This window comes from Papio anubis, chromosome 7 (genome assembly GCF_008728515.1).
Source record: "Papio anubis isolate 15944 chromosome 7, Panubis1.0, whole genome shotgun sequence".
NCBI lineage: Eukaryota > Metazoa > Chordata > Mammalia > Primates > Cercopithecidae > Papio > Papio anubis.
In genome coordinates this window covers 36,163,133-36,226,166 of record NC_044982.1, presented here as the reverse complement: position 1 = coordinate 36,226,166, position 63,034 = coordinate 36,163,133, and the positions used below count along the sequence as shown (strand labels likewise).

Below are 63,034 nucleotides of genomic sequence, written 5' to 3'. Positions count from 1 at the left end.
AAAAAATGGCAGGAATTGAGAATAGCAGTGTGTAACTGAGCTGAAATGTCCCTTGTCCTCTAAGGGAAGTCATAAGTGGGGTTTGATGAGTAAGTGGGTTTGATGCAAGTTTAGGACAGTTAAGGACATTTTTCTCAAGCCTAAATGAGGGAAGGTCTCAACCTGTAATTAAAAGAGGGAAGCGTAATCAATAAGGAAAGTAGAAACTTTTCCTTGAAAGAATTTTGAGGATAGACTTAGAGATTAGAGAAATCAAATGGAGTTGAGGGTAATGGATGAACTGGAGAGTAAAATGTCATGAGAAAAATTAGGGTGTGTAACTATAATTTATCAAGTTAAACATATACCTACACTATGATCCAGCAATTTCAGTCCTAGGAACTTACCACATAGTCTTGTCTATGAATGTTCATAGCAGCATTATTCATAAATGTATTCTACAATCTGGAAACCAAGAACTTGTCCTTGATAGGTGACTAGATAAACACACTGATATATTCATTCATTGAAATACTCCTCTGTTATAACACGAACAAACTTCTGAAACATGCAAGATCAAGGTTGAATTTCAAAGAAATTATGAGACAAGCCAGACCAAATGGAGTAGTTAATGTATGATTTAATTTGTATGAAGTTCTAGGATACTTCAAATTAATCTATGGAAATAGAAATGTAATTATTAGTTTCTAGATGTATGAGCAGGGGAATGGGGCATAAAGAGACCTTTCTGGAAAAATGTAAAGTATCAGTCAAATATATTGATTGCAATGGTGATTTCAAGTAAAAGCTCATCAAGCTGCACCCTTAAAATCTGTGTGTTTTATCATAAGCTAAGGATACCTCAAGAGTTAATTTTCTATAAAGGATTTGACTTCAACTTCTTTCTGACTCAATCCAGAATTAGCACATCATGAAATTATCTTAGAAACCATCTCCCTTTCCTTTTCAAAAATAGTTTTAACATAGAATTGCATGAAAACAGACTCAATTTGGTATAAGGAAGTTACCTAAAGCAGTTTACCTCATTTATTTTTCTCCTCTTATGAATCATACCTTTTAGCTGGGAGGATTTATACAAAGTAATATTTAGAAAAGAAGAATATATTAATATTTAAATGTGTTGTGTGCAACATTGAAAGATTTGTTTTAAATTCAGTGCAGTCAGAAATATTTTAAAAGTACAAGAATGAGTTGATCTCAGCCTGAAATAAACTGGCCGCAATAAAAAAAACTAATTTCTAAGAAGAAAGTAATGTAGTAGAAGTAGAAAGAGGAATAAAAGTAATTGTAATGGTAAGAATTACAAAATGTACTAATTTATACATTATATGTATATTAATAATTATTGAAAAATAGGAACAGATAAAAAGGGTTGGGCCCTTTGGGGAGCAGTAATAGCTAGTTATCCATTTATTATTTGATGTGATGGGAAATTTTGACTGGAATCTGTAAGAGGGGGGATGACATGAGGGAAGTCATATTAGAAAGATAATTAGGCTGCTTTTTATATTCAGGTACTGTTTTCACCAAACTGTCAAACCATTTTTGTCCTCTGCTCTCACACTGCAACAACAATCAACACTAAAGAAGACTTCTGTGACCAAAAGTGTTTTTGTTTTTTTTTTCACACACAACAAGCAGCAGATACCAGCTATGTGTCCTTCAAATCAATTCTGACACCATCTACCTGGGTATAGTGTCAGATCCCCCAGGTTGGACGTCCAGTCACCAGCTTCAGCTACCAGTCACACGTGTAGGCCTCCAGAACTTCTGATCAACAAGTTCCAATTTGGGGTTCCCATGACTCCTTTTTGGAGTTTGGTTAATTTGTTGGAATGGAACTCAGGAAAACACTTATGCTTACCCAGTTATTATAAAGGGTATTATATAGGATATGGAAGAAGAGATGCATAGGGTGACATATGGTGCAAGGGGCACAGAGCTTCCATGCCCTCCTTGTGCACAATCGTCAAGGAGCCCCCACATGTTCAGCTATCCAGAAGCTCTCTGAACCCTACCATTTTGAGTTTTTGTGGAGGCTTCATTACATAGGCATGATTGAGAACCATGTAAAAATGTGATTGGAAAAAGTACATGATCTAAACCCAGCAAGGCCTGTCTGTTCAGTCTTGGCCTCTGTGTTTACCATTCTTTCTTTAGGATATTGGGCAGGACCCCCTCTGGAATGAGGGTCTTCTGCCCCATAATCAGATTAGTCCTGCCTTGGGTAGGTGAAAAAGGACAGGAAAGGGTCAGAGAAAGAGAGGGATTCTGTTTCTTCAGGTCTGTTTCTGAGGCCTAAAGCACTCCAACATTAATTATAACAAAACTGTGACAAGGTTGTGGGCATTGTAAGCTAGGGACTATGGATGAAAACCTGTGTGTGTGTGTGTGTGTGTGTGTGTGTGTGTGTGTGTGTATTCATAATATCACAGATACTGAAAAGATACACCAGGAAACCCCCCAGTCACAAAGTTGTATAAATTAGCAGACTATTTCAATGATGTGAAGAGGACTGTTTGGGGGTACAGACAAATTCTAGAAATGAGTTACGTTTGAGTAATCGTGTGTGTGTGTGTGTGTTGTGTTTAGTCTTCTAAAAATCTTGAATTTAGTTCTCTCTTTGTGTGTCTCATCTGGCTTTTCATGAATTAGTATGTATTATTTTTGAAATCACAGATGTTTTAAAAAGTTTTAAGTGAGAGTGAGATCAGTAAAGTATCAGGCTAGAAAACTGCAAGCTCTCCTTCCCCCATAGAAACATTGAAAAGGAAAAAACCTTCAGATGGAGGAAAAGAGGAGGATAGGAGAAGTTGGTATATGGGTATGAAGTTACAATTAGAAGGAGTAAATTCTGGTGTTCTATTGCACAGTATAGGGACTATGGTTGACATTAAAATATTGTATATTACAAAATAGCTCTTCAAAAGAGAGGCTTTTGAAGGTTCTCACCTCAAGGAATGTAAATGCATGAGGTGATACGTACATTGACTACCCAGATTGGATCATTATACAACATAGATATGTATCAAAACTTTAAATTGTACCCCATATATATAAATAATTACAACAGTTCAATTAAATAAATAAATAACTTTTTAAAAGAACTTTAAAACATCTGGAGTGCAGATATCTCTCCTTCATTGCTGGTGGGAATGCAAAACAATACAGCCAATTTGGAAGGCATTTTGGCAGTTTCTTACAAAGCTAAACACTGTCTTACCATATAATCCAGTTATCACACTCCTAGGTATTTACACAATGTATTGAAAAACTTAATCTGTGTACATATAGCTATAGCCAATTTACTCATAAATTGATAAAAATTGAAAGCAACAAAGATATTCTTCAATAGGTGAATGAGTAAACAAACTGCAGTACATACATACATACATACAATGGAATATTATTCTGTCATAAATTCAAGCCAGAAAGAGGCATGGAAGAAGTAAATGCATAATACTCAATAAAGGAAACCAGTTTGTAAAGCCGACATACTTCTATGTTTCCAACGTTGTAAAAGGCGGTACTATAGAAATCAAAACTATCAGTGGCTTCCAGAGTTGGGGGCAGGGGGAGTGTTAAAGAGATGGAATGAATAGCTGGCACACAGGGGATTTTTATGGAGTGAAACTATTCTGTATTATGCTGCAATGGTGGGTACATGACATGTGTTTTACAAATCCATAGAAATGTACAACACAAAGGGTAAACCTCAGTGTAAACTATGAGTTGAGTTAGTAACAATGTATTGATATTGATTCATCAATCGTATCAACAGTACCTACCAATGCAAGATGTTAATAATAGGGAAGAATGTGAGTAGGGGAGACAGGAAGTAAATGGAAGCTTCCTGTACTTTCTATTCAGTTTTTCTGTAAGCCTAACAATGCTCCAAAAATGAAGTATATTAATTTTAAAAATTTAAAAATAACCCAATGTGAAAGCAGGAGCAGAGGTGGAGCAATATGGTGGAACAGAAGGCTCTACCAATTGTTACCCCTACAAGAACACCAATTTAACAACTATCTACCAAAGAACCAAAATTCACGAGAGCACTCCTAGTACCTGGTCTTATCTTCATATCACTTTGTATCCCTGAAAGAGGGACTGAAGAAACAGAAGAGAACAGTCTTGAATTCCTGACACCACCACTCCTGCCCCAGGCAACTGTAGTGGGGTGCAGAAAGCATCTCTGGATGCTGGGGGAGAGAGAGCACAGCAATTGGAGGGATTAAACTCAGTGATGTCCTGTTAGAGCAGAAAGGAAAATCGGACTGAACTCAGCTGACACTTGCCCACACAGGTAGCATTTAAATAAGCCCTAGCCAGAGGGGAATTGCTAGTCCCAGCAGTCTGTACTTGAGTACCTGCAAACCTCACCACTGAGGGCTACAGTGCTGTATGTCTCTAAGTAAACTTGAAAGGCAGTATAGGCTATAAGGACTGCAACTCTAAGACAAGTCCTAGTGCTGAACTAGGCCCAGAGACAGGGGACTGGGTTAGGGGGGCGGGGAGGCACCTGACCAACTGAGACACCAGCCAGGGTGGCTAACGGAGTACTGGCATCACTCCTCCTCTAAAACCAGACTTCACAGCTTGCAAGAGACTTGGTTGTCCTTCCTTCTACTTGAGGAGACGAGTGGGAAGAGTGGGGAGGACTTGTTTTGCAACTTGGATATCAGCTCAGCTACAGCAGGATAGGGCACTGGCCAGAGTCATGAGGCCCCTGTTCAGGCCCTAGCTCTTGGACAACATTTCTAGACACATCCTGGGCCAGAAGAAAACCTGCTGCCTTGAAGAAAAGGGCTCAGACATGGAAGCATTCATCACCTGCTAACTAAAGAGCCCTTAAGCCCTGAATAACCAGCAGCAATACCCAGGTACTATGTCAAGGACCTTGGGTAAGCCTCTGAGACTTGCCGGCTTCAGGTGAGACAGCACATTACCAGTTGTAGTGGCTACTGGGAGAAATTCCTTCTGCTTGAAAAAAGCAGAGGGAAAAGTAAAGGGGACTTTGTCTTCTACCTTATGTATCAGCATGGCCACAGAGAAGTAGAGTACCAAGTGGGCTCTTGGGGGTCCTTGATTCCAGGACTGGACTCTTGGATGGCATTTCTGGACCTGCCCTGGGCTGTAAGGGTGCCCACTGAAGGGCAAGTCCCAGGCCAGGCAGTATTCACCACAGCTGACTTAAGAGACCTTGAGCCTTTAGAGACAATTACCAGTAGTCTGGCAGTACTCCTTGTGGCATGTGGTAGTGGTGGCTATGGAGTGAGGCTCCTCTGCCTTTGAAAAGGGGAGGGAACAGTGAAAAAGATTGCATCTTGTGGTTTGAGTGCCAGCTCAGCTGCAGTAAAATAGAATACCAGGTAGGCTGCTAAAGCTTTCAACTCTAGTCCTCAACTCCCAGAGAGCATCTCTGGACCCACCTGGGGTTTTGAGGAACTTGCTTTCTTGAAGTAAAAAAAACACAGGACTGGGTGGCTTTTCCACCTGCTAATTGTAGAGCCCCAGGACCTTGTGTAAACACAGACAGTAGCAAGGGATTCATTACAGCAGGCCTTGGGTGAGACCCAGTGCTGTTCTGGCTGCAGCTCTGACCCAACAAAGTCATAGTGGTGGTGGCCACAGGGGTGCTTGTGTCACTTCACTCCCAAGCCTCAACTCTTGCCCTTTGTGCACCTACAGGCTTAACACCACAAAGAAGTCTTGGCAGCTTCCAGCTTGCACCCTCTGGAGCAGTGATCTGAGATGTATCTGGGGCTCTTTTAGCCACAACTGGAGCTGGAGTGGCTGGAATGCAGGGAGCAGTGTCCTTAGGTTGCACAGGGCAGCGAGGCCTGAGGACCAACGCCCAGACCATGAAACCATTTTTCCCTCCTAGGCTTCTGGGCCTGTGATGGGAGGGGCTGCCATGAAGGTCTCTGAAATGCCCTGGAGGCATTTTCCCCATTGTCTTGGCTATGAACCTTAGGCTCCTCTTTACTTATACAAATTTCTGCAGCCAGCTTGGGCTTAAATTCCTCCCCTGAAAATGAGTTTTTCTTTTCTACCACATAGCCAGGCTGCAAATTTTCCACATGTTCATGCTCTGCTTCCTTTTAAATATAAGTTCAAGTTTCAATTCATTTCAGTGCTTATGCAAATGAGCATAGGCTTTTAGAAGCAGCCAGGCCACCGCTTGAATGCTTTGTTACTTGGAAATTTCTTCCACCTGGCCGGACACGTTGGCTCATGCCTATAATCTCAGCACTCTGGGAGGCTAAGTTGGGTAGGTCGCTTTGAGCTCAGGAGTTTGAGACCAGCCTGGGCAACACAGCCAAATCTTTATAAAAAATACAAAAATTAGCTCTATGTGATGGTGTGAACCTGTAGGTCCAGCTACTTGGGAGGCTGAGGCTACAAAATTGCTTGAGCCTGGGAAGCAGAGGTTGCAGTGACTGAGATCATACAACTGCACTCTAGCCTGGGTGACAGAGTGAGATCCTGTCTCAAAAAAAAATTTCTTTTGCCAGATAACCTAAATCATCTCTGTCAAGTTCAAAGTTCCACAGATCTCTAGAACAGGGGCACAATGCCACTAGTCTTTTTGCTAAAGCAGAACAAGAGTGACCTTTATTCTAGTTCCCAATAAGTTCCTCATCTCCATTTGAGACCTCCTCAGTCCAGACTTCACTGTCCATATCTGTATTAGTCCATTCTCACTGCTATAAAGATACAACCTGAGACTAGGTAATTTATAAAGGAAAGAGGTTTAATTGACTCACAGTTCTGCAGGCTTAGCAGAAAGCATGGTTAAGAGGCCTCAAGAAACTTACAATCATGGTGGAGGACTAAGGGAAAGCAAGCACATCTTACATGGTGGCAGGCAAGAAGCCTGAGAGCAGTGGGAACATCTACTTATAAAACCATCAGATCTCATGAGAACTCACTGTCATGAGAAAAGCATGGGGGAACCACCCCCATGATCTAATCACCTCCCACCAGGACCTTTCCTCAACACCTGGGGATTACAATTTGGATTACAATTCAAGATAAGATTTGGGTGGGGACACAAAGCCAAACCATATCATTCTGCCCCTGCCCCCTCCCAAATCTCATGTCCTAACATTCCAAAACCAATCATGCCTTCCCAACAATCCTCTGAAGTCTTAATTCGTTCCAGCATTAACTCAAAAGTCCAAATCCAAAGTCTCATCTTGTGAAACCAAAAACAAGTTAGTTACTTCCAAGATACAATGGGGGTATCATTGGTTAAATGTTCCCATTCCAAATGAGAGAAATTGGCCAAAATAAAGGAGCCACAAAACCCATGCAAGTTCAAAACCCAGAGTGTCTGTGGTTTTTTCAGGTACACAGTGCAAGCTGTCAGTGGGTCTGGGGTCTGGAGGATGGTGGCCCTCTTCTCACAGCTGCACTAGGAAGTGCCCCAGTGGGAACTCTGCATGGGGGTTCCAACCCCACATTTCTCTTCTGCACTGACCTAGCAGAGGTTCTCCTGCAGCAGACTTCTGCCTGGACCTCCAGGCATTTCCATACATCCTCTAAAATATAAGTGGAGGTTCCCAAACCTCAACTCTTGCCTTCTGTGCATCCACAGGCCCAACACCACGTGGAAACTGCCAAGGCTTGGGGCTTGCACCCTCTGAAGCAGTGCTAAGCCATACCTTGGCCCCATTTAGCCACCACTAAGGTTGGAGTGGCTGGGACACAGAGTACCAAGTCCCAAGGCTGCACAAAGCAGCAGGTCCCTGGCCTGGCCCACAAAACCATTTTTGCCTCTTAGTCCTCCAGGCCTGTGACAGGAGAAGCTTCCCAGTAGGTCTCTGACATACCTTGGAGACATTTTCCCCATTGTCTTGGCTATTAACATTCGGCTCCTCATTACTTATGCAAATTTCTGCAGCCAGCTTGACTTCCTTCCCAGAAAATAGGTTTTACTTGTATACCACATAGTCAGACTGCAAATTTTCCAAACTTTTATGTTCTGATTTCCTTTTATTTTTTTATTTTATTTTATTTTATTTTATTTTTTTGAGACGGAGTCTTGCTCTGTCACCCAGGCTGGAGTGCAGTGGCCGGATCTCAGCTCACTGCAAGCTCCGCCTCCCGGGTTTACGCCATTCTCCTGCCTCAGCCTCCCGAGTAGCTGGGACTACAGGCGCCTGCCACCTCGCCCGGCTAAGTTTTTGTATTTTTAGTAGAGATGGGGTTTCACTGTGTTAGCCAGAATGGTCTCGATCTCCTGACCTCGTGATCCGCCCGTCTCGGCCTCCCAAAGTGCTGGGATTATAGGCTTGAGCCACCGCGCCCGGCCTCTGATTTCCTTTTAAACATAAGTTCCTCATCTCCATCTGAGACCAGCTCAACCCAGACTTCATTGTCCATATCACTATCAGCATTTTGGTCAAAACCATTCGGTAAGTCTCTAGGAAGCTCCAAACTTTCCCACATCTTCCTGTCTTCTTCTGAGCTCTCTAAATTGTTCCAACTTCTGCCTATTACCCAGTTCCAAAGTTGCTTCCACACTTTCAGGTTATCTTTAGAGCAGTACCCTATTCTACCAGGACCCATTTACTGTATTAGTCCAATCTCCCATTGCTTTAAAGATACTACCTGAGTCTGGGTAATTTATAAAGGAAAGAGGTTTAATTCAGTCACAGTTCTGCAGGATTAATAGGAAGCATGGCTAGCAGGCCTTAGGAAACTTACAATCATGGCAGAAAGGGAAGGGGAAGCAAGCAGGGCTTACATGGGGGCAGGTGAGGGTGCAAGAGAAGGGGAAGCTTCTACTTATAGAACCATCAAGACTTGTGAGAACTCACTCACTATTATGAGAATAAGATTGAACCATGGGCCAGGCATGGTGATTCACACTTGTAATCCCAGTACTTTGAGTGGCCAAGGTGGGTGGATCACTTGAGGCCAGGAGTTCAAGACCAACCTGGCCAACATGGTGAAACCCTGTCTCTACTAAAAGTACAAAAAATTAGCCGGGCATGATGGCACGTGCCTGTAATCCCAACTACTTGGGTGGCTGAGGCACAATAATTGTTTGAGCCTAGGAGGCAGAGGTTGCAGTGAGCTGAGACCACACCACTGCACTCCTGCCTGGGCAACAGAGTGAGACTCTGTCTCAAAAAAAAAAATTGAACCATGAAGAAATCCAAAACCTGTCCAGAACAAAAACAAGTAATGAGATTGAAGCTGTAATAAAAAGTCTCCCAATAAAGAAAAGCCTGGCACTCAAATGGTGTCACTGCTGAATTCTACCAAGTATTAAAGAAGAATTAATACCAATCCTACTCAAACTATTCTGAAAAGTAGAGAAGGGAATACTTCTAGACTCTTTCTATAATGCCAGTATTACCCTGATACCAAAAACAGCTAAAGACACATCAAAAAACAAACAAACAACCAAAAAAACAAACAAACAAACAAACAAAAAACCACAAAACACTACTGGCAAATATCTCTGAAAAATATTGATGCAAAAATCCTCAACAAAATACTAGCAAACCTAATTCAACAGTACATTAGAAAAATCATTCATCATGACCAAGGGGGATTTATGTCTGGGATGCAAGGACAGTCCAATACATGCAAAACAATCAGTGTGATACATCAGATCAGCAGAATGAAGGAAGAAAACCATAAGATCATTTCAATTGATGCTAAAAAAGCATTTGATAAAATTCAAAATCCCTTCATAATAAAAACTCAAAAAACTAGGTACAGAAGGAACATACAACAAATAAAAGCCATATATGACAGACTCACAGCTAGTATCATACTGAACGGGAAAAGTGAGAAAGCCTTGCCTCTAAGGTCTAGAATACGACAAGGATGCCCACTTTCACCATTGTTGTTCAACATAGTACTGGAAGTCCTAGCTAGAGCAACCAGACAAGAGAAGGAAAGAAAGGGCATCCAAATTGGAAAGGAAGAAGTCAAATGATCCTCTTTTACAGATGATATAATTTTATATTTGGAAATACCTAAAGACGCCACAATAAAACTGTTGGAACTGATGAACAAATTCAGTAAAATTGCAGAATATAAAAATCAACATCCAAAAATCTGTAGCATTTCTATAGGCCAACAGTGAACAATCTGAAAAAGAAATTTACAAAGTAATTCCATTTGCAGTAGCAACAAAAATTTAACTACCTAGGAATTATTTTAACCAAAGAAATGAAAGATGTCTACAATGAAAACTATAAAGCACTGCGAAATAAATTGATAAGGACACAAAAAATAGAATATATTCCATGTGTATGAATTGAAAGAATAAACATAGTTAAAATGTGCATATTACCCAAAGGAATCTCCAGACTCAGTGCAATCCCTATCAAAATACCTATAAGATACTTCACAGAAATAAAAAAAAAATCATAAAATTTATATGGAATTTATATTTTTATCATCTGTGAAGATTCTTCATGAAAAAAAAGGCAGGGTGCAGGGGTTCATGCCTGTAATGCCAGTACTTTGGGAAGCTGAAGTGGGTGAATTGCTTGAGCTCAGAAAGTTTGAAACCAGCCTGGGCAACATGGCAAAACCCTGTCTCTACAAAAAAATACAATAATTAGCCAGGTGTGGTGGAATGGGCCTGTAGTCCCAGCTACTCAGGAAGCTGAGGTGAGAGGATGGCTTGAACCTGGGAGGCAGTGGTTACAGTGAGCCAGGATCGCACCACTGAACTCCAGCTTGGGTGACAGAGCAAGACCCTGTCTCAAAAAAGAAAAAATTAAGAAATAGAAAAAACAATTCTAAAATTTATACGGAACCACAGAATAGCCAACACTATCCCAAGCAAAAATAACAAAACTGAAGGAGTCACATTACCTGACTTCAAATTATACTACAAAGCTATAGTAACCAAAATGACATGGTACTGGTGTAAAAACAGACACAAAGGACAATGGAACAGAATAAAGAAGCCACAAACAAATCATCACACCTACAGTGAAGTCATTTTTTACAAAGGGGCCAGGAACATACACTGGGGAAAAGACAGTATCTTCACTAAGTGGTGCTAGGAAAACTGGATATCCATATGCAGAAGAATGAAACTAGGCCCCTATGTCTCAACATATTCAAAATAAAATCAAAATGGGTTAAAGACTTATACCTAAGACCATAAACTATGAAATTACTACAAGAAAACATTGGGTAAATTCTCCAGGACAATGCTCTGGGCAAAAAATTCTTAAGGCATACCACATAAGCACAGGCAATCAAAGCAAAAATGGACAAATGAGATCACATCAAGTTAAAAAGTTTCTGCAAAGCAAAGGAAATCATCAACAAAATGAAGAGACAACCCACAGAGTGGAAGAAAATATTTTCAAAACACCTATCTGACAAGGGATTAAAGACCAGAATATATAAAGAGCTCAAACAACTCTAAAGGGAAAAAAACTAATAATCCAATTTAAAAAATGGGCAAAAGATCTGAATAGACCTTTCTCAAAAAAAGACATACTAATGGCAAACAGGTGTATGAAAATATGCTCAACATCATTGACCATTAGCAAATCAAAACTATAATGAGACATCTTTTTACCCTAGTTAAAATGGGTTTTATCTTAAAGACAGGCAATAACAAATGCTGGTGAAGATATGGAGAAAAGGGAAACCTCGTACACTGTTGGTGGGAATGTAAATTAGTACAATCACTATGGAGAACAGTTTGGAGGTTCCTCACAGAAATGAACATAGAGCTACCATATGATCCAGCCATCCCACTCCTGGGTATATACTCAAAAGAAAGTAAACAATATATCAAAGAGATACCTGCACTCCTATGTTTGTTCCAGCACTGCTTACAATAGCTAAGATTTGGAAGCAACCTAAGTGTCAATTAACAGATGAATGGATAAAGAAAATGTGGTACATATACATAATGGAGTACTACTCAGCCATTAAAAACAATGAGATCCCATCATTTTCATTTGCAGCAACATGGATGGAACTGGAGGTCATTATGTTAAGTGAAATAAGCCAGGCACAAACATTGCATGTTCTCACTTATCTGTGGAATGTAAAAATCAAAACAATTGAACTTGTGGACATAGAGCAGTAGTAGAATGGTTACCAGAGGCTGGGAAGGTGACATGGTGGCAGAGGGGAGGTTGGGATGGCTAATAGGTTTTAAAAAATAGAAAGAATGAATAAGACCTACTATTTGATAACACAACAGGGTGCCTATAGTTGATAATAAATTAATTGTACATTTAAAATAACTTAAAAAGTGTAATTGGATTATTTGTAACACAAAGGAAAAATGCTTGAGGGAATGGATATCCCATTATCCATGATGTGGATTATTTAACATTGCATGCCTGTATCAAAACATCTTATGTACACCACAAATGTATATACCTGCTATGAACCCACAAAACTTAAAATAAAATAAAATAAAATAAAAAAACTAGCAATGCTCACTTCAGAAGCATATACTAAAATTGTAATAATACAGAGAATATTATCATGGCCCCTTGCACAAGGATGACACACAAATTTGTGAAGTGCTCTATATTTTTTATATTAAATAAAATTATTATTTAAAAATTTTTAAAAACTAAAGAATTTCAATACACAGTTTGGAAAAACATGCTATATAGTTTCTAAGTAGCCCATAGTGAAAAACAACATAATAAATAATTTTTAATTTCTGTAAGAACTACTTCTTATAGCATAGTAAAAAGAGAAAAAAAAGAACAGGAGTGGCCAAGATGGCCGAATAGAAGTAGATAGTGTGCATGGCTCTCATGGAGAGGAAAAGATGGGGTGAATAAATACAATACTTTCAATTGAAACATCCAGGTACTCACACTGGGGTTAATCAAGGAAACAGCCTGACGCACAGAGAACAAAGAAAAGCAAGACAGGACAATGGCCCACCTAGGAGCAACATGGAGCCATGGGATTCCCCCCTGCCCAGGGAAGCAGTGAGTGAATGAGCAGCCCTGGGAAACCATGCTTCTCCCACAGATCTTTGCAACTTGCTGGTCAAGAGGCCTCCTTGTGAACCCACTCCACCAGGGCCTTCAGTCTTCAGTTTGACAGACAGAACTAGGCAGAGTCTTGGCATAGCAGCTGCTCAGGCATGCATGGAGACCCTGCAACCTTAGATGCTGGGACTTTCTAGCAAACGTAGCTGCAGCTCCAGCAAAGTGGGAGGTTAGACTCCTGTGCATACCCCTAGGAAAGAGGATGAATCCAGGGGGCTGAGCAGCAACAGCCCACAGACCCCACTTCCACAGCACCTCACAAGATAAGACCCACTGACTTGGAATTCCAGCCAGCTACCAGTAGCGGTATTGTACCTCGCTAAGAAGGAGCTCCCTGGGGTTGTGGTGGGTGGCCATTATTGCTGTTCAGGCACCTTAGTCATCCCAGCCTTCAGGCTTTGGAGAGTCTGAGCTGACCTGGGGCAGAAGGGATCCTCCGGAACAGTACAGCCGCTCTACCAAAATGTGGCCAGACTGCTGCTTTAAGCAGGTGCCCAATCCTGTTCCTCCTTACTGGGCAGGACCTCCCAACTGGGGCCTCAAGCCACCCCACCTAAGCACTCCAACCAACAGAGATATGAATTATTCCTGGCATGGCACTCCCAGAGGGAGGGGCAGGTCACCATCTTTGCTGTTTGGGTGACTTAGCTCTTCCAGCCTTTGGGTTTTGGAGTGTCTGGGGTGACTGAGAACTGAAATGGACCCCCAGTGCCGCATAGCAAAGCTGCTCTACAAAAACGTGGCCAGACTGCTTTTTATTTTTTTATTTTTTTAATTTTTTTAAAGCATGCTTTTTTTTTTTTTTAATTATTATACTTTAAGTTCTAGGGTACATGTGCACAACGTGCAGGTTTGTTACATATATATACATGTGCCATGTTGGTGTGCTGCACCCATTAACTCGTCATTTACATTAGGTATATCTCCTAATGCTATCCCTCCCCCCTTCCCCCTCCCCACAATAGGACCCGGTGTGTGTGGAGAAATAGGAACACTTTTACACTGTTGGTGGGACTGTAAACTAGTTCAACCATTGTGGAAAACAGTGTGGCGATTCCTCAAGGATCTAGAACTAGAAATACCATTTGACCCAGCCATCCCATTACTGGGGATATACCCAAAGGATTATAAGTCATGCTGCTATAAAGCCATATGCACACGTATGTTTATTGCAGCACTATTCACAATAGCAATGACTTGGAATCAACCCAAATGTCCATCAGTGACAGACTGGATTAAGAAAATGTGGCACATATACACCATGGAATACTATGCAGCCATAAAAAAGGATGAGTTCATGTCCCTATGGCTTGTCACCAGACAGGGAACCCCTGGCTTGGGCCCACAGCACAAACTCTCCATCTTGGGTTGACTGCACTGAGCAATTGCTGACCTGCATCTCTCTAGGTTGCAGCCCCAAGGAGTCAAGCAAATGACCCTTGGCTACAACCACTACTAAGATCTGTTCCTCTGCGCCTCAAAGCTGGGAAAAGAATATAAACACTGAAATCACCCAAGAGCTGCAGTGGGCAGCCCAGGAGTGCCAAATCGTGAACTACAGCCTGTACTTAAGGAGGAGAGGAACCCCCATTTTCAGAGCACTGAGAGGGAACTTGACTGCAACTGCAGGAAAACATAGGGGGGCCACACAAGGGGGCAAGAGTCTACCAACTGACCAATAAGCCTAAGTGTCGCCTGCTGGATCATACCCCAAGGCTTCAACACCAAAAATACCTCATTAACATACCCTACTCTGAAACCAGAGATAAGAAGTCAGCTTCAAATAAAGACCCTATACAAAGTCTTGGTCCAGTGAAAACATCCAGAAAAGAAATCTATTGACTGTGTTCAATCTGCACTGCAGTTAAAGGAACACTCACACACACAGATGAGAAAGAACCAAGGTAAGAACTTCAGTACCTGTCATATTTCCTCCAAATGACTACAGCAGTTCTCCAACAAGAGTTCTTAACCAGGCTGAACTGGCTGGAATGACAGAAATAGAATTCAGAACATGGATAGAAACAAAGATCACCAAGACTCAGGAGGATGGCAAAACCCAATCCAAGGAAAATGGAAATCACAATAAAGTGATATAGGAGATAAAGAATGAAATAACAAGTATAAAAAAGAACCTAACAGGTCTGGCAGAGTTGAGTAACACAAGAATTTCACAATGCAATCACAAGTATTAAGAGCAGAATAAACCAGGTTGTAGAAAGAATTTCAGGCCAGGCACGGTGGCTCACGCCTGTAATTCCAGCATGTTGGCAGGCCAAGACAGGCAGATCATCTGAGGTCAGGAGTTCGAGACCAGCCTGGCCAAAATGGTGAAACTCCCTCTCTACTAAAAATACAAAAATTAGCTGGGCATGGTGGCAGGTGCCTGTAATCCCAGCTACTTGGGAGGCTGAAGAAGGAGAATTGCTTGAACCTGGGAGGCAGAGGTTGCAGTGAGCCAAGATTGCACCATTGCACTCCAGCCTGGGCGACAAGAGCAAAACTGTCTCAAAACAAACAAACAAACAAACAAAAAACAGAATTTCAGAACTTGAAGACTGATTCTCTGAAACAAGACAGTCAGACAAAAATAAAGAAAAAAGAATTTTAAAAGTGAACACGTTCTTTGGGAAGTATGGGATTACATAAAGAGGCCAAATCCATGAATCACTGGCATCCCTGAAAGGGAGGAGAAGAAACCAAACAACTTGGAACATATATTTCAGGATATCATCCATGAAAATTGTCCCAATCTTGCTAGGGAGGCCAACAGTAAAATTGAGAAACACAGAGAACTCCTGCAAGATTCTACTCAAGAAGATCATTACCAAGACACATAATCATCGATTTTCCAAGGTTGAAATGAAAGAAAGAATGTTAAAGGCAGCTAGAGAGAAAGGGCAGGCCACCTACAAAAGGATCCCCATCAGTGGGATATCACCACTGATCCCACAGAAATACAAACCACCATCAGAGAATACTAAAAACAATTCTACACAAATAAACTAGAAAATCTAGAAGAAATAGATAAATTCCTGGACACACACACCCTCCCAAGACTAAACCAGGAAGAAGTTGCATCCCTGCATAGACCAATAACAAGTTCTGAAATTGAGGCAGTAATTAATAGCCTACCAACCAAAACAAGCCCAGGACCAGAAGGATTCACAGACAAATTCTACCAGAGGTAAAAAGAGGAGCTGGTACCATTCCTCCTGAAACTATTCCAAACAATAGAAAAAGAGGGACTCCTCCCTAACTCAGTTTAGGAGGCCACCATCATCCTGATACAAAAACCTGGCAGAGACACAACAACAAAAAAAGAAAAATTCAGGCCAATATCCCTGATGAACATCGATGCGAAAATCCTCAATAAAATACTGGCAAACAGAATCCAGCAGCACATCAGAAAACTTATCCACCACAATAAAGTCAGCTTCATCACTGGGATGCAAGGCTGGTTCAGCATATGCAAATCAATAAACGTAATCCATCACAGAAACAGAACAATGACAAAAACCACATGATTATCTCAATAAATGAAGAAAATACTTTGATAAAATTTAACACTTCTTCATGCTAAAAACACTCAAAAAACTAGGTATTGATGGGACATATCTCAAAATAATATGAGCTATTTCTAACAAACCCATAGCCAATATCATACTGAATGGGCAAAAGCTGAAAGTACTCCCTTTGAAAACCGACACAAGACGAGGATGCCCTTTCTAACCACGCTTATTCAACATAGTGTTGGAAGTTCTGGCCAGGGCAATCAGGTCAGATAAATTTTTAAAAGCGTATTCAAATAGGAAGCAAGGAAGTCGAATTACTTCTCTTTGCAGATGAAATGATGTATATTTAGAAAACCCCATCATCTCAGCCCAAAATCTCCTTACATTGATAAGCAACTTCAGCAAAGTCTCAGGATACAAAATCAACATGCAAAAATCACAAACATTCCCATATACCAATAATAGACAAACAGAGAGCCAAATCATGAGTGAACACCCATTCACAATTTCTACAAAGAAAATAAAATACCTAGGGATACAAGTTACAAGGGACATGAAGGACCACTTTAAGGAGAACTATAAACCACTGCTGAAGGAAATAAGAGAGAACACAAACAAATGGAAAAACATTCCATGTTCATGAATAGGAAGAATCAATATCGTGAAAATGGCCATACTGCCCAAAGTAATTTATAGATTCAATGCTATTCCCATCAAGCTATCACTGACTTTCTTCACAGAACTAGAAATAACTACCTTACATTTCATATGAAATAAAAAATGAGCCTGTATAGCCAAGACAATCCTAAGCAAAAAGAACAAAGCTGGAGGCATCATGCTACCTGACTTCAAACATACTACAAGGCTACAGTAACCATATAGACCAATGGAACAGAACAGAGGCCTCAGAAATAATACCACACATCTACAACCATCTGATCTTTGACAAACCTGACAAAAACAAACAATGGGGAAAGAATTCCCTATTTAATAAAGGGTGCTGGGCAAACTGGCTAGCCACAGGCAGAAAACTGAAACTGGATCCCTTCCTTACACCCTATACAAAAATTAACTCAAGATTAAAGATTACATGTAAATTAAATATAAAACCTAAAACGTATAAATCCTAGAAGAAAACCTAGGCAATACCATTCAGGACATTGGCATGGGGAAAGACTTCATGACTAAAACACCAAAAGCAATGGTGACAGAAGCCAAAATTGAAAAATGGGATCTAATTAAAGACTTTCTTCATAGCAAAAGAAACTATTATTAGAGTGAACAAACAACCTACAGAATGGGAGAAAATTTTTGCAGTCTATCCATCTGACAAAGGTCTAATATCCAGAATCTACAAGGAACTTAAACAAATTTACAAGAAAAAACAAACAACCCCATCAAAAAGTGGATGAAGGATATGAACAGACATTTCTCAAAAGAAGACATTTGTGTGGCCAACAAACATATGAAAAAAAGCTTATCATCACTGATCATTAGTGAAATGCAAATCAAAACCACAATGAGACACCATCTCACACCAGTTAGAATGGCGATCATTAAAAAATCTGGAAACAACAGATGTTGGTGAGGATGTGGAGAAACTGAAATGCTTTTATGCTGTTGGTGGAAGTGTAAATTAGTTCAACCATTATGGAAGCCGGTGTGGCAATTCCTCAAGAATCTAGAACCAGAAATACCATTTGACCCAGCAATCCCATTACTGGGTATATACCCAAAGGATTATAAATCATTCTACTATAAAGACACATGCACATGTATGTTTATTACAGCACTATTCACAATAGCAAAGACTTGGAACCAACCCAAATCCCCATCAATGATAGACTAGATAAGGAAAATGTGGCACATATACACCATGGAATACTATGCAGCCATAAAAAAGAATGAGTTCATGTCCTTTGCAGGAACATGGCTGAAGCTGGAAACCATCATTTTCAGCAAACTAACACAGGAATGGAAAACCAAACACCGCACGTTCTCTCTCATAAGTCTGAGTTGAACAATGAGAACACATGGATAGAGGGAGGGGAACATCACACACCAGGGCCTGTCGGGGGTGGGAGGAAAGTGGAGGGAGAGCGTTAGGACAAATACCTAATGCATGAGGGGTTTAAAACCTAGATGACAAGTTGATAGGTGCAGCAAACCACCATGGCACATGTATACCTATGTAACAAACCTGCATGTTCTGCAATTGTATCCCAGAACTTAAATTATAATAAATAAATAAATAAGTAAATAAATAAATAAATAAGAAAAAAATAAATGTATCCAAAAGACAAGCCATATTAATGTTAAAACCATTATGAAATTTTTAACAGTCCTTAAAAAAATAAAAAATAAAACTAGAAATCAATAACAGGAGGAATTTTTTACATTTACATAATACATGAAAATTAAACATGTTACTGAACAACTGATGGTTCTTCAAACAAGAAATTAAAAGAGAAATTAAATAATATCTTGGGACAAACAAAAATGGACACACACCATACCAGAACTTATGGAATGCAGCAAAAGCAGTTCTAAGAGAGAAGTTTATAGCAGTAAATGCCTTTATCAAAAAAGGGGAGGATTTTGAATAAGCAATCTAACTTTACACTTGACAGAATTAGAAAAACAAGAACTAAGCCTAAAGCAAGCAGAAGGAAGGAAATAATAAACATCTGAGAGGAATAAATTAAATAGAGACCGGAATATATTAAATAGAAAATAGAAAAGACCAACAAAACTCAGAGTTGGGTTTTGAAGAGATAAACAAAACGGACAAACCTTAAGATGGACTAACTAAAAAAAAAAAAAAAAGAGAAAACTTAAATAAATAAAATCAAAAATGAAAGAGGAGACATTACAACTGGCACTACAGAAATACAAAGGATCATAAGAGACTACTATGAACAATTATAAGCCAAAATATTGGATAACCTAGAAGAAATGGATAAATTCCTACAACATTACAACCTACCAAGACAGAATTATGAAAAAAATAGATCATCTGCACAAACCAACAAGTAAAGAGATTGAAGAAGTAATAAAAATATCTCCCATCAAAGCCTCAGAACTTGATGGCTTCCCTGATGAATTCCGCCAAACATGTGAAAAGACCTAGCACCAACGCTACTCAAACTCTTCAAAAAAAATTGAAGAGGAGGAAATAGTTTCAAATTAATTTTTTGTGGTCAGCATTACCCTGATACCAAAGCCAGTTAAGGACACTACAAGAAAAGAAAATTACAGACCTATATATCTGACAAACATGGGTGCAAAAATGCTCAACAAAATACTAGCTAACCAAATTTAATAGCACATTAAAAGGATTGTTCACCATGATCAAGTGGGATTTATCTCTGGGATGCAAGGATAGTCAAAATACACTAATCATTAAATGCAATACATCACATTAACAGAATGAAGGGTAAAAACTATGATTCTCTAATGAATGCAGAAAAGGCATAGACAAAACTCAACATCCTTTCATGATTAAAAATTCCAACAACTTAGATATAGAAGAAAATTTCCCCAACACAATAAAGACCATATATAACTAGCCCACAGCTAACATCATAATCAGTAAGATAAAACTAAAAGCTTTTTCTTTAAGATGCATTACAAGGCAAGGATGCCCACCCTCACTAATTCAGTACAATATAGTACTGGAACTTTTAGCCAGAGCAATCAGACAAAAGAAAAACAATCATCTAAATTAGAAAGGAAGAAGTTAAATTATCTCTGTTTGTAGATAACATGATCTTAGGTACAGAAAACCCCAAAGACAATCGAAAGCTAATACACGAATATAATAAAATTGCAGGATACAAATCTACATACAGAAATCAGTAGCATTTCTTATATCAACAGCAAACTATCTGAAAAATAAATCAAGAAAACAATCCCGCTTACAACTGCTATAAAGAAATAAAATATTTAGGAATAAATTTAACCAAGGAGGTGAAAAAAAATCTGTACCTTGAAAACTATAAGACATTGATGAAAGAAATTGAAGAAGACACAAATAAAAGGAAAGATAGTCTGTGTTCATGAATTGAATGAATATTGTTAAAATGTCCATACTACTCAAAGCAATCTATAGATTCAATGCAATCCCTCTCAAAATCCTAATGGCATTTTTTGCCTATCAGTGATAGACTAGATAAAGAAATTGTGCCACATATACACCGTGGAATCTATGCAGCCATAAAAAAGGATGAGTTCATGTCCTTTGCAGGGACAAGGATGAAGCTGGAAATCATCATTCTCAGCTGTCCCTTGCAGGGACATGGATAAAGCTGGAAATCATCATTCTCAGCAAACTAACACAGGAACAGAAAACGAAACACCTCATGTTCTCACTCATAAGTGGGAGTTGAACAATGAGAACACATAGACACAGGGAGGGGAACATCACACACCAGGGCCTGTTGGTGGGTGGGGGCGCTAAGGGAGGGATAGCATTAGGAAAAATACCTAATATAGATGATGGGTTGGTGAGTACAGCAAACCACCATGGCACATGCATACCTATGTAACAAACCTGCATGTTCTGCACATGTATTCCAGAATTTAAAGTATAGTAAAAAAAAATCCCAATGACATTTTTCATAGAAATAGAAAAACAGCCCTAATATTTGTATGGAACCACACACACACACACACAAACAGAATAGCCAAAGCAATTTTGAGCATAAAGAACAATGCTGAAGAAGGCATCAAACTACCTGATTTCAAAATATACTACAAAGGTATAGTAATCAAAACAGTATGGTAATTGCATTAAAAACAGACACATAGACCAAAGGAACATAATAGAGAGCTTAGAAATAAACACAAATTTAGGGTCAACTGACCTTTGACAAACATGCCAAGAACATAAAATGGGGTATAATGCTTGCAGTGGAAGGAAAACATATCATCATTTGCAGATAATATGATTGCCCATACAGGAAATCAAACAGAAAAAGCTTGAAACTAACCATTTAAACCAATGAGAGCTAAACAAATTTCCTAAATACAAGACCAACATGCAAACGTAAATATCATTATTATACACAAGAAATAATTATAAAATGCAGTCGAAAAAAATATACACATTAGCAAAATATAATGTCTTATTGAGGAATAAATATTTTTTAAAAGTATGTGCATGCCTTTAGAGATGTATTTTAAAACACTATTGATGCACAAAAAAGAACTGAGGAAATTGAGATATGTATCATATTGGTGATTAAAACAAGTTGAATTCTAGTCAAAATTCCAAGGTAATATTTCATAGGATAGACAAATGTACTCAAACTACCTGAGGTGATGGATATGTTAATTAAGTTGATTGTGCTAATCATTTCATAATGTATACATATATCAAAACATCAGGCCGAGTGTGGTGGCTCACACTTGTAATCCCAGCACTTTGTGAGGCTGAGGCAGGTGTATCGCTTGAGCCCAGGAGTTTGAGACCAGCCTGGGCAACAGGGCAAAACCCCATCTCTACAAAAGTAAAAAAAAAAAAAAAAAAAAATTACCCAGGTGTGGTGGTGCATGCCTGTTGTCCCAGCTATTTGGGAGGCTCAGGTGGGAGGATCGCTTGAGCATGGGAGGTGGAGGCTGCAGTGAGCCAAAATCACACCACTGCACTCCAGCCTGGGCAACAGAGCAAGACTCTGTCTCAAAAAAAAATACATTGTATACCCTAAATACACGCAATTTTTAAAATCATGCCCAAAAAACCTGAAGAAAATTTAAAAATATTAAAATTATATATTTGAAAGAGTAAAACATTAAGTAAAAACCAAACAAATTGAAAAGAAAATCAAGACAAGGGGATTGGCATCTATACCAATTATATATTAATATTTATTTTTAATGTATAATAATTAAAACAATTTGGAATTGATATAGAAACAGACAAACATACATCAAGATTTAAAATGCAGGCCGGGTGCGGTGCCTCATGCCTGTAATCCCAGCAGTTCAGGAGGCTGAGGCAGGCGGATTGCTTGAGTCCAAAAGTTCAAGACCAGCCTGGGCAACATGATGAAACTCCATCTCTACTAAAAATACAAAAAATTGGCCGGGCGTGGTGGCACATGCTTGCTGTCCAAGTTACTCAGGAGGCTGAGGTGGGAGGATCATTTGAGCCCAGAAGGTAGAGGCTGTGGTGAGCTAAGATCTCACCACTGCATTTCAGCCTGGGCAACAGAGCGAGGCTCTATCTCAAAAAAAGGAAAAAAAAAGATTTAAAACCCTAGAAATAGTCATGTATATATATACACACACATATAAAATCAGGGTTTGGCAAAATTGGCTTTCCATATGGAAAAATACAATTCTATCTGTACATCACAGAGACACAACATATTTCAAAAAGAATAAAGACCTAAATATGAAAAAAAAAAAAAACTCCTCTTAAACTACTAGAAAAATAAGAGAATGTCTTTATGATCTGAGGGTAGAAAAATATTTCTTGCTGGGCATGGTGGCTCACGCCTATAATCCCAGCACTTTGGGAGGCCGAGGGGGGCAGATCACAAGGTCAGGAGATTGAGACCATCCTGGCCAACATGGTGAAACCCTGTCTCTACTAAAATACAAAAAATTAGCTGGGCATGGTGGTGCCTGCCTGTAGTCCCAGATACTCAGGAGGCTGAGGCAGAGGAATTGCTTGAACCTAGGAGGCGGAGGTTGCAGTGAGCTGAGATTGCGCCACTGCACTCCAGTCTGGCAACAGAGTGAGACTCCATCTAAAAAAAAAAAAAAAAAATTCTTGTCTAAGAATCTTTTTTAAAAAGTTCAGTGTTAGAGAAAATAAATACGACTACTTAACAAATTTTAAATTCTGTCACCATAAACAAAGTAGAGGATATTTTTAAATTTGGTGAAAAAGCATAGATAGTATAAAATAGAACAGTCTGGGTACTATGAAAATCTATAACGATAACAAAAATAATACAAATTATGGACATCTACATGTCCAACAAAATTACGTATTATTTTGTAATGTATGTCTAAAGAAAAGAGTCTGGAATCTTGCCAAATAAGCTGATAAAGTTTCCTCTTGACAGGCGGACAGTAAAATGGGATTACAATTCTATCCACAAAATTTTAATGTCTCACAAAATGAATGTTCATGTCTTTACTTCTGGTATAATAATAATAAAAAAAAATAACAGGGAAGACAGAGAGGAGCAGGGTAAGGAAGGTAAAGAACAGAAGGAAGAAGAAAGGGAAGCCAGAGGAGAAAAAGGAAAAATAGGACAAGGAGAAAGAAAGCAGAGGGTGAAAGGCAGAAGGAAGTGAATTAACTGAAACAAAAAATCAAATATTGCTTCTCACTTATGAGTGGGAGCTAAACAATGGGTACACATGGACATAAAGATGGAAACAATAACTCACCAGGGTCTCCAAAACAGAGGAGGATGGAAGTGGGATGAGTTGAAAAGTTACCTATCAGGTATAATGTTCACTAATGGGTACACTAGTAGCCCAATCCCCATCAGTATGAGATACACCCATGTAACAAACATACACATGGACCTCCTGAATCTAAAATAAAATAAAAACTCTTTAAAAAGAAGTTCATGTGAGAATCTAAGAGCCAAGGCTCTTGAGAGGTAGAAAGGAAGGTTTTTTGTTTTTTTGTTTTGTTTAGTTTTGGTCACTTAGCCACCTATACCCATGTCCAAAGTCAGTGGTTTCCCTATTCTGTCAGTCCCTGTCTCCCCGGTCTCTGCATTCCTCCTGTAGCTCCAGCTGTAACCCAAGCAGGAAGGTCCAATGCTGGCACCTCTTTCTAGAATGGAGACTGATGTTGACTAAACAGCTTTAGACTAACATCCTGGACTCGATATAAAATTCTTCTTCCTCCTAGCCAGCTGTTCTTTGCACTTACATGTAAGTTTTATTTTCTCTGCTTTCTCCTGAGATTAGGGGCTAGCTTGTTCCCTAATGTTGATTAGTGGGGTTCTGCCTTGCTCTCTGTGCTTGAGTCCCCATCAAGGTTATGACACCAGTACCCTAGTCACATTAGGATTAGGACCTCTGAGGAACTAAAGACCTATGTACTTCTATCAGCTTCAGTTACGTATCAACTTTGAGGAGAATTGAATGGGTGAATCCCAGTTACCTAATGATAGGCTTCCCAGAAGTCAATTCTCCACACATATCTGTAGACTTCAAGGATTACACAAGAGCACCGTGAAGCCAGAGAGTGACAAAAGGACATCATGCCTGCTAAAAACTGAAAGAATATATTCAAAATGCTATATGAGTCATTACCCAGATAGGAAAACCAAAGCATATCACTTACTTTAAAAGCAATAATTCAATATACAGAATGGTTAAACACAAAAGTGGCTAAACAAGTACTAGAGGATGAAATGTGGAAAGAAAACACTAAGATAACAAAAATGTAATAGAAGATGAGAAGCCCAGATTCCCTCTCACGGAAGGACAAGGTGTCCCCGGGGTCAGCAACCAGCCTTGGGCTTTCAGCTACTTCACCGTTTGACACGGCTGCAGCGAGTTAGCCTGCCCCCAAGAACTGGTAACAGGGACTCTACTTCTGGTGGAGCACAAACAGCCCCTGGCACAAGGTGGGTATTCCAATGGTTAAAACTCTTATCAGTAATGACTAGGGATATGTGCCACTGAGGAAGAAATCACTAACAGATGAACCAGAGCAAGGGTTTGAGTTGTATTCATTTTCTAAACTATACAACAAATTACCACAAGCTTAGTGTCTTAAGCAAAATACATTTATTATCTCACAGTTTCCATTTGTGAGGAGTTGGGGCAGGCTTAGCTAGGTCTTTGGCTCAGGGTCCCACAGGGCTACAGTCAAGGCACTAGCTGAGCTGCATTCTCATCAAAGGCTGGACTGGGGAAAGATCTGCTTCCAAGCTCACTCAGGTTGTCGCGGGTTTCATTTTCTGGCAGTTGTAGAACTCATGGCCACTGGCTTCTTCAAAGTCAGCAACAGAAGTGTCTGCAGCTTTAAGTCTTACTTCCAGACCCTTCTTAAAAGGGATCACCTGGTCCCACCCAGAAAAATCTCCCTTTTGATTAACTTAAAGTCAATTAGTTAAGGGCCTTAATGACATCTGTAAATTTCCCGCATTTGCTATAGCCTGGTTAGAAGCAAGTTACATGTCTCACTCAAGCTTGAGGGGAGAAGAATACATAAAGGCAGATACCAGGGGGATGGGATGCAAGGGGGACATCTTAGAATTCTGCCTACCACAAGAGGTAAGGAGGAAATCGGAGCTAGAAGAATAAAAGCATTGAAGAGTGATTGCTAAGTGCCTTTGATACTACAGCAAGATAGTGAACAGCTGATGGCAATTACAATCCAGGCATGAATGTCAGTATCCTCTCTGACTGCATACAAAGTGACCCTCATTTCCTTCCAGGGGAAGATAAAGAAATCCAAGTGGCTGAACCTAAAAAAAAAAAAAGTTAAATGCCCAGCCAAGGGAGCACTGTAATCAGGACCTTGGTGGAGAAAACCTGAGACTCTGACACACAGGATGGGAACATCTGACTAGATCCCTTGAACACTCACGCTCCATATATTCATCCACAGGAGTGATTCACCCCTGTATAGTGAAAGAGAATGCAGAGGCCACTCCACCATGAGGCAATAGATGTATTTTGCAGAGTCTTCCCCCACCTCCTCTTTTGGCCACTAGACATAAAGCTAGGATTGAGTCACAGCATAATCAACTGGAAAAGTGCTCAGCATGCTCAGAGAAAAGGCACTACATTCTGAGATGCATAATCAAATGGCAAACATTAAGTTGGAAAGGGAAAAAAGTTCACTCTCCCAAGATAGAGGATTTTACACCTTGGCAAGGACCCTAGGGCATGGTGCAAATTTGTTCCTGGGATGGCTTCTAGAAGCATGGAAAAAGTAATGCTCATACAGTGAAGTTGAAATGCCAGAATTGCCATAATGAATGATTATGGGATTAAAAGGTTCATGGAAATGGGCATGCTGAAATGGAATTATACATGGCCTTCAGATGATAATGTTCCATAGGAATGTCCAGAAAATATACAATTTACCAAAGGCATAAAGCATGTGCTAATGAGAGGAGCACTGGCATTACCAAAAGGTCCAGTATTGAGTCTTTGCAAGCCAGGCTCAGAGTAGGAGAGGGTGTTACAGAACTTTGCTCACTGATAGCATTGGTGATAATATGACTCTAACACCTAGAGGTCAGTAGGCAATACATAACCATCCCAAGGAATAAAAATTAGAAGTTGCAATTGTCATAAAGACTGGCAAGGTCAGAATGGCAGCCAAGACCTAAGGAGATGGTAGTAGAAGGATTCTAGAATCCTTAAGGGCAAAATAGATAGGCAGCGAACAAGGATACTTACTTTATGCCAATAGAAGAAGCCAAAGATAGATGACTGGGAAGCAAAAAGCAGTTGACTCCCCAAAAGTTAATCACTTTCCCAGTTTGTGAACTTCAACTTCTTTCAAACCTGGAACTCAATCCCTGATGACATGGACAGAGCCTTGGGCCCAGGATGCTATAAAACCATGGCAAATATATAAATAATAATGATTCCTCCAGACCTTTACCAAAGGGAACTATGGCCACATACATAGCTGTGCATAAGGAAGGGGGAATATCTATACATTTCGAGGACTACTGAACACAGGGACTGAGTTGACATTAATGTCCAAGTACTCAAAACATTCTGAAGACCTTCCTGTTAGAATGAAGACATATATGAGGACCAGGTAATAAATAAAGTCTTAGCAACACTCTGACTTTCAGTGGATTACTGGTCTTGTGGACACAGAGCTATGATAATTCTTCCACCCTCTGTCATAATATAGTATAGTGAGAGGACTGTCTGGATATCCCACAGAACATCACATTGATCGAGTACATTGATGACATTATGTTGATCAAGCCAGGTGTACAAGAGGTGGTAATGACATTGAAGGCCTTGGTAAAACACATGAGCTCAGAGAATGGAAGATAAGCTCTGTGAAGAATAATAAATTGTAATCAAAGACATGCTGTGTCAGTAAAATTTTTAGTTTTCTAAGAGCCAGGAATATGCTGGGTTATCCCTTCCAAAGTAAGGCCAAATTATTCCTTTCTCCATCTCCTATCATGAAGAAGAAAACACAATGCCTGGGGATTGCTTTGGTTCCTAGAGGCAGCAAATTTGATACCTAGGACCACAACTCTGGTCCTTATATTTGGTAACATATAATGATGTCATCTTTGAGTGGAAACCATAGAAGGAAAGAGCTCTGCACCAGGTCCAGGTTGTGATGCAAACAGCCTTCCACTGGGGACATACCCTCTAGTAGACCCTATGATGTTGAAAGTATCTGTGACAGAAAAGGATGTTGGGTGGAGTTTGTGGTAAGCCCCAGAGAAAGAATCACAGTGTATGCCTCTGGGATTCTGAAGTAGAGGCATGCCATCAGCCAACTGACAATAAAGACCAAGCTGATCCACTAATCTGCCATAATTTCTAGAAGAACACATAGAGGGAAATTGACTACAATTGGTCATTATCATCCTGGAAGGGCCAGTGGTTCATTCTTACAGTAATAGACACATATTCTTGATATTAATTTGCCTTATCTCACTGAGGTAAGGCAGTGAGCCTCAGTGAGCACCAATATCCAAAGACATTGGGAGTATTTGACCCACTGGTCTGGTGTTTCCATATAATATCATATCAGATCAAGGTACCACTTTACAGTGAAGAAGTTTTGCAAGGGGGCCAAAGAACATGGTACATACTGGCTGTGTATCAGACAACATAATCTAGGAGCTGCCAGCATAATAAAGCATTGGAAATATCTACTGATGGTACAACTGAGCTAAAGCTGAAGTGCTTGTTCAGAGGCAATATACTACCATTCCCCAGAATGAATTGTGTGCACTGAATTACAGATCTTTACATGGGTCTGGGAACCAAGGCCTGGAAACAGGAGTAGCCTCACTTACTGTCACTCACAGTGACTCACTGGAGTGGTTTGTGCTTCTTGCCTACTGCAACTCTGGACTCTGCAGCCCAAAGGTCCTGGTCCCCAGTGGGACATATTTTCACCAGGTCAAAGCTAGAGTCCCAATAAATTATAAGCTTAAGCTGCCACTAGAACTCACTGTGTCCTGGCACCAACTAAGAAGATGATCACATTGTTGACAGAAGTGATTGACCCTAATCATCAGAAGAAGGCAGGGCTTCTGTTACAAGATGGAAACATAGGGGTGTATGCATAGAACCCAGGTAATCTCCTTAGGTGCCTATTGGTACTCCCCAGCCTGATTGTCAGTATAAACGGACAGGTTCAGCAATCATAGCCTGAGAAGGGCATGATGACCCAGTGCTCAGGTCTTTTGGAGATAAATACCTGGGTCATAACATACAGTCAAGGAAACTAGAATGGACAGTGGAGGAGTGAGACAGTAAGTATCCATTTCAGCCTCAATCCCAAATGCTGCAGAGGGACTATGGTTTATCCCATTAACTTCCCTCTTCTAAGGTTCCCCACAGAAAGGGATGTCCACCATAATCCTGGAGGTGTTGTTCCCACAATATACATCAAAAAAGTGGGTCAGAGCAGTGCAAATATTGGACTGTAGAATACACAAATATGCCTCTTGGATCCTCCTTCAAGAGAGGACTTGCTGACCATCTCCATAATTATGATCAGAAGACAGCACCCAGATGTTAGCTCTTTGGGGTCAGCCTCAGTTACAAAGAGGCATCCTACCAAGCTCATGCCCTTCTCCCACATCCAAGGGAATGAACAAACTGAAGGGATGAAGACCAGACCATTCTGGCCCAACTCGGACAAATTTGTCAAGCAACATTCAGTCCAGAGCTCACTGCCAGATTGGCCGAAGCTGCAATATACAAGTACACCTTATTTTATCACACTTCAATGTATTGTGCTTGACAGATACTCTTTTGCTTTCACTTTACAAATTGAAGGTTTGTAGCAATCTTTTGTTGAGCAAATCTGTTTGGCACCATTTTTTCAACAGCAAGTGCTTGCTTTGTGTCTCTGTGTCACATTTTGGTAATTCTCACAATATTTCAGTCTTTATTATTATTATATCTGTTATGGTGATCTGTGATCAGTCAACTTTGATGTTACCATAATAATTGTTTTGGGTGCCACAAATTCCAACCACAGAAGAAGACAAACTTAAGCAAAAAAAATTATGTGTATTCCAACTGCTCCACCAACTGACCATTTCCCCATCTCTTTCCCTCTCCTTGGGCCTCCATATTCCCCAAGATATAAGATGGAAATTGGACCCATTAATTTATAACCCTACCATAGCTTAAGTGTTCAAGTGAAAGGAAGAGTCTTGCATTTCTCACTTTAAATCAAAAGCTAAAAACGATTAAGCTTAATGAGAAAGGCATGTCAAAAGCCAAGCTAGGCCTCTTGTACCAAACAGCCAAAGTTGTGAATGCAAAGGACACATTCTTGAAGAAAATGAAAAGTGCTACTCCAGTGAACACACAAATGATAAGCAAGCAAAACAGCTTTACTGCTGATATACAGAATGTTTGAGTGGTCTGGATAGAAGATTAAACCAGCCACAACATTCCCTTAACTAAAAGCCTAATGCAGAGCAAGGTCCTAATTTTCATCAATTCTATGACAGCAGAGAGAGGTAAGGAATCTGCAGAGAGAAAATTTGAAGCTAGCACAGGTTAGTTGATGAGGGTTAAGGAAGAAGCCATCTCCATAATATAAAGGTGCAAGATGAAGCAGCAAGTGCTGATGTAAAAGCTGCAGTAAGTGATCCAGAAGATCTAGCTAAGATCACTGATGAAGGTGGCTACACCAAACAACTGATTTTCAGTGTAGATGAAACAGCCTTCTATTGGAAGAAGATTAGGAGTTTCACAGCTAGAGAGGAGAAGTCAATGCCTGGCTTCAAAGCTTCAAAGGACAGGCTGACAGTTTTGTTAGGGACTAATGCAGGTGGTGAATTTAAATTGAAACAAATGCTCCTTTGCCAATCCAAAAATCTGAAGGCCCTTAAGGATGATGCTAAGTCTACTCTGCCTGTGCTCTGTCAGTGAAACAGCAAAGCCCTTGATGATAGCATATCTGTTCAGAGCATGGTTTACTGAATATTTTAAGCCCATTGTTGAGACTTACTGCTCAGAAAAAAAATTATATCTTTTCAAATATTACTGTTCACTGACAATACACCTGACTGCCCAAGAGCTCTGATGGAGATGTACAAGGAGATTAATGTTGTTTTCATGCCTGTTAACATGGATGGATGTTGATCCATTCTGCAGCCCATGGATGGAGTAATTTTGACTTTCAAGTCTTTGCATTTAAGAAATATATTTCATAAGGCTATAGCTGCCATTGATAGTAATTCCACTGATGGATCTGGGCAAATCAATGGAAACCTTTCTGGAAACGATTCACCATTCTAGATGTCATTAAGAACATTCCTAATTTACGTGAGGAGGTCAAAATATTAACATTAAAAGGAGTTTGGAAGACATTGAGTTCAACCTTCACAGATGACTTCAGCGGTGGAAAGAGCTGTAGATGTTATGGAAATAGAAAGAGAACTAGAATTAAAAGTGGAGCTTGAGGATATGATGGAATTGCCATAATGTCATGATAAATCTTGAATGGATGAAGAGTTACTTCTTATAGGTGAGCAAAGAAAATGGTTTTTTTGAAATGGAATTGATTCCTGATGAAGTTGCTGTCAACAATGTTGAAATGACAACAAAGGACTTAATACATTACATAAACTTAGTTGATAAAGCAGTGGCAGAATTTGAGAGGACTGACTCAAATTTTGAAAGAAGTTCTGCTGTGGGTAAAATCCTATCAAACAGCATCACATGCTAGATAAATATTTGTGAAAGGAAGAGTCAATCGATGCAGCAAACTTAATTGTTGTCCTATTTTAAGAAATTGCCACAGTCACCCCAACCTTTAGCAACCCCCACCCGGAAGAGTCAGCATCTGTCAATAATGAGGCAAGAACCTCCACCAGCAAAAACATATGGCTCATTAAAGGCTCAGAGGATTGTTACTATTTCTTAGCAATAAAACATTTTTAATTAAGGTATTGCATTTTTGGACATAATGCTACATATTTAACAGATTACAGTATAGTGTAAATACAACTTTTTTATGTACTGGGGAACCAAAAATTTTGTGTGACTCACTTTATTGTGGTATTCCTATTATTGTAGTGGTCTGGAACTGAACCTGTATTATGTCCCAGGTACGTCTGTACTTGTATTTCTCATCTGCACAACCAACTTCCTTGCCTTTTTCCACAGCTGTTGGTCCCTAACAAAATCTTGTACTTGAAACTCCAATTCAGTGTCTGCTTCTGGAGAACTCAACCTACAACAACAAAGTAGCTACAGAAGGCACCTAACACTCCTAGGGCCAGGAGAACATAAGAAAGAAGTTGGGTTTACTAGAGCAGAGATGATTAAAGAACATTCCCTGCAGAGCAAGGACCCAGACCTCTAAAGACGGCACAGTGAACAGCTGCTCCTGCTTCAAGAACTCAGAGGACCACAACCCTGCTCACTCCAAGGCTGCAACTTGGACCCCTGAGGAGGTCAGTGTCCAACTGCTGCTGGTATTTCTAAGAAAAAATGAGGGTGGTTCTAAAAGTGACAACAGAACTGGAATCTGAAACCAAATATGATTACCAGAGTGAACAGGTCCAGCCAAAATAATGGTGACACTCATGGTAAGCACACAGGAAAGAAAGCTCCCTTCTTCCTTCATCATCACTCCAGGCTACTTCTACTGCCCCCTTTGGCACAGCTAAATGTGCCAAACAGAAATGAGGTGTGTACAGGCACATCCTGAACATTACATAGTACAGCAAAAAAAAAAAAAAAAAAAAAGAGAGAGAGAGAGAGAAGGGTTAAAACTGAGGGACAAGAGCTTGAAACTATCTTTTCTGTGCCTTTGCTCAGGAAACATAAAGACACAACTTCTGGGAAAAGGAATCTTTAATATTGCTTAAGACACTGTAGAGTAAGAATATGCTAGGAATCCTTTGCTGTGATAGATAATGCTTGTGATCCTGACATGAAATGTCCATGACGTTTTATTTAAACAGTGAGACATGCATTCATATTTTTCTATTAAGAAAAATTAGATATTAAAAATGAAGTATGAAGCTTAGTCTCCTTCTTTTTCCCATTTCTCTTATCCTTCTTTATCTTCTTTACTTTTTGTGCATTTCTTTAAAAGCACACGTAAGCAAAATAAAAAAGCAACCAAAAGAAGAAGGCACAATAGTGACAGGTAACCCAACTTTCCCATCACATTTAATCCTTCCATGTTGTTCTTAGGAGGTGGGCCACTATCAGCACTACCTCCATAGCCTTTGTCCTTGCAGTAGGGGGGTGCCCATTCACGGTTGCAGTGACAGTGTTGTTTGTTGTTGCAGACTCCCCTCATGTTGCAGGTCTTAGGCTGACAGACTTGTGACAGACGAACCATACTGGCACACTTCTTACGGATGCAGATCTTTTCTGGACCACATACTGTGCCATCTTTCACCTCACCAATATCAGGTATAGCCATCCCTAAGTGATAATCAGTGCCCCAGCAAGTGGTGTCATTGAGGTGAAACTGCTGCACTGTGGAATGCTCTAGCAGATTGGGAATTACTCCTACATTTTCACACTGAACTCTCCCACACAGGATATCAGGGGACCAACATTTTACATATGTTGTACCTACAATACCACAGTGACCAAAACGGTTTCCTTGGGTGTTGATTTCTTGGTAGCAACTCTGAGATGCACTCCTTGCATCTTGGCCAAAAATCTCTTTACACTGTGTATCATGGTTATTACATGTCTTTTCATAGCAGAAGGCATTCACATTACAGGAGATCCCGTCCTGCACATACACATCATCTGGGCATTGATGGGATGTCCCATTGCACCACTCTGGAAGGTCACATTCACCAACTTTTTGTCTACATAAAGTTCCCGATGGCAGAAATTTGCAGTCTTTGCAACACATTCCAAAAGCACAAGCAGCCCCAGGACGTAGAGTACAGTTTAACAGACAACAGGGATCTTTTGCACACTGCTGTATGGTTCCACAGTCACATTCCTCTCCTTCTTCAACAACTAGATTCCCACAGTACTTCAGTCTAAATATATTCCCTGGATATGGAGGAGGTTGAATACATAATCCACTACTGATAGTATTGTCCCAATATTGGGCATAACTGCAGTTGCTAAATTTAGTTGTTAACTTTCTATAGGCATGCATTATGCACCACCGTAGCTCACACACACACCACTGGGTGTCATGATGCATACCCAAATTGTGACCAAGCTCATGGCCCAAGGTAACTGCAAAAATGACCAACTTCTCATCTTCAAAAACATCAACTCCACTATTAAAAGGATTCAGGCATATTCCTTTAACATAGGCAACACCAAGCGTCGTGCCTTGTGTGTCTTTTATGAAAAGATGTGCAACATCATGTTGTAATCGATTATTAAGGTTATAATTCTTCCAAACAGAAAATTCCACTAAAACATTATCTATGTCTCCATTGGTAGGAAGTGGATTTGATGCAGTCCATATATCAATTCCAGTCAAAATTACATCAACCTCCAAAGGATGATAGAAGGAATCCACTATATTGACAACGTTAAATACTTCATGCTGCACTGTTGATGCATTACTTTGAGAGAAATGATATCTAACATTATCCACGACCACCACCAGCTCAACAAACCGCCGATGGGTCCACCAGCCCACAAAAGAACTTTGCTTCAGAGTGAAATTATATGACAATTGCAACTCCAACTGGCGTGCTATTTTCTCTTCTGTTAACCCACATCTCATAGGTGGAAACTGTGTATCATCACTGTCTATCTTATGTACTAGGTGTTCAAATGTGGCAGAAATACTAATTGGCTTGATTTCATAAACAAGGTCATTTATCTGTAGCATTCCAAGAAAGCCCCCAGAACAGGTACTAAGGGCAACCAAGGACTCAGGGACCTCCTCCACATAACCATGGTAGTAGCAGTCATCCTGGATGAAGGGCTGATCCTGGAGCAGGGCATGCTGCTCCGTGTAGGTGAACACAGGGAGGTGTGCGGCAAACAACAGCTTCTTTACCCTCATGTGGACAATGTATCTCTGTCCCCCCAACCGCAGGCTATAGGAGAGCCATCCAGGAGCCTTTGCACCTCTGCCCCTGCTGATCACCTTCAAAGGGATCACCACTTCTGGAGAAGTGAAACGCTGGGAGGGCCTGGCCTGAGAGTGGCCAAAAACAGACAAAAACATCCCAAACCAGAGCAGCAGAAGAGCGACTCTGATGTGCAACAGGGGCTCACCCACTGCCATTATGAAGCTGTCATTATGGAGCCATCTGTCTAGAGCAGAAGAGGACAAGGTGTGAGGCACTGGTGGTCTGGCTCCTCCCTCTGAGCTGTTCAGGGTGCATGGCTGACCTTTAGGGATCTGGGGATCTGTGTCCTGGTGGAGCTGGACCATCAGAGTTGCAGTGCTGAAAATAAAAACTGAAAGAGCCAGGATGGGGTGGGTGGGATAGAAAGGGAGAAAAAGAGAGAGAAAAAAGGCAAGGTGATTCCTGCATTTGGACCATATTTGAAGCAATAAAATACATAGGATTCTCTTAATACATATGGCCAAGAAGATTTCCAGATGGGGGAGATTGCACATAGGTGAGTTATTTTCAAATTTTCATGATGGATACCTAAAGAGTCATTATATACTGTTCTTTAAACATGTAAAATGGCAAGACATTTTCCATTTTATTTTAATGTATGTATTTCTTTTATTATTTCTTTATTTTACAGATGGGGTTCTGCTCTGTTGCCCAGGCTGTAGTGCAGTGACACAATCATAGCACATTGCAGCCTCAAATTCCTGGACTCAAAAGATCCTCCCACCTTAGCCTCCAAGTAGCTAGAACTGCAGGCATGCACTGCAACACCCAGCTAATTTTTCTTTTTGATTTTTTTTGGGGGGTAGAGATGGAGTCTCACTATGTTACCCAAGTGGGTCTCAAACTCCTGGTCTCAAGTGATCTTCTTGTCTCAGCCTTCCAAAGTACTGGGATTACAGGCATGAGCTGTCACACCAGGCAAAATTGTTCATTTTAAAGACATTGTTTTCTGACACAAATCTTTCTTCCAACCAAAAACCTACTGGTAACCTCACATTCAATAAGCATATGGACAACACATTCAAAATCCACCATTTTGTGTTCCTTTATTCGTGTAGTTTGCTCCATCTCCCCTCTCCTATCCCAGACATTTTATGTATACCTAATTCTGCTCTAAATTGGTAGTCAAAAAAGCCCCACTAAAAGGGCTTATTAGTATTGAGAGACCTCCTCCAATCAAGACTTTTAAACTTTATAATATATTCTTATCTGCAGAAAAGCCCTGGGCATTCCAAGGAAGGAAGGCATGTGATGGGGTAACAGGGAGTGGGGCAGCTGTTTTGGGGCAGGGCACACAGCCAACTAGCATCATGATCTCTATCATAAGAGGCTCCTCCTGGTCATGTCAATACAGATTTGATTCTATTTTTCACATGGCTGAGTTACCTGGATAGATTTCAATCTCAATGTTCCAAAGAAAGCCTACACAGAGGAGCTTAAGCCTAGAGTCCGTTCATTATAATGTTCAGAAGACCACAATTTGAGTAGACTTAAAAACCTCATCACTGTTGAAAAAAAGTTTGGCTCAAGTAAAAGCCAACTTTGCTCGGTTCCTGACTTTCACTTAAAAATGTTGTTAATGATTTACTCAATATTTGAAATCAAAACATTAAAACAAATTTGGAGACACGTTGTTAACATATACTGGCGGCCTCAATATTCTAAGAGCACAAATGAACATGTGCAACATCTTTAGCATTATGATGTCAAGAAAACCTGCATCCCTCCGTGTAGGTGTCCAGAACTAATGGATGGCCACCAGATGCCACAAGAGGAAATCAGGATCACTGGATGAGACCTCTTAGGGCAAGTATATCTGATACAGGTGAAATCCCAATTTAGATTTCCTCTCCATAGCTCTCCTCATAATATTCTTGGTATGTGTCATAGAGTTTGGAATATTAAGATGGAAATGGGTGAACTGAGAGAGGATCATGAAAGAAAAAGCCTTGTAGAGAAGATAAAACCTGTATTATGTATAGTCAGAAATATGATGAGGTTATAATACAAAAGTTTATTCCAAAGAATCTGTGATAGGCCAGTCCTTGTCATCAATGCATTACTCCAAAGACAAGTCTTAAAGGAACATTGCCTTCCCTTAATTTTGTGAACGGGTGTATTCTGAAGGCCTTTCCTGTAATATTACTGGGATTTCAACCACTGTGAGAATCTTCCTCTGCATCAGTAATGAACTCTTTCTTCTAATTCCAGTAACAATTTAAAACGCATCAACACCTGTCTTATGATCTCTCCCCTCACTCACAGGGACAGCCTAATTTCGTGTCTCAGACTCAGGTCACAAACTGTAAATCAATTTAGTGGGCCACAACCAAAGGAAACACAATTGTGTAGAAAATATCAGAGGGTTTTACAGAGATGCTTACCAAGAGCTTCACACACTGTAACAAAAGTTTATATTTAATTTTCTGTGTCTGTGTTTGTATCTGCATACTCCCATGCTCACTGAGTCTCAATGTAAACTAAGCTAAGTTTCTTATTGTGGTCACAGTCAAAATCCATTGGAAGAGCAGTAGCCAAGCAATGAAAATGAAAGCTTTAGAGAAAAACTCTGTCCCTTTCTTTGCTGAAAATAAAATCCTATCTGAAACTACAGTCATTCTTATCTCTCCCTGGGATCTTGGATTCAATTTCAGTGAAAGATGTATCTTCCTCCAGTTCCAGCTCATAGCCCCTCTATCTGTACTATGAATCCTACAGCCCTACCTACTTGAAGATTGACTGTCAGATTTTTTTTTTTTTTGAGACGGAGTCTCGCGCTGTGTCACCCAGGCTGGAGTGCAGTGGCGCGATCTCGGCTCACTGCAAGCTCCGCCTCCCAGGTTCACGCCATTCTCCTGCCTCAGCCTCCGAGTAGCTGGGACTACAGGCGCCCACCACCACGCCCGGCTAGTTTTTTGTATTTTTTTTTTAGTAGAGACGGGGTTTCACCATGTTAGCCAGGATGGTCTCGATCTCCTGACCTCGTGATCCACCCGCCTCGGCCTCCCAAAGTGCTGGGATTACAGGCTTGAGCCACCGCGCCCGGCCTTTGACTGTCAGATTTATCCTCAACTTTTGCTTCATTACTTTCTCTTTACCTCCAGTACATGAACATGCTCAAATCTCTACTAACCTTAAAATATTTATCTTCCTTTATTCTCACATACTCCCACGGCTACCAGCTTGCCACTAGAACTTTCTCTCTTTAATGGACAAGAATCACTTACCAGCAAACTGAACAATTATGCCCATAGTTCTTTCAATGGCCACGGTCATCAGTGGTCTCTATTGCCCCTCTCAAAAAACAAATGTAACTGACATCTCACATGGCGAAAGTAAACAAATCTCTGTGGATCTCACAGAGGATTAGGTTATTGATCTCACTGCTTAGTAACAATGTCCTCTCAGTTACAGATCACACCACGTGGCTCTTAAAGTCAATTGACTCTGCCTCCACCACCTCTATCCAGTTTTCTTTTTCCATCCCTCCCCAACATGCAAGTGTCAGGTCAGCCTCTTCAACCCCATCCTATGAGCTCCACACACAGCATATGCTCACTTCTGCTTTAGGAACTTTGTTCATGGTCTACCCTTATCTAAATAATCTAAACCTTTCCTCATTCTTGAACCACATTATAGTATCCTTCAATGTTCAGATTAAATTCAACTTCTGCTTTGCATCATTAATATTCTATAAACTTCTCAATAAGCATCATATCCTGTGTTTGAAATATTTATGTATGCGGTCTGCTTTTTTGTGTGTGGTTCTACCACATCACCAGTTAAATTACAATTTTGTAGAAAAATATAGCAGAAATACTGTTAATGATGTAAAGTGTTCATATTTTTGGCTAAAGAAAGCTTAGTATCCTTAATATAATTATGTTAAACCTGCATAAAACAAAAGTGAATGTGAAGTTCAATACAATTTAAAAGCCACTGAATGATGATGCACTCGCAGTGGTGAGGCGGGTTGGAACAACAATTGGGAGATAATTGTATATCTTTGCCATCTACTATCTTCTTTTTTAGATATGGTTGTGAGGAAATGTATCAAAAAGTGAATAGATAAGGATCAATTAGGTCCATCTTCTAAGAAAGTCCTTTTCATTTTCTTATCATGATTGTATTAATAACAGGATACTTTATTTCTTTTCATGATTATATTAATCACTGGATACATAGGTTTCCCCTAATGTATGGGGGTTGAACTGTTCCATATGTCCAGGCAGAATTGGAGCATCCTCTCTTAAGGTGTGTTTAAAAAAAAAAAAAAAAAAAAAGGTTTCCTCATTCCAGAGCTTAGTGGACATAACCAGACCATGTCAGATTTGACTGACAATGATGAAAGAAATTGTCCAAGAAATTAGAGGTTTGGGAAAATACACAAACCCAAACCTGGAAAGGTTTTGACAAGGACACAGTAGATGATGCTATAGAAAAGAGAAAACTATAAACAGGCTGATAGATGGCCACATGAAAAGAGAGAGCCTCCTTGAGTCTGACAGAATGGGCAGTCGCCTGGAACATCTGTGTTAGAGAATGACTGAAGCTTCCTAAAGCAGGTTTGACTACATCTTGTTTGTGGTAAAAATAATTTTATATGCATCTAAAAGCAAAACAAACTGTTACAAGAGACAAAGGATGAGACTATATAATGATAAAAGGGTTCAATTTATCAGGAAGATATAACAATTAGAAATACATGTGCCCAACATTGGAGAACCCAAATATATGAAGCAAACATTGACATAATTTAAGGGAGAAATAGATAGCAACACAATAATAGTAAGATATTTCAATACCCTATTTTCAATAATGGATAGAACATCCAGACAGAAAATCAATTTAAGAAACTGACTTGAACCACACTATAGACCATATGGACCTAACAGACACACACAGAACATTCTACCCAACACATCAGAATACACATTCTTCTCAAGGGCACACAAAATATTCTCCAGGCTAGTTCACATATTAGGTCATAAAACAAGTCTTTTTGTCCTTGTGATAGTCCTTGCCTTAGTTTACTGAGAAACCACTCATAGGTGGGAATTGAACAATGAGAACACTTGGACACAGGAAGAGGAACATCACACCACAGGGCCTGTCATGGGGTGGGGGCAGGGTGGTGAGGGATAGCATTAGGAGATATACCTAATGTAAATGACGAGTTAATGGGTGCAGTACACCAACATGGCACATGTATACATATGTAACAAGCCTGCACGTTGTGTACATGTACCCTAGAACTTAAAGTGTAATAAAGAATGAAAGAAAAAAAAAAAACAAGTCTTAACAAATTTAACATTGAAATCACCCCAAGCATCTTTCTGAGCACAACAGAATGAGACTAGCTATCAATAATGTAATTAAATCTGAAAAATTCACAAATACACTCATTCATCACTTAACAATAGGGACAAGTTCTGAGAAATGTGTTGTTAAGTGGTTTTGTCATTGTGCAAACATCATAAAGTGTACTTCTACAAACCTAGAATGGTATAGCCTACTATACATCTGGGCTATATTGGATAGCCTATTGTTCCTATGCTACAAACATGTACAGCATGCTACTATACTGAATACTGTAGGCAACTGGAATACAATGGTAAGTATTCATGTATATAAACACATTTAAACATAGAAACAGTAAACATATGGCATAAAAGATAAAAAATGGTTCACTTGTTTAGGGCACTCATCATGAATGGAGCTTGCAGAACAGGGAGTTTCTCTGGGTAAGTCAGTAAGTAAATAGTGAGTGAATGTGAAGGCCTGGGACATTACTGTACACTATTGTAAACTTTATAAATACTGTGCACTTAGGCTACAATAAATTTATTTTTAAAAATTTCTTTAATAATAAATTAAACTTAGCTTACTGTAACTTTTTTACTTTATATACTTTTAAATTTTTAGCTTCTTGACTGTTTTGTAATAATACTTAGCTTAAAACATAAAAACATTGTAGAGCTGTACAAAAATTTTACATCCTAGGCCAAGCATGGTGGCTCATGCCTGTAATCCCAGCACTTTGGGAGGCCGAGGTGGGTGGATCACGAGGTCAGGAGTTCAAGACCAGCCTGGCCAAGATGGTGAAACCCCATCTCTACTAAAAATACAAAAATTTTTATATTCTTATTCTATAAGCTTTTTCTATTTTAAAAATTATTTATTTTTTCTTACTTTTAAAATTTTTGTTAAAAACTAAGACACAAACACAAACATTAGCCTAGGCCTTCACAGGGTCAAGATTATCAATAATCACTGTCTTCTCCCTCCATATCTTGTCCCATTGGAAGGGGCAATAACATACATGGAGCTGTCATCTCCTATGATCACAATGCCTTCTTCTGGAATACCTCCTGAATGAACTGCCTGAGGTTGTTTTACAGTTAGTTAACTTTAAAAATATATATGTAGAAGTATACTCTAATATCGTGATAAAAAGTACAGTATAGGAAATCTTTTATCATCATTATCAACTTTATATACTATACATAATTGCATGTACTATACTTCTACATGATTGGTAACGCATAGGTTTACACCAGCATCACCACAAACACATGAGTAATGCATTACGATATGACATTAGATGGCTACAAAGTCACTAGACAGTAGGAATTTTTCAGCTCCATTGTAATATGAGACCACTGTCATATATGCGATCCATCATTGCCCAAAACATTCTTATGTGGTTCATGATGGCAGATGGAAATTAAACAACACCAACAATTGGGTCAAAGAAGAAACTAAGAGGGAAATTAGCAAATATCTTGACACAAAAATGAAAACACAGCATACCAAAGCATGTCCTAAAAGAGAAGTTTACAGAGATAAATACTGACATTTTAAAAAAAGAGAGAGAGAGAGAGAAAGATCTCAAATAAACAACCTGACTTTAAACCTTAAGAAACTAGAGGGAAAGAAGAACAAACTAGGCTCAAAGTCAACAGAGGAAAGACATAAACATTGGAACAGTAATAAACAAAATAGAGAATAAACAAGTAAAAAATCAATACAAATTGGTATTTGAAAAGATCAACAAAATTGACAAACCTTTAACTAGAGCAGCTAAGAGAAAATGAAAAACAAAACAAAAATCAGAAATGAAAAAGGAGACGTTATAACTAATGACTTAGAAATAAAAAGGTCTAAAAGAAATTACTATGATGCGAGGATAGTTTAACATTCAAAAACCAATCATTGTGATATATCACATTCACAGGCAGAAGGATAAAAAGTACATGATCATCTCAATAGATGCAGAAAAAGCATTTGACAAAATCCAACATGCTTTTCTGAAAAAAATACTTGACATTCTAGGAATGCAAGAAAATTGTCTCAACAATATACATGCATGTATGGAAAGTACACAGCTAACATTGTACTCAATGATGAAAAACTGAAATCTTTTCCTCTAAGATCTGAAACAAGGCAAGAATATCCATTTTATTCACTTCTATTCAATATAGTATGGGAAGTACTAGCCAGAGAAATTAGACAAGAAAAAGAAATTATAATGTCCATATCAGAAAGGAAGAAGTAAAATGATCTATGTTCACGGATGACTTGATCTGTAGAAGACTCTAAAAATTCTACAAAAAAAAACCTGTTATAGCTAATAAATGAATTCAACAAAGTTGCAGGATACAAAATCAACCACAAAAGTCACTTGCATAATTATACACTAACAATAAATCATCTGAAAAATAAGAAAATAATTCTATTTACAATAGCATCAGAAAGAATAAAATACTTAGGAATAATCTTAACTTTAAAAAATTAAAGACATGTACACTTGAAATCACAAAACCTTGCTGAAAAAAAATTAAAGAAGACATAAATAAATGGAAAGACATCTCATTCATAGAAGACTTAATATTGTTAAAATGTCCATACTATCCAAAGCAATCTACAAATTCAATAGAATCCCTAACAAAATCTCAATGGCATTATTAGCAGAAATAGAAAAACAATTCAAAATTTATATAGAAGCATAAATGGCCCCAAATAGCCAAAACAATCTTGAGAAAGAAGAATAAAGCTGGAAGCCTCATACTATCTGACTTCAAAATATATTATAAATATACAGTAATAAAAACAGCATGGTACTGGCATAAAAACAGACAGAGATAGAATATAGAGCCCAGAAGTAAATCCAGACATGTATGAATAAATGACCTTTGATAAAGGTGCCAGAACTACACAATGGGGGAAATATAGTCTCTTCCATATAGTCTCTTCCATAAGCAGTACTGGAAAAACTGGATATCCACATGCAAAAGGATGAAACTGAACCCTTATACAACACAAAAATCATTCAAAATGGAATAAAAACATAAAAATAAGACCTGAGACTATAAAACTTCTTTAAAAAACACACACAAGGAAATCTTCACAGCATTTGTTTTTGCAATGATTTCTTGGGTATGACACCAAAAGCACAGGCAACGAAAGCAAAAATAAGTGAGACTACCTCAAACTAAAAAGCTTCTTAACAGCAAAGGAGACAATCAACAGATTGGAAATAGATAGGCATGTAGTGGCATCATAATTATTTAAATTACCACCCAATGTTACTTGTGATTAAGTTCCCTATTGATGCAAGTGTGCAGGGTGACCAAGTGACTGCTATAATTATAAGTACCTCAAGGACAGAGGGGTGAGATAGCTATACTTAACTGTATTGGCATTTTATACAACAAGGCCCAAGGCCCTAAATTCACAGTGGCCTACATGATGGAAGAAGTATTTGCCAAACATCTATGTGATACCTGATAAGGGATTACTGTCCAAAATATATAAGATATCCATAAAACTCAAAAGCAAGAAACTAAGTTTTTTCAAAATAAAAAGTTGGGCAAATGGAATAGGCATTTATGCAAAAATACATATATATGGCCAACACCATTTATGAATGATGTTATAACATATGAAAAGATGCTCAACATCACTAATCATGAGAAAATACAAATCAAAACCACAAAGAGATCTCACCTCTGGCTTGGATGTTCTGTATGCTCCAAATTTCATGTTAAAATGTGACTTCTTATACCATCTCATGCCAGTTAGAATGGCAATTATTAAAAAGTCAGGAAATAACAGATGCTAGAGAGGACGTGGAGAAATAGGAATGCTTTTACACTGTTAGTGAGAGTGTAAATTAGTTCAACCATTGTGAAAGACAGAGTTGCAATTCCTCAAGGATCTAGAACCAGAAATAGCATTTAACCCAGCAATCCCATTACTGAGTATATACTCAAAGGATTATAAACCATTCTACCATAAAGACACATGCACACGTATGTTTACTGCAACACTATTTTCAATAGCAAAGACTTGGAACCAACCCAAATGCCCATCAACAATAGACTGGATAAAGAAAATGTGGCACATATATACCATGGAATACTATGCAGCCATAAAAAAGAATGAGTTTATGTGCTTTGCAGGGACATGGATGAAGCTGGAAGCCACTATTCTCCACAAACCGACACAGGAACAGAAAACCAAACAATGCATGTTCTCAATCATAAGTGGGAGTTAAACAATGAGAACAAATGGACACAGGGAGAACATCACACCAGGGCTTGTTGGGGGATGGGGGCAAGGGAGGGGAGAGCATTAGGAAAAATACCTAATGCATGTGAGTCTTCAAACCTAGATGATGGGTTGATAGGTGCAGCAAACCACCATGGCACATGTAAACCTATGTAACAAACCTGCTCGTTTTGCATATGTATCTCAGAACTTAAAATTAAAAAAAAAAAAAAAAAAACCCTCTTAGAAAAAATAACATTCGGGCTGGGCACGGTGGCTCATGCCTGTAATCCCAGAACTTTGGGAGGCCAAGGCGGGTGGATCACCTGAGGTCAGGAGTTCGAGACCAGTCTGGCCAAGATGGTGAAACCCCGTCTCTGCTAAAAATAAAAAAATTAGCCGGGCGTGGTGGTGGGCACCTGTAGTCCCAGCTTCTCAGGAGGCTGAGGCAGAAGAATCGCTTGAGCCTGGGAGGCGGAGGTTGCAGTGAGCCAAGATCAGGCTACTGCACTCTAGTCTGGGCAAGAGAGTGAGACCCTGTCTCAAAACAACAAACAAACCAACCAAAACACTTAAATGTATTAATCTTATCCTAAATTCTTTTACATTTTATTTTATACTTATAGAAGCCTTCTCATGTATCACATAAAATTCTCATGCTTAAAAATAATGTGACTTCCAATATTGGAGGTAGGAAAGTAAAATGGCACAGAGGCTATGGAAAACAATATAGAGGTTCCTCAGAAAATTAAAAATAGAACTATCATATGATCCAGTAATCCCACTTCTAGGTATTTATCCAAATTATCGAAATCAGGCTCTTGAAGATATCTTTGCATTCCCATGTTCACTGCAGCATTATTTACAATAGCCAAAAGGTGGGAAAAAAATCTAAATGTTACCCAACAGATGTGTGGCCCAAAGTGGTGGTATATACGTACATATTATTCAGTCATTAAAAAGAAGGAAATCCTGTCATATGCTGCTACACCATGGATGAGCATTGAGAATTTTATACTAAGTGAAATAAGCCAGTCACAGGACAAATACAGAACGATTCCACTTATGAGGTATCTAAAGTAGTAAAACTCTTAGAAGAAAAAAATACAATGTTAGTTGCCAGGTGCTGAGGGATTAGGGAAATGAGGAGTTCCTATTCAACGGATATATAATTTCAGTCATGCAAGATGAAAAAGTTCTAGAGATCTGCTGTACAATAATATGCATATAGTTAATAATAATGTAGCTCCTTCTAGCAAATCTTACCTCTGTGTCTTTCAGTGTTCCATTTTTATCTTTTCAGTCCTCTAATAACTTTTAAAAATTTCCCTATATTAATTTTCCTTGGTGAGTTTTTCTTTTCTGGACAGGATATTGACAGACACAAGACTTGGTACTAATAGTGATATCAAAAAAAAAGATAAAATGGGAATCTGAAATTGATGTGGGCATGACCCTAGTCTTAAACACACTGCTGAACTTCCATCCAATGGAGAATGGCATGTAATGACATCACAATTAGTTACTACTCAATGTTGATTACAGCGAACTGCCCTATTGACAAGTCTGTAAGGGGATGAAGTGACTGCTGTGATCATTACTATGAGCACCTCAAAGACTGAGAGGTGAAATAGCTGTATTTAACTATACTGGTAAATTTACATGATGAGGCCAAAGGCTTGAAATTCACAGTTCAAACAGAGCTTATAATGGTGGACCTAAAAGAATCTCTCCTTTGTTTTAGCCATACAACCAAGCTCACTGAAAACAAAATTTAATTGGAATGCTTGCAGAGTCACAATATAAGTTGAATACATAGATATGCCAAGGGAAAGGGAAGAAACTGATTGGGAAGGGGGAAAACCTTGAGACTTGAAATAGAGAATTCCTGGTGAATTTGGATGACTTTGAACATCTAAACATTCCAAAATATCCCTGAGTCTCCTTTAATAGAGAAAGAATGCACAGCTCTCCTGTCTGAGAAGTCTATGCACCTCAAGCTTGAGACCTTATAATGAGCTCAGCTGGGGAACTTATCCTGAAAAGGGATGCCTAGACTCCTCAAGACATACTCCTACCACCCCTTATTGGCTCTAGAAGCAAACAAGAATCAGATCTCAACATGCTCAAGAGCAAAAAGTTTCAAATCAGAATTGGAAGGAAATAACTTCTACTCCAAAATATTTGCAACATTTTACTAATTCATATTAGCCAAAGAAACCATATTAATAACAGAAATGATGAAGCAGGAACAAAAATAAAGAGGATAGGCTTCATAGAATGAAATTCAACAGGAATTTGTATTTAACTAAATAGCTTCAAAATATATAAAGGAAATTGTAAGAGATATAAAAGGATAAATAGAAAACTTCAAAGTCTACTTGTTGGTATAACATGCTTCATTCAGTTATATGATAGAACATTCAGTAACTGATAGAACAATTTAAAAAATAATTAGTAAGGAAATACAAAGCTTAAGAAATGTTAATCAAATTAATCTAATGTACACATGTAAAAACACCCAACAATTGCAGCACAGTTATGAAGTTCAAATGTGCATGGGACATATACCAAAATACATAATATCCATGGGCATGATAGAAGTATCAGCACATCCTAAAAATAAGAATTGGGGGCCAGGCATGGTGGCTCACACCTGTAATCGTAGCACTTTGAGAGGCTGAGGCAGGTGGATCACCCGAGGTCAGGAGTCGAGACCAGCCTGACCAACATGGTGAAACCTTGACTCTATTAAAAATACAAAAAATTAGCCAGGCATGGTGGTGGGCACCTGTAATCCCAGCTACTCAGGAGGCTGAGGCAGGAGAATTGCTTGAACCTGGGAGGCAGAGGTTGCAGTGAGCCTAGATCACACCATTGCATTCCAGCCTGGGCAATAGAGCAAAACTGTTCATGTTTCTTTCCTCTTTTTTTTAACTCTTACAGCTAGAAAATAATTATATGCCTCAAAATTAAAGAACATCCTTCTAAATGACCACGGTCCAAATATGTTCAAAATGCATAATAGAAAATTTACAACTAGTTAAGGAAAATACTACATATTAAACTTGTAGGATGCAGCTAAAGCAATGCTTACATGGAAATTTCTGGCTTTCAGCCCATATATGAGAAAGGAGAAAGACTGAAAATATTTTATATAAAAAGTGATTTTTTAAAATAGCAGAGAAAAATACCTAATTAAACCTTTAACAGAATAAAATAAAAACTAAGAATGAAAGTACAAAATAATTCATTATACAGTAGGGTTAACAATAATATATTGTGTATTTCAAAATAGCTAGAAATATTGAATATTCTCATTGCAAAGAAATGATAAATGTCTAAGGTGATAGATATGCTAATTATACTAATTTCATTATTATACACTATAAACATATATCAAACATCACACTATATCCCATAAATATGTATAATCATTATGTATCAAAAATAAATTTTCAACATTAATAGATGTTTAAAATGTTTTTTAAAAATTTAAAAATCAAAGACAAAAGCTGGTTCTTGAAAGGAATAATAAAATTTATGAATATCTAGCAATATTGATCAATATTAATAGGGAAAACACAAATTGTAGGTATTAGTTCCTATACACATTTTCAAAACAATGAGAAGGTACTAAGGAACAACTTTATGGCAATAAATTTGAAAATTTCAGCAACATGAGAAAAATACCTTTAAAGATACAATGAAAAGATTTTTGGGTAGAAAAACATGGCTGAATAGAAAACTCCACCAATCATCCCCACTGAAGAAACACCAAGTTTGACAACTATCTACAGAAAGGCAGCACCTTCATAGGAACCAAAAATCAGGTTAGCATTCACAGAGCCCAGTTTTGACTTCTTATTGCTGAAGAGGGTAGGAAAGACAGTCTTGAATTGCTGACATGACCTCTCCCCTATCCCACCTGGCACAGAGAATCTGTGCAATTGGGAGAGGGGCAGTGCAGAGATTGTGAGGTTTTGCATTGAACTCAGTGCTTTGCCGTCACAGCAGAAAGCAGAACCAGGCTGTGCTCACCTGACACCTGCCCAAAGAGGGAGCATCAATAATCTGTTGCCTACAAGAAATGTACTTCACCTATAAAGACACACAGAGACTGAAAATAAAGGAATGGGAAAAGATATCCAATGCCAATGGAAACCGAAAAAGAGCAAGAGTCACTATACATATATCAGACAAAATAGATTTCAAGAAAAAAAGAAGAGACAAAGAAGGTCATTATATAATGATAAAGGGGTCAATTCATCAAGAGGATATGACAATTGTAAATATATATGCACCTAACACTGCAGCATCCAGATATATAAAGCGAATATTATTAGAGCTAAAGCAAGGGAGAGACTCCAATACAACAATAGCTGGAGACCTCAACACCCCACTTTCAGCATTGGATAGATCTCCCAGGCAGAAAATAAACAAAGAAATGTCAGACTTAATCTGCAGTATGGAACAAATGGACCCATAAGATATTTACAGAACATTTCATCTAATGGCTGCAGAATATACCTTCTTTGCCTCAGCATATGGATCATTTTCAAGGACAAGACCACAAAACAAGTCTGAAAACATTCAAAAAACTGAAATAACATCAAATATCTCCTCTGACAACAATGAAACACAACTAGAAATCAATAATAAATGGAATTTTGGAAACTGTAGAAACGTGTGGAAATTCGACAATAAGCTCCTGAATGACCAGTGGATCAATGAAGAAATTAAGAAGAAAATTGAAACATTTCGTGAAGCAAATGGTAATGGAAACACAACATAAAAAAACCTATGAGACACAGCAAAAGCCATACTAAGAAAGAAGCTTACAGGTATAACCACTGTGAACTCCCAAAATTTGAGACAGGTCTCAGTTAATTTAGAAAGTTTATTTTCTCAAGTTTGAGGATGTGCACCCATGACACAGTGTCAGGAAGTCCTGATGACATGTGCCCAAGTTGTTCGGGGCACAGCTCGGTTTTACACATTTTAGGGAGACACGAGACATCAATCAATATATGTAAGAAGTACATTGATTCCATCCAGAAAGGCGGGGACAACTCAAAGCAAAGAGGGGACTTCCAGGTCACAGATAGGTGAGAGACAAATGGTTGCATTCTTTTGAGTTTCTGATAAGCCTTTCTAAAGGAGGCAATCAGAATATGCATCTATCTAGTGAGCAGAGGGATGACTTTGAATAGAATGGAAAGCAGGTTTGCCCTGAGCAGATCTGGGTTTGAATTTTCCCTTTAGCTTAGTGATTTTGGGGGTCCAAGATACTTTCCTTTCACAGCACCTACATCAAAAAAAGGAAAATCTTCAAATAAACAACCTAACAATGCATCTTAAAGAACTAGAAAAGCAAGAGCAAACCAAACCTCAAATTAGTAAAAGAAAAAATAATAAAGATCAGAGCAAAGTTAAATGAAACTGAAATGAAGAAAATACAAAAGATCAACATTTCAAGACATTGAAATGAATACAAAAAACAAAAAAACAAAAAAACCCAAAAAACAAAAAACTGGTTTTTTGAAAAGTTAAGCAAAATTGACAAACCTTCAGCAAGACTAAGGAAAAAAGACAGAAGACCCAAATCAATAAAACCAGAGATGAAAAAGGAGACATCACAACTGATGTCACAGAAATTCAAAGCATCATTAGTCGCTACTATGAGCAACTATATGCCAATAAATTGGAAAATCTAGAAGAAATGTATAAATTCCTAGACACATACAACCTACAAGATTGAACTATGAAGAAACCCAAAGCCTGAACAGACCAATAAAAAATAACGAGATAGAAGCCATAATGAGAAGTCACCCAGCAAAGAAAAATCTGGGATGTGATGGCTTCATTGCTGAATTCTGCTCTAGCTTTAAAGAGCTAATACCAAACCTGCTCAAATATTTCCAAAAAGTAGAGAAACGGATACTCCTAAACTCATTCTACAAGGCCAGTATTACCCAGATACCAAAACCAAAGACACATCAAGAAAAAGAGAATCACAGGTCAGTAACACTAGTCAATATTAATGCAAAAATCCTAAAAAAAAAAAAAAAAAAAACTAGCAAACCAAATTCAAAAGCATATTAAAAAGATCATTCATCATGACCAAGCAGGATTTATCACTGGGATGTAAGGATGGTTCAACATACGCAAATCAATTAATGTGGTACATCATATCAACAGAATGAAGGGCAAACACCATGTGATCATTTCAACTGATGTTGAAAAGGCATTTGATGAAATTCAACATCCCTTCAGGATAAAAAAAGAAACTGGTATAGAAGGAACATACCTCAACATAATAAAAACCATATATGACAGACCCATAGCTAGCATCATGAATGGGGAAAAACTAAAAGCCTTTCCTTGAAGGTCTGGAAAACGACAAGGATGCCCACTGTCAGCACTGTTATTCAACATTGTATTGGAAGTCCTAGCTAGAGCTATCAGACAAGAGAAAGAAGTAAAGGGCATCCGAACTGGAAAGGGAGAAGTCAAATGATTACTGTTCACTGATGATATTGCCTTATATTCGGAAAACCTAAAGACTCCACCAAAAAACTATTAGAACTGATAAATTTAGTAAAATTGCAGGGTACAAAAATTGGTAGCATTTCTATATGCTAACAGTGAACAATCTGAAAATGAAATAAAAAAGTAATCCCATTTACAATAGCCACAAATAAAATAAAATACCTTTTAGAATGGCTGCTATCAGGAAAATAAAAGATAACAAGTGTTGGTGTGAATGTGGAGAAATGGAGCCCTTGTACGCTGTTGGTGGGAATGTAAATTGGCATAGCCATTATGGAAAAGAGTATGGAGATTCCTTAAAAATTAAAAATAGAACTATCTACTAACTAGAACAATTAACAACTCCACTTATAAATATATATCCAAAGGAACTGAAATCAGGATCTCAAAGAGATAACTGCACTCTCATGTTCACTGCAGCATTATTCACAATAGCTAAGATATGGAAACAATCTAAATGTCGACAGATGAATGGATAAATTGTGATACACACACACACACACACGGGAATATTATTCAGCCTTAACAAAGAAGAAAATCCCGCCATTTACAACAACATAGATAAACCTGGAGGACATCATGCTAAATGAAAAAAGCCAGATGCAGAAAAACGAATACTGCTTGATCTCTTACAAGTGGAATCTAAAACAGACTCACAGAAGCAGAGAATAGAATAGTGGCTGCTAGGAGCTAGGGGTAGGAGGAAATGGGAAGACATTTGTCATAGAGTACAAAGTTTTGTTAACAGTTGAGGGTGTCCAGGTTCTTGGCATCTTGAACAAATTTGAAAAAACGTACAAACAGAGCAAGGAAGGAATGAAGGGATTTATTGAAAATGAAAGTACACTCCACAGTGTGGCAGAGGGCCCGAGCTTGGGGGCTCAAAGGCCCCGTGACAGAATTTTTAGGAGTTTAAATACCCCCTAGAGTATTCCACTGGTTGCTTTGGGTATGCCCTATGTAAATGGAGTGGATGAAGTAAAGTTACAAAGTCATTTACGACATACGCCCTATGGAGAGAATATTTTCCCGTTATAGCTGAAGTATGAATTGCCCTTATGTTCCCAGCCTCCAGACTCTGTTTTCCTGCCTCAGTTTCAGTAATGAAAGTGAATACGTTCTGGAAATCCCATGTACAACAAACAATGTGACTATCGTTAACAGTACTGTATTTTAGACTTGAAATGTACTAAGTGCATAGATCTTATGTGTTCTCACCACAAAAAAAGAAAAGAAATAAAACGATAACTGTGTGAGATGTCGATACATTAATTAGCCTGATTGTGGTGATTACTTCACAAAGCAAGTGTATATCAAATCATCAAGTTGTATACCTTAAATACATACAATTTTAACTGTAATTTTAAAAAAGGTGAAAAATCACACTGTTTAGAGAATTTTCTATAACACATACACTATTTACTGCAGGAATTTGGTAAAAATATACCAACACCCTCTTAGTCTTTTTTGGGAAACTCTTGCATTAAATCCCTTTTAGGGACAGCCAGCAGCTAGGTTTAGCAAACCTAAAATTTAGTTTTACCTTCTTTTTTTCACGACAGACATTAAGGGGTGCCTTTGCTCTAATTTTCCATAGCCTCTTACAGCGTGGCCAAGATTCCCTAAGTTTCTCTCTTCTGAATTTACTTTAATTTCCATCACCCCAGTGCAACTTTTTCTGCTGTCTCTACTCATCCCTCTGCACCCTCTTACGTCTCCCTTCCAAACCACTTAGTTTCTGGTTCAATTCCCTCTTGTTTTCACCATCTACTTTTTCCGTTAAACCTCTCTCCTGCCAGCTTCCTATCCCTAGAATCCCAGCCTTACCTGCGACAGTTCCTTTTAACGGACCAAGGACGAGAAACCTCTCCCTGGATAGGGTGGCGGCCAACAAACCCAGGAGGCAGGGCTCCCTCCTCTGAAGAGCATTTTCTGACTCGTCTCCAACCCCACTTTCCTAGCGGTCACCAACCAAGTCTTTCCAGAAGGCAGCTGCCTGAAACAGGTGCAGCCGGAAGCCTGCAGCAGGACGCTCTCCTGCTGTTCGGGTGATGCTCCTGGCCCCTGCCAGCGGTTCACAAACCAGGCCCTACTGGCGCTCTGCCCCGTCCAAGTGGTAATTCCCCAGAATTTCCCCCAGCGAAGTGGGGCCTTCAACAAGTCTGAGGGCTGTCTTAACGGCCTGCACCTGCGGCGCCATACTACGTCATTCGTTTAGGGCCTAAGAGGCCCTTCCTTTCCAGGCACCTCCTAGTGTTCACCTGCATGGAGCAGTGCGCTCCCCACGAGGATCAGCCCTTTGTCCAAGATGACTGCTGCTATCATGGTTATATGGAGCCCCAGCCCCGTGTCTCTGGGAGTCCTCAGTACCCCTTTGGAAAACTTTGGAGGGATGTACAGATACAGATAACCAAGCAAACTTACAAAACCAAGCCCATAAGGCATTTTACCACATACGAACACCAGATAAGATAGGATTCAATTGTCGCCTTGAAATGTGGCTTAACAAAAGAGGAAATACAGCTGAGCTTTGAACAACGTGAGTCTGAAATGTGCAGGCCCACTCATGCGCGATTTTTTCAATAAATACAGTCGGCCCTCCGCAAACGCAGATGCAGAAAATACAGTATTCACAGAATGTGAAACCCACATATATGGAAAACCGACTTTTCATATACACAGGTTCTGCAGGGCTAACTACAGGACTGAAGTATGCATGGATTTAGGTATACGTTGGAGTTCAGGAACCAATCTCTGTGGTACACCAAGGGACAACTGTGTAGAGTATCAGAAGCTGTGGTTTGAGATAGAGAATTCAAAACCACCACAACATTCTGTTGGCTGGTGGACTCACTGCTGGCCCTTTGTGGAGTTGTAGTGGTGGGTAACTACAGTTTCAACTACTCAAAGTCAACAGAAGATAAATGTGATCAATTTAGTAGATTCTACTTCAATACAGTTAGGCCTTCAGGTTTCTTTGAGACCGAGATTTGGAAATGAGAATCTTATCAATGTTGAACAAGACATAAGTCAACTTCTTGACAGTTTCAGTGAATACAGCAGTGTTCACCTTTATCCTCATTTGCCATGTGATTCTTGGACTCTCTGTGGGCAATAATTTTTAATCTTTGGATTGGCTTGGATTCAGGAATATGCTCCCCTTATTTTGGGTCAGCAGTTTGTATAAAGAGAGATTTCTTTCATTTTGCAGTAGCCACTGCTCACCCACTGAGCCATAATTTTGGTATGTCTCACACTGAGGAATTCTGCTTATGCAGGGAAAAAGCATTGCATCATGAATGCCTATAATACAAATACCAGCATTTTAGGCATTGTGGTTAACCTCATGAACCATAGAGGAGTCTGATAAACACACTGTCTTCTTGAAATGTTAACCCACTGGAACAATGTGGTACCAAGATACTGGAAGGTGAAGAAGGCTGTGACTATGAGTCAGAACTTCAATGCAGAAATGATCCTTGCCATGACTCTAATTGTAAATTAAAACCTTGGGCAGATTGTGATTTTGGGCCTTGTGGTGTGAAATGTAAATTTACTTCTCTGGGAAAGTTGTGTAGAGCACACATCAGTGCGTGTGACTTTCTTGAACGGTGCTATGAAAGTGCAAGGTGGTGCCCTGAGGATCCTTATGTATCAGATAGGACACTTTGTGGTCTACAGTGTCTACTCCTATCACAAAATATGCAACAGTCACAATAAAAAATGTAGATATATTTTTGGCCAGACAGCAAGGAGTGAGTGCCTCTCTGAGCTGTTATAAAAAATTAATATACGAGGAGATCATTTCAGTTCCTGTGGCATGGAAGGTTTAATATACAAAAGATGCCCTTCTTCAAATAATTTGTGTGAGAGTCCACTGTGAAAATATATAAACAATTTCCAATGTAAAACAACATAATGCTGTGATTTAAAAATCAGTTAATGGTCCCAGATGTTGGGGAACTATTACTTTGGAAGGGATACAGTTGATATTGGGCAAGTAAAAGATGGTACTTTGTGTGGCCTAGAAAAGATATATATGAGATGGAGCTATGTCAATTATTCTATATATGACTGCAAATTGGAGAAATGTCATAAGATTGCCACAGTTTATATGGGTGGGCCCTCCCTACTGTGAGGTTACCGGCTATAGAGGAAGCTCAAACAGTGGCTCAGCTCCAGGGGGTAGTCTCCTTCCCCAACTATTAACAATTCTTTGCACAGTAATTCTACTCACACTCTTTTGCCTTGCCTCATTGTCTCATGCCTCATTATCTCATTATCAGAGTACTGTTTTCAACAAAGTTTTTACTCAAGAAAATATCATTAGGATTTAAACAGGAAATAGAAGTATTACAAAATATTCACTGATTCAGAGAAAACATTTTTGGAAAGAGAATATAGCGCATGATCACTGTCCAGTGACCTTCAGTTCATTAATTAAGACAAGCTTGTCCAACCCATGGCCTATGGGCTGCATGTGGGTCAGAATGGCTTTGAATGCAGCTCAACACAAATTCATAAACTTTCTTAAAACATGATGAGGTTTTTTTTGCAATTTTTTTTAGCTCATCAGCTATTGTTAGTGTATTTTATGTGTGGCCCAAGACAATTTTTCTTCTAGTGTGACCCAGGGAAGCCAAAAGATTGGACACCCTTGATTAAAAAGATATGATCAAAGGCAGATTTTCTTGGTTCCTTATATTTAATTGAAAGACAAACAGGCACTGAATTTTTTAAATTAAACATCTTGTCTTTAAAAAAGTACTCATTTCTTTCCATTTAAGGTAGGATTGCACTCTGTAGGAAATCCTGGAATGTGTTCCATTATTTTTATCTTATTAGCTCTGTGGATACACCCTTTAACCAGATATAAGGTAACAAGTATGTGGCACAATCACAGAGACAGAATATTGTACAGGCTCCCTTTGTAAAATCTGAAGGAGAAATGGTAGAAGCAATCAAAGCAAAGAATAAGGATAATAAATTTATCCCATAAAGGGACAAAAATTATAAAGGAACAAAAATTATAAAGAGATATAGAAAGTCTTGTAGTCAAATACAAGGATTTTGTAGAAAGCCCAGTGAAGTAGTTTCAAAAAGGAATCTGGTAAGAAAACATAAATAGATCAGACTTGATATTTACTACCCTGGCTACTAAGAAAGGAATCTTACAGATTCTAGCTGTCTTTAACTGCCAATTAGATGTCTGGATAATGATGCTGGTGAATTACTTTTCAAACATATATATCTGTGTGTCTCTGTGTTACACATGTATGAATGTGTGTGTGTGTGTAGTGCCAAGTACAGTGTTCAGAGTTGTAGAGACTCTCCTGCCCTCAGAGTTGCTCATTGTCCAGCTGGGAGAAACAGATAAGAGAGTACAGAACTACAGTGGAGTGGAGTAAATGCTATAACATGGGTGTGCACAGTGTTCTTGGAAGTACAAGTTATTGGAGGGGAGACATGAAAATGAAGTAAAAATAAATAAAATATATAAATAAATTGGGGAGGCAGAATACACAAATTTCAGGCAAAAGGAAAAACATTTGCCAAACAAACAAACAAAAAAACTATCATCAGCATTTGACAGAGTTGATGACTTCCTCCTCTTTGAATTTCTTTCATTTGGTTTCCATGGGATCACTTCAGTAGCTGCTACTTCTCATATTCAATTTTATATCTTCCCTATCTTCCCCAACACTAAGTGTTGTTAGAGTTCCTTCCAGTGCTCAGTCCTTGGACATCTTTTTAACTCTCCCTATACTCACTCTATTGATGATCTCATCCATCTCATGGTATTAAAGACCATATATATTCTATGATGACAAAATCTGTATCTCCAGCCTGGGACTTCTGTAAAACCTAAATTCATGCTTCTAACTGCCTACATGGCATCATCACTTGAAATGTCTAATTGGCATCTGAAAATAAATATGTTCAAACTGAATTCTTTAGCTCCCTCCTTCCACCACCTCCTCCCTAAAACTGCTTAACACACAGCATTCCCCATCTCAGTTAATCCCAATTCTTCCTTCAAGTTGCCTAGAAAAACAAACTTATAGTCATCCTTAATTCCTTTTTTTTTTCATCATACCCCACAACCGATCTGTCAGCAAATCCTATTGTTTTGACCTTTAAAATCTGATCACTTCTCATCATCCCCACCATTATCACCCTGGTCAAATTCACCATTGTCTCCCACCTTGATTATTGCCTTAGCCTCCTAACATGTCTCCTGCATCCATTCTTATACTCGACACTCAATTCTCATATATCAGGGAAATCGTTTTAATATAAGTCATATCACATAATTACTTTGCTCAGAATGCTCCAGTGGTTTCCCATCTTATTCATAGGAAAAGTCTGTACAAGGCTTTACAAGGTTGTACCCAATATACCTCCTGCCATCACTATCGCTCTCTCCTTTTTTACCTAATTCATCTCCTATTTATTCTTCCCTTTGTTCATTTCAGCTGGTCTCCTTGCTGATACACTAACAGACCAAGGCATACACCCACCTCAGGGTCTTTATTCTTGCTGCTCCTTTGACCTGTGTAGATGGAGGGAAGGAAACCTGGAGAGAGGTAAAGATAAAGAAAGGAAAGAAGAAAGCAAGGGAGGGATGATCCATAAAGTAAATCCATTTGAATAAAGGAACGTATTTAAATGACTAGCCTATGACCAAGATAGGGAGGTTATTCTATTATTTCTCTTGTGTTAATAATAATTATTATGTTATTGTGTCACCCATTAACCTAATTCACTACATTAAGAATAAAGGGGAGAAAATTTAGGAATATCTAAAGCATTCTCAAAATATGTGTTCATCCAACTCAGTACTCATCCAATATAAAATTTATTAGCCAGCTGTGAATAAAAAATATTCATAGAAAATAATCTGGGTACTAAAAGACATTCATGAATGAGGTAAAGATGTTGCCTGGAATAACTGTTTGTCAATATTTTAACAGCAATCTTAAAATGTATTACTAAAACAAAAAGAAAGGAAATAGAAATAAAAACATTAAACTATCACTATGAACTTTCTGATAGTCTACCTATAATACAAAAAAGGCTCAATCAAAAAAGATTTTATAATGGTCCAGGCACATGGCTGAATAAAGATGCAAATAAACAATCCAAAACCAGCAGCTTTCCGGTAACATACCAAAAACCACTTAGAAAATGTAATGGGGGTGGGGAGGAAGATCTTATTTACAGTATCAACTAAAATTATAAAATACCTATGAGTAAACCTGAAAAGAAATGTGACTCATGCATAAAAAAATTATAAAATTTTTCCAAAAATCAGAAAACTTCTTATATGGTTTAGATTTGTGTCCTCACCCAAATCTCATGTTGAATTGGTGGAAGGACCTGGTGGGAGATGATTGGATCATGTGAAACTAGGCCTCACAAAACCTAAAAAGTTAGCACCAGGTGGCCCTAGATAGGGTCCCACCCTGCCTAGAGAGGGTCCCACCCTGCCTAGAGAGGGTCCCACCCTGCCTAGATAGGGTCCCACCCTGCCTCGATAGTGTCCCACCCTGATAGGGTCCCACCCTGCCAATTCCGGGAAACAACCTCATGAGGTCCCACCCTGCCAATTCCAGGGGTCTCACCCTGCCTCGAAGTTCCCGGAATCATCAGCTCCAGGAAAGAACCTCATAAGGTCCTGCTCTAACCAATTAAACCAAGACCCCTTGCTCAGGCTATAGCTAGACCCAATCATTTTGCGCCTTAAGCTTTGTTTGAATTTCGCGCCATAAGCTGTGTTTGAACTTGTGTTAGCCTATATAAACAGCCTGTAACAAGCAGTCGGGGTCCCAGGGCCAACCTAGAGCTTGGGACCCTAGCGCGCTAGTAATAAATAACTCTCTGCTGTGAACCTCGTGTCGGTGATCCTTCGCGACGACCCCTGCCCAGGAGGGAATCGAGAGTTCGGTTCCAACATTTGGTGCATGGGCCGGGAAGTGGGGTCGTCCGAGGACCCCCGACCCATCCGGCGGAGACCCATCTGGCCCGGGCCACCGACCGCCGACTGGACGAACGAACTCTGTCAGGTACTCTCGTTTCGTTCTGTTTGTTTCGTTTCGTTCTGTTTGTTTTGCCGGCTAATTCTGAGGAGTACTCCGTCTGAATAATTAAGTGGAGAAGGGGGACAGACGTGTCCGGCACCTTCTCACTTACGCCCCGGGGACGCCCTGGCGGTAGACTGGAAGAAGGCTGACGACTCCGTCAGCCTCCTCGAATCTGTAGGCAGGGTGCCGTCGCCCCTGCCATCCGAATATTTTGTGAAACTGTGGCGCCACTCTCTGGCCGCGCGGCTTCTTCTCATTTGTTTGGTCCTTTTGTATGTTGCTTTCATTTTGTCCTTGTGTGTGAAAGAATCTCTAGACAGAACTATAGGACAGACGTTGACGACCCCTTTAACTCTGACTCTGACTCACTTCCCTGACGTTCGGGCTCGAGCCCACCACCTCTCTGTAGAAGTCCGTAAGGGACGATGGAAAACATTCTGCTCGTCCGAATGGCCAACCCTCCAGGTAGAGTGGCCACGGGATGGAACATTTAACCTCTCAATTATCCTACAGGTCAAAGCTAAAGTGATGGATCCTGGGCCACTCGGACACCCAGACCAGGTGGCCTACGTAATTACTTAGGAAGATCTGGTCCGAAACCCTCCTTTTTGGGTGAAACCCTTCCTCCATTCCCCTTCCCCATCCCAATCTACCCTCCTTGCCTTAGAGGCCCCAAAGAACCGGAATTCAGATCCGCAAAAGCCGGTTCTCCCAGATGAGCCCCAGAGGGACCTCCTCCTTCTTGACCCCCTGCCTCCTACACCTGAAAACCCCCTCCTGAGACCTCCACCTTACGCTTCCCCCTCGGCCCCTACCCTTTCCCCAGCTTCCCCCACGGTCCCTACCCTGTCCCCAACTTCCCCCTCGGCTCCCTCCATGTCTCCCTCTCCGGTCCCACCCGAACTCACCCCTCAAGCTCCGCCAGCAACACCTCGCCTCCGCCTGCGGCGGACTGAGGACCCAGATGGCTCTCCCACTTGGCGATCCTCCCTTTTTCCCCTCCGCACCGTCAATCGTACAGTCCAATACTGGCCTTTCTCTGCCTCTGACCTCTACAACTGGAAGACCCATAACCCTTCCTTTTCCCAAGACCCTCAGGCCCTAACCTCGTTGATAGAATCCATTCTCCTCACCCACCAGCCCACCTGGGATGATTGCCAGCAGCTCTTGCAGGTCCTCCTAACCACTGAAGAGAGGCAGCGAGTCCTTCTAGAGGCCCGGAAAAATGTGCCAGGACCAGGGGGCCTCCCAACCCAACTCCCCAATGAAATAGACGAGGGATTTCCCCTCACCCGCCCGGACTGGGACTATGAAACGGCACCAGGTAAGGAGAGTCTCCGAATCTATCGCCAGGCTCTGTTGGCGGGTCTCAAAGGGGCAGGAAAACGCCCCACAAATTTGGCCAAGGTAAGAACTATAACTCAGGAAAGGGACGAAAGCCCGGCAGCCTTCATGGAAAGGCTACTGGAAGGGTTCCGAATGTATACCCCATTCGACCCAGAGGCCCTAGAACATAAGGCCACCATAGCTATGGCGTTCATAGACCAAGCTGCATTAGATATCAGAGGGAAACTCCAGAGGCTGGATAAGATCCAGACCTATGGATTACAGGAATTGGTTAGGGAGGCAGAAAAAGTATATAATAAGAGAGAAACCCCTGAGGAAAAGGAAGCCAGGTTAGCGAAGGAACAGGAGGAGCGAGAGGATCGTAAAGATCGAAAGAGGGATAAGCATTTAACAAAAATCCTGGCGGCAATAGTAAAAGAGAAAGGACCAGGGAGAGAGGGAGAAAAGCGAAGGCGGCCAAAAGTAGAAAAAGACCAGTGTGCCTACTGCAAAGAACGAGGACATTGGATCAAAGATTGCCCCAAGCGTCCCAAAGACCAAAAGAAACCTGCCGCTGTCCTCACCCTAGGTGAAGATAGCGAATAGGGGAGTCAAGGCTCTGGAGCCCCCCCCGAGCCCCGGCTAACTCTCTCTGTAGGGGGGCAACCCACCACCTTCTTGGTGGACACTGGCGCCCAACATTCAGTTTTGACAAAGGCAGACGGGCCCCTGTCTTCCCGCACATCCTGGGTCCAGGGGGCAACAGGGGGAAAATTGCACAAGTAGACTAACCACCGGACAGTTAATCTTGGACAAGGAATGGTGACACATTCCTTCTTGGTGGTACCTGAATGCCCCTACCCCCTCCTAGGGCGAGATCTTCTGACCAAGCTCGGAGCCCAAATCCACTTCTCCGAGACTGGGGCCCAGGTATTAAATCGGGACGGTCAGCCCATCCAAATTTTAACTGTGTCTCTGCAAGATGAGCATCGGCTTTTCGACGCTCCGGTCATCACTAGCCTCCCTGATGTTTGGTTGCAAGACTTTCCCCAAGCTTGGGCGGAAACGGGAGGACTCGGGCTAGCTAAGTATCAAGCCCCAATCATAATTGATCTAAAGCCCACGGCGGTGCCCGTGTCTATCAAGCAATATCCCATGAGCCGAGAGGCTCATATAAGAATTCGGCAGCACATTAACAAATTTCTAGAACTCGGAGTGTTGCGACCTTGTCGCTCGCCCTGGAACACTCCTCTTCTGCCAGTAAAAAAGCCCGGTACTCAGGATTACAGGCCTGTCCAAGACCTGAGAGAAATTAACAAAAGAACCATGGACATCCATCCCACGGTCCCCAATCCTTACAACTTACTCAGCACCTTAAAACCAGGCTATAACTGGTATACAGTATTAGATTTAAAAGATGCTTTCTTCTGTTTGCCTCTGGCCCCCCAAAGCCAAGAACTCTTTGCCTTTGAGTGGAAAGATCCTGAGAAAGGAATTTCGGGCCAATTGACCTGGACCCGGCTTCCCCAAGGATTCAAGAACTCTCCCACTCTCTTCGATGAGGCTCTTCATCGAGACCTGACCGACTTCCGGACCCAAAATCCAGAAGTGACCTTACTCCAATATGTAGATGACCTCCTCCTGGCTGCCCCTACAAAGGAAACCTGCATACAAGGTACCAGGCATCTACTCCAGGAACTGGGTGAAAAAGGATACCGGGCATCTGCCAAGAAGGCACAGCTCTGCCAGACCAAGGTAACATATCTGGGGTATATCCTGAGTGAAGGGAAAAGGTGGCTCACCCCTGGGCACATAGAGACAGTGGCTCGCCTTCCACCACCACGAAGTCCCAGGGAGGTACGTGAATTCTTGGGAACTGCTGGGTTCTGTCGCTTGTGGATACCCGGTTTTGCTGAATTGGCCGCCCCCCTTTACGCACTCACCAAGGAAAGCACCCCTTTCACCTGGCAGACAGAGCATCAATTGGCTTTTGAGGCACTAAAAAAGGCACTCTTGTCTGCCCCAGCCCTTGGGTTACCGGACACCTCAAAGCCCTTTACCCTCTTCCTGGACGAAAGGCAAGGGATTGCCAAAGGAGTCCTGACCCAAAAATTAAGGCCTTAGAAAAGACCGGTAGCATACCTGTCCAAGAAGCTGGACCCTGTGGCGGCCGGCTGGCCCCCATGTCTTCGTATCATGGCAGCCACCGCTATGCTGGTCAAAGACTCTGCTAAGTTAACCCTTGGGCAGCCACTGACTGTTATTACTCCACATACTCTAGAGGCCATAGTGCGGCAGCCCCCGGACCGGTGGATAACCAACGCACGCCTAACCCACTACCAGGCCCTCTTACTGGACACGGACCGCGTCCAGTTTGGCCCTCCGGTCACCCTAAACCCTGCTACGCTGCTGCCGGTACCAGAAAACCAACCAAGCCCACACGATTGTCGGCAAGTACTGGCTGAGACCCATGGAACACGAGAAGACCTTAAAGACCAAGAGCTCCCAGACGCGGATCACACCTGGTACACAGACGGCAGCAGTTACCTTGACTCAGGTACTCGGAGGGCGGGAGCAGCGGTAGTAGACGGACACAATACCATTTAGGCACAATCACTACCTCCTGGCACGTCTGCACAGAAGGCTGAGTTAATAGCACTAACCAAGGCCCTAGAGCTGTCCAAGGGAAAGAAAGCTAACATTTATACTGATAGCCGATATGCCTTTGC

At 40.0% G+C, this 63,034-nt stretch overlaps 1 protein-coding gene and 1 non-coding gene across 3 annotated transcripts; one reads left to right on the top strand and one right to left on the bottom strand.

Annotated features, from left to right (window-relative positions):
- The first annotated feature begins 12,447 nt into the window (after positions 1-12,447).
- On the top strand, positions 12,448-12,551 carry LOC116275991. Its single transcript, XR_004185457.1, has one exon. It is a non-coding gene; the product is annotated as a U6 spliceosomal RNA (small nuclear RNA).
- Positions 12,552-31,620: 19,069 nt separating this feature from the next.
- On the bottom strand, positions 31,621-58,266 carry ADAM20 (ADAM metallopeptidase domain 20). Of its 2 annotated transcripts, none has more exons than XM_017961295.3 (2): positions 52,439-58,266; positions 31,621-35,122 (listed from the first exon to the last, which is right to left on the bottom strand). In XM_017961295.3, the coding sequence occupies exon 2, from the start codon at positions 35,094-35,096 to the stop codon at positions 32,769-32,771; it is 2,328 nt and encodes a 775-aa protein (XP_017816784.2). In that variant the 5' UTR covers positions 35,097-35,122; positions 52,439-58,266; the 3' UTR covers positions 31,621-32,768. The 2 variants fall into 2 exon arrangements, with proteins under 2 accessions (XP_017816784.2, XP_021797021.1); XM_021941329.2 differs by lacking the exon at positions 52,439-58,266 and adding an exon at positions 45,610-47,055.
- Positions 58,267-63,034: the final 4,768 nt, after the last annotated feature.

Excerpts from the sequence above, each read along its gene's own strand:
- ADAM20 (XM_017961295.3), bottom strand. The coding sequence starts at position 35,096 with ATGGTCCAGCTCCACCAGGACACAGATCCCCAGATCCCTAAAGGTCAG.